The sequence below is a fragment of the Pinus tabuliformis genome, chromosome 4_1, assembly GCF_031772625.1.
Source record: "Pinus tabuliformis cultivar Carrire ecotype Pingquan chromosome 4_1, CPIR1, whole genome shotgun sequence".
NCBI lineage: Eukaryota > Viridiplantae > Streptophyta > Pinopsida > Pinales > Pinaceae > Pinus > Pinus tabuliformis.
Genome location: NC_142303.1, coordinates 365,973,043 through 366,045,131, shown reverse-complemented (window position 1 = coordinate 366,045,131; position 72,089 = coordinate 365,973,043). Strand labels below are relative to the sequence as shown.

At 37.1% G+C, this 72,089-nt stretch overlaps 2 pseudogenes across 2 annotated transcripts; both read right to left on the bottom strand.

Moving 5' to 3' along the window:
• Nucleotides 1-50,858: 50,858 nt before the first annotated feature.
• LOC149175834 (actin-7-like) lies at nt 50,859-52,469 on the bottom strand (annotated as a pseudogene). The gene is made up of 3 exons (XR_016258024.1): nt 52,136-52,469; nt 51,340-51,957; nt 50,859-51,220 (listed from the first exon to the last, which is right to left on the bottom strand). The product of XR_016258024.1 is annotated as an actin-7-like (transcript).
• A 50-nt stretch (nt 52,470-52,519) lies between these two features.
• On the bottom strand, nt 52,520-58,323 carry LOC149175833 (actin-7-like; annotated as a pseudogene). Its single transcript, XR_016258023.1, has 4 exons — nt 57,610-58,323; nt 57,344-57,517; nt 56,491-56,884; nt 52,520-56,312 (listed from the first exon to the last, which is right to left on the bottom strand). The product of XR_016258023.1 is annotated as an actin-7-like (transcript).
• Between the last annotated feature and the right edge of the window lie 13,766 nt (nt 58,324-72,089).

Sequence of the window (72,089 nt, the reverse complement as noted above, 5' to 3'; positions counted from 1 at the left end):
GCAGAATTAAAATCGTTGACCAACTAACCTTTTTCTCCAAAGTTTCACAAGCTACTGGAAGCATTCCAATGATCCATGGAAGCTTTCAATCGCTTCAAAATGTCAGAGTAGGTCTCCTAAAAGACCCCGCCTTAATGGGTACTTTTGCCCTCCTGCCTCCGAGTAATCTGGTGGAAGTGGCCACAGTGGAAACCTGTCATATGATATCTTCTACATCATCAAAGATTAAGAAAAACTCTAATAGTATGGATCATGATGAGGTATTGCCCCCAAGCCCCATAGAAATTTGGTAGCAATCAATTTTCTGGGCCTGGGCGACAAACCCAAATTAGCACTCATCAAGTGTTTGGATAGACAGGTCTATAGAGTATGGCACCTCTTCCGATCCTTGGTCTCGTATACATTTTATAGACAAAGGATTCATTCAGTCAATGATGATAGGAGAGGCACCATGGGAAGATTACCACCATCAATCCCATCTTCAAGATAACGACGAAGATTATTCCAACGACCTTAATCATCCTTCAGGTTTGATTTTCTATCAAATACTATAAATGAGGTGGATTCCAAGTGAAATCTGTCCAATATTGAAGATACTATCGCCATTAATATCTCGACCAAACCTAATGTTGTAGAGAATATTCATGTTGGCAAAACTTGTTCTCCTTCAAAACTGGAAATATATTGCGCTCTCTTTCGTGAATTCAGAGATGTCTTTGCATGGTCATATGAAGAAATGCTAGGCATTGACTTGAGCATCATTGAACATGAAATCAAGATGTATCCAGATGTCAAACCAATACGACAACGACTTCGACCGGTTCACTCGAAGAAAGCCGCTGCCATTAAGGCAGAAGTTGAAAAACTTTTACATGCTGGTTTCATTTACCCTGTTCCTCTAACTGATTGGGTATCGAATATTGTTCCTATGATGAAAATACAAGGAATGATTAGAGTGTGCGTCGATTTCAAGGATGTAAATCAAGATTGTCCAAAAGACAACTACCCTACACCCTTCATCGACGAGATAATTGATGAATGTGCCTGATGCAAAATCTTTTCATTTATGGATGGATTTTCCGGATACAATCAAATCAATATCCGCCCACATGACTAGTCAAAGACTGCATTTATATGTCCATGGGGCACATTCGCATACCGTAAACTACCTTTCAGTTTGAAGAACGCAGGGGCAACTTTTCAGAGGGCAATGAACTATGCCTTCCATGACATCAAGCACATCGTTCAACCATATCTCAATGACCTATCGGCTCATTCGCGAAAGTGGACTGACCATTCACTGCATTTGAGAGCCATATTTCTGTGTTGCTGACACTACCAGATACGACTCAATCCACACAAGTGTGTGTTTTGTGTTGGCTCTAGTAGATTACTTGGTATCGTAGTTTCTAAGGACAGAATTCGACTCAACCCATGTAAGGTTCAGGCAATTATTGACATGCCTCGACCTTCAAATTTGCTTCAGATTCAGAAAATCCAAGGGAAAGCAAACTTTCTAAGGAGGTTCATTCCAAATTACGCTGAACTTGCTAAACGTTATACACGTCTTTTGAAAAAAGAAGTACCCTTCAACTAGGATCAGGTTATGCAAGCTTCCTTTGATGCTTTAAAGGATTCCCTAGTAAAAGCATCATTAACGTTCGCTCATGACTATCAAAAATACTTTAACTTTTATCTCGCTGCTACAGATACAACCATCACAATGGTTTTAGTACAAGAAGACAATGGAATAGAACATCTGGTATATTATTTAATCCACAACTTAAATGATACAGAAATCAAGTACTCCTATGTTGAAAAGCTGGCTCTAGTAGTTGTTCAAGCAGTACAGAGATTTCAACACTATATAGTCTTCCACAAAACTACCATTCTGTCAGATTGCAACCCTATGACCTACATTCTGTCGCATCAATTGCTAGGGGAAAATATTCCAAATGGATAGCCATTTTGCAAGAGTTTGATCTGGAATTCACAAAATCCAAATCAAAGAAATCTCTAGTTTTCGCGGAGTTACTATGTGACCTCCCATCGTTGTCCAACAATTCAACATCTAAAGCATCAATCGTGGATGAAACTCTATTTCTGATATCGTCAAGCGATCCGTGGTATGGAGATATACTGATCTATCTCCAAACCCAAACCTTTAGGCCTAACACCTCTCGCTCTAAACAGCGACGTACTCGATACCAAGCCAAAGACTACATGATCGTCGGTGATACACTTTACCATCGTGGTGTTGATACAGTTCTGTGAAGGTGCCTCACGCATGAGGAGGCCGAAAAAGTCCTGAATGATTGTCATTCAGGTGCATGTGGGGGGCATCAATTTGGTTACACTATGGCACAAAAGATCTTACGAGCTAGTTACTTCTGGCCTACTATATTCAAAGATTTCATAATCACCGTCAGAAATTGCCATGCTTGTCAGATTTTCGACCGCAAAACCAGATTACCACCTGCACTGCTACATCCAGTTGTTGTTGTTGGACCATTCACTAAATGGGGCATAGATTTCATGACATGTAACCCCACCTCGACCGGGGGCATGGGTATATAATAGTCGCTATTGACTATTTTACAAAATGGGCCGAGGCGATGCCTACATTAAACAACAGCGGCGAAACGGCTGCTCTTTTCTTTTTCAATCATAGAGTCTCTAGATTTAGTGTTCCACAAGCTATAGTCATAGATCATGGATCACACTTTCGCAATCACATGATGGTTGAATTGACTACCAAATTAGGATTGTCCCATGATAGTTCTACTCCATATTATCCACAAGCTAACGGACAAGTTGAGGCCATCAACAAAGTCCTGAAGCGCATGCTGCAAAGGATGATTGGAGTCCACAAATGGAATTGGCATTTAATCCTGTACTCAGCTCTGTGGGCATATAGGACATCGGTGAGAAATGTGACTGGATTTACACCCTTTCAGTTGGTGTATGGTTTGGAAGCTGTCTTACCGATTCAGTGCGAAATTTCATCTCTCAAGCTCGCAATCGATCTACTTCCTAAAACTTCAAAGGAAGAGGCTCGTTTCTTGGAACTAATCCACTTGGATGAAACCCGTCGTGATGCCGCATTGGCTAACGAAGCTCATAAGAAACATGTCAAGGTGCAATTTGACAAAAATGTCAAACCCCATGTCTTCTCAAAAGGTGACTTGGTCTTGCTATACGATCAGGACTCCGATAAATTGGGAGCAGGTAAGTTTGAACTGTTATGGATGGGCCCCTACATTGTTAAATGAGTATTAGCAAAAGGAGCCTACGAGCTAGTAGATTACGATGGGATTCCACTGTCGCAACCCCGAAACGGGTTGTATCTTAAGCATTACTATGCTTGATTAAGTGTAGTAATCTCTTTATAGATATGCTTTTGTTACATTTTTGTTTTCGTCAAGAGTTGTCATTTTGGTTAGGTAATCCACTTTGCATTTGTTGCAGATGTTGGACCTTTTGGAATCATTCGTTGGGTACACTGACGGAGCTAGTCATAGTACGCAGAACCTATCTTCTGCAGCCTAGGCCATTTTTGCTCCAAGCGGCGAGTTAGTGAGTTTCAGAGGGATATGTATTGGTCGATCAATGAACAACATCGCTAAGTATAGTGCGTTGATTGAGCTTCTCTCTGATGCCATTTCACATGGCATACGCCGACTTGTTGTCAGGCTAGATTCACAGCTCGTCATTCTACAGCTTACGGGCATCTATTTCGTTCGGAACCCAGCTATCTATCATATGTTCCTAAGAGTTAGGATTTTGGAAAGGCAATTTGATTCCATTCAATATCAACACATTTCCAGAAACTTAAACACATTAACAGATTCATTAGCAAATTATGTGTTAGATAGACATTTGCAGCATTTGTAAAGAAAAGCATTTCACATTAACATTTGCATCAGGATCACATAACTTAACCAAAATAAAACTCCAAAAATAAAAAATATATAACTGTTTATAGTTTTTACAAAATGTTTTGTGTCCAAGACAAAATCAGTCATATGACCAAGAAACTCAAAAATGAATGCAGAAAAGCACCCTAGACTAATGGTGCCCGTGATAACATGTCACCGCCTGTGCAATCATACATAAGAGCCTAGTCCAGTGACTCGACACGCCAGTAGTATGGCGCTGTAACCTCAGAGGTAACTGGTCAGTCCTCACATCCTGAATACCAAGAGTGAGACCCTCAATCTGATCCTGCAGCACTGCCAGGGTCTCCACTATGTCCATATCGCGAAGGACAGCCCTTCCTAGAGCCTCTCCTGCTGGAACGTCAACTGCCGCCCTTGGGCGTGCCGCTGGTCACACTGGCCCAACATCTGCACAAATATATGAGTTTGATTAGTCTTGATAACATTTAAAAACAAAAAAACATTATAAAATTGATAAATAAAGATATGGTCAAATCATTTTACCCATAACACTCCACTACTCGCCAGCCGGTAATGCCAAATCCAGGTCATCTCGAAAATGCATCCCAACCTATGGATACTCCTCAAAGACCATCTCCTAATGGTCGAACCACTCAAAGAAGGCATCAAAGAAAGAAATATGTGACTGACTAGCATCCCTAGCCATGAGATCAACCCATATCTGCATCTGTGGTTCCCTTGGTGCTGGCAATCCTAGTGAAATGTACTGTGGCTGCATCAATGGAATCCTCTCCAAGGCGAAAGCAGTCAAAATGGAACTATTAGAGCTCCAAGAAACTCTCCTAGGTTGTAGCTCAGAGATTCCTGGTAACATATAAATTCAACTTGTTGTTCCAATGGATGAATGGAATTAATGATGCTTGTCCAAGCCAGATAACCACTTCTACTTTGTTTCACTCCAGACATGCGTGAACACACCTAGACTACAAGGCTTTAGACCACCAACTACTCATAGTTTAGAGATAAGGTGAACATGGAGAATATTGACCACACCAGCAGATGCACAAGACCATGTGATGGCTGGCTGCAACCAGTAAGAAGCCTGTAAATCTATTCTACTAATGCACAGATAGGATGACAGCTCTTTGACACTAGATAGAAAGAAACCTGGATAACTTATTCAATGATACATCAACAATCTAACACATAGATAGGATGACAGCTTTCTAGCGCTAGACCTTAAAGATCAAGAATATAGCATATTAGGCACAACTTAGAAAAGAGAGGAAATGGAAAGTGAGCAGTTAATAGCAAAAGAAGCTTGTATTAGTTAAAAATGAAGATGAGACGCTGCAAGTGGCAAAATATCCACAGTGTCCAGAAGTTGAACCTTACATCAAAACATCAATCATCAACCTTGATTACATCTTGTTTCTGGGTATTTATAGATTTTACATTACAAGGCACTTGGGCCATTTAGGTATGGAGGGGTCATAATTGACCACCAGCTGTATTTAACTGCCTAATGGAGTCCCTGACTGTGTTTGCTTGTTGTAGTGGGAAAATCAGATCTTCTCAGGTGCTGTGCTATCCTCTTAGGCAGTTGGAGTTTTCGTATCAGCGAGTTTCCATAATTGATAAATGCTGCTACAGAGTCATGCTCTATCCTTCTCTCTCTCGGCTATACTGTATGTTAAACATGGTGGTTGAGGCTTTACTGCGACTAGCACAGGAATGCTGGTCACCTCCCTCCTTTGGCAAGCGGAGTGGTCAAAGGACGTGAACTGCATGGATGAGTGGATGAGTTGGATGAGGGGGAAGGTTGGTCGTTGGATCAAAGAAATAGGTGGCAGAGATGGCTCGGCGAAGGGTATCGACCAAGCTGGGAGCGAGGTGAATTTAGGCCGTTAGATCTTAGGCGACTAGATCTAACGGTGATTGGGCGACGAAGTTGCACGGGAGTTAACAGGTGGGAGCAGTTTGGATGAGCGGTAACGCTATTGATTGCACCACTTTTGAGCATAAAGCGGTAAAAGGACAGGGGCATGTGATCCCACTCAGAGGCTGACACGTAGCGGCGGATGAGATAGAAAAACCGCTCTCATCGCGCGCTAACGTTCAGGTGAGTTGCAGGTGCGGGGAGAGCGAATGCTATCGGTTCTTGGCGGGGATGATTGGACAGTCAAGAAATGGTCATGCAGGTCTCTTTATCGGGTGCGACAGGAGCCATGGGATCGGCGGGGGAAATCAACGACGGAGATGAAGCGATAGGTTTTTTTAAAAAAGGTGTGGGGGTGTATGGGCATGGTTTTATGAGGTTTTGGGTGTTTGCGCTTGGGGCTTAACATAAAAGGGGTTTTGTTGGTTTTAGAGGAAAAACAGAGGAAACAAAGATGAAGGGAAAATGAGCGAGGTAAAGGAAAAGGTGAAAACGACCATTATGAACTTCTTTTGAGCATAACCAAGCAGACCAAGCTCATTTCCAGCCTTCAAAAACCATAGTTATATAGTAGAGCTAACATTGGCTCCTTCTGGGGATGAGATCCTCCCTATTGGGTCTTAAGAACTGAAGACATTGCCTTTCCTACAAAAACCAGATCAACAAAATTTCCTAGTGTTCCATTGGGCATGGAGTCTAATTGAGCATACACTAAAACTGATAAAACAACATATTTACAAAATTAAGGCCAAAAGACCTTAAATAACATAAAATTTCAGAAATCGCCCATTAACTGGGTCATCAAAAACTGTCCCTCCTTCCATACTTTCCAGCATGAAGGTGTTGTTCCCTTGGATCTAAGAAATGATAAAAGGCCCAGTCCACAGAGCATCAAACTTCCCATGGTTTCCTTTCTTCTCCTTGAGTGCATCCTATTTAAGAACCAAGTCCCCAACTTGAAAATTGTCTATCTTTGCCTTTTTTCCGAAGGATTCCTTGATTCTCTTCTGATGTGTTGCAGACCTGTCAACTAACTGATTTCTGATTTGATGCACTTCTGCTAAATCGTTGATCCTTCTAGCCATATCATTTTCTTCATTTTGTTCTTCCTGCAAGAATTTTGCTACAGGGAGGGTTAACTGAATTGGGAATACAACCTCAGTGCCATATACCAGCTTGAATGGAGAGTTCCCTGTGGATTTCTTGGTGGTTACCCTGTCAGCCCACAATGCATATTTCAGCTTGGAACCCCAGTTCCTTTTGTTGTCCTCTAGCAGCCTTTTAATTATCCTTATCATGCTCTTGTTGGAAGATTCTGCTAGACCATTGCCTTGAGGGTAATATGAGGTGGAATATACCAGTTTAATGCCCATTGAGTCACACATGTCCACCAACTCTTTTTCCCTAAAAGTTGCTGCATTGTCTGTAACTAATTTATGTGGGCAGCCAAACCTAGTGAAAATGTTTTTAGTTAAGAACTTCACAACCACATGATGATCAGCTTTCCTAGTAGGGATGGCCTCATTCCACTTAGTGAAGTAGTCAGTGGCTACTAAAATCCATCTGTGCTAGCCACTGGAATGTGGATTAATTTCCCCTATGAAATCCAAACCCCACTGCTGAAAAGGGCCACTGACATGTATTGGTTTTAAGGGCAGGGACTTCAATTATTATGTTCCTTCAAATCTCTGGCACCTGTCACAAGATTTAACAAATGAAAAGACATCAGAAAGCAAGGTGGGCCAATAGTTCCCAGCTCTAAGGATCTTGTGGGCTGTAGTTTTCCAATAGTGGTGCCCTCCACACATGTTGGAATGAAACTGCTGCATGAACTCCATGGATTGCTTTTTGTCCAGACATCTCAGAAGGATTCTAGAGGGGTCCCTCCAGTAGAGCAGGCTTTCATGAATGCAGTACTTGGCTGCCTTGAGTTTAATAGTCCTGGCTTGGCTTGGACTAAGGTCTGGAGGAACTTCTAGCTTTAGCAAGAATTGAGCTATTGTAGAATACCATTCACAAGAAGCTAGATTTTCTGCCAATGACTGGTTTTGCCCTGGTCCAACTATTTCTTTTGTTTGTCCATCTTCCAAAATTATGCTTATCCAATTCATGTCCAACATCCTGCAATTTTCTTCCGCCATTAGTCTAACAAGACCCTGACCTCTGACAAGCTTGGTGGGCTTCAGTTCTATGTTAAATTCAATCAGCTTTGCAATCCATTTAACCCTCCTTCCATGAGCATCTGGCTACGTTAGGACATCTTTTATTGAAGTAGAAGGCACATATGCAATTACCTTGGAATGTAGAATGTATATTCTGAAAGCTTTCAAAGATTTGATAAGAGCATAAGCTTGATTTTCAATAATATCATACCTCAGTTCAGCATCCCTTAAGGTTTTACTGAAGAATGCCACTGGATGCTCTGAACCTTCCTCATTCATTTGCAATAGAACTGCTACAAGGGTGTCACCTGAGGCAAATGAAAATATATGGAACTCCTTGCTATACTCTAGGCTGACTAAAATGGGAGCTTCCATAATAGCCCTTTTGATGGCTTCAAATGATCTTCTTGATGCATCATTAAATTTGATTTCTGACCCCTTTTTTAGCATGGAGGTGATGTGTTTTACAAGTTTTGCAAAATTAGGAATAAATCTCCTTACAAAGTTTATTTTGCCCAGAAACGATTGGATGTCCTTTTTCGATCTTGGGACAGACAAAGTCTGTATTGCTTTTACTCTTTATGGGTCAATTTTAACAGCCACAGCAGAGACAATGTGTCCTAACAGCTTGCCCTCTTCTAAGGAAAACAATGACTTCTTAGGATTCACTGATATTCCAAACCTTCTGCACTTCAGAAACACTTTCTTTAAAAGCTGCAGATGGTCTTGATGGCTGCTGGAGTATACTGTTATATCATCTAGGTAGATAACGACAAACTTATCCCTCTCTTGTACAAACACTACATCCATAGCTCTCTGAAAGGTTTCTCCAGCATTCATCAACCCAAAAGGCATCTTGGAATACATAAAAGTGCCCCAAGGAGTGGTGAATGCAATATTTTCTTGGTCATCTGGATGTACAACAACTTGATTATACCCTGAAAATCCATCCAGGAAAGACATCACTTGGGCTCCTAAGACTTTCTAAAGCAAATGCTCCATCTTGGGCAGAGGATAATTGTCTTTCTTAGAGCATTTGTTCAGGTTCCTGAAGTCAACACACAACCTGATTTCTCCACTTTTCTTCCTCACCACAACCAAGTTGGCTACCCACTTTGAGTATCTCATAGGGACCATGATTTTGGCAGCCAACAACTTCTTGATTTCTTTTTCAATCAAGGGGAGGAGTAAAGGATTTATTGGTTTTAGCTTCTGCTTGAAAGGAATGGTGTCTTTCTCTAAGGGAATTTTGTGCTGGATGATCTTTTTGTCATAATTTTTAAGGTCACTGTATTCCCAGGCAAAGACATCAGTGAATTGCTTCATTAAGTTGCAGTACTCAAAACTTTGGGCAGCAGATAGATGGGTGGAAAGATTTATATATTTTGGATGATCTGGACTCCCTATGTTATGCTTATGGATTGCAAATTGGTCTTCTTTTTGGGCAGCCTTATAAGGCACATCATTCTGGTTAAACAACTTCTCTAGTGGCACTAGTCCTCTACGTATATGATTGCTAGGCAGTTGCACAATGTTGTCCTTGCCAATTTTGTTTCTAAGCTGGGGCTGGGGATTTTCTTCTAAGGCTTCATTCTCTTGGTCAATTTTCATTTTAGAGAATTCATCAATGACTTGCATAAACCTATTTACTTCATCATCATCCTCAAATACTTTCCAATGCTAGACATTATCAGGCAAGGATGGTCTATATTTTATCTGGACTTCATAAACCAACTTAGGAGGCATGGGAGGGATGAACATACTAGCAGACACAGCAAGGGAATCAGCAAGTTGATTTTTAACTCTAGGGATATATGAGATACAAAAACTATCAAAAGAATATTTGAGTCTCCATACCGCATCTTTGTATGCTTTCAACCTTGGGTACCTTGCTTGGAACATTTTGTTAACTTTCTGAATGATGAGATCAGCATCTCCAAACACCTTTATGTTTTTTATTCCCCTGTCTTTGGAAGTGTTTAAGCCCAATATCAGAGCCTCATACTATGCTATATTATTGGTGACTTGAAAATTCAGCTTGAAATACAGATGTATGCTTTCTTGCTTTGGAGATACTAGCACCACTCCTTCTCCTACAGTTTCCCTTGAGCAGGCTCCATCAAAGAACATATCCCAAGCTTGTGTTCCCTCTTCTTCCATAGCCTGGCCTACTGGTTTCTTGATCTGCATTGAGGCCTTTTGAGATTCTTCGATTTGGAGAATGCATGCCCCAAAATCAGTGTCCACAACATAAATAGGATGATTAGAAGGATTCTTCTCATCACTGATGATATAGGCCAGCTGGGCTTCTCTGTACAGTCTTCTGCTTTCTCCTCCAAAAATTGGGACAGTGGCATAAGATAAATCATTTTGTAATGTCCCACCCAGTCTCTTAATCCACCCTCTAGACAACAACATGCCAAACTTAGGGGGGACATCTGCTACCACAATGTCCATCATCCTACTCTTCATGGGTAGCTGAGTTAGGGTGACAGCTAAATCTTTGTTCAACCCCAGACATTTGACCTTTCTTGAATCAAAGGAGAATAAATCATGGTATGGTCTGGTGATATCAAGGCCTAACTCTTCCATGACAGCTTTGGGCATCAGATTATCACTGGCACTTGTGTCCAGCAGACAGTTGTGGAGGATTTTGTCATGAATGGTCAAGGAGACATAAAATGATGGAGAAGTTTCATTAGCGGGTTCATTCATGGGGCCAAGCACAACTGCAGGCTTATCATCTTATAAATTCACATAGTCAGTGGAGACTTGTGTGGCTTTCAACTCAAGAGCATTAAGGATAGGCTTTCTAAAGGCCTCACTCTTTACAAGTTCTATCAGAGGTAGAGATATTTTTAACTTCTGGACTTCTGATTCAAAACTGAAAGGGGAAGGGGACTTGTCAGGACCTCTTACCTCTTGAGCTGGTGCCTTGAGGATGATTGGATCAACTGCTGGTCTCTTCTGTTTATTAATTTTCTACTCTATGGGGATAACAGTTCTTTGGGTAGGATTCTCTTTGGAATTACTTGTTCTTGACCTCAAGTTATATCTTTGTTGTTCATCAGTATGCAAAACAGCTTCTCTGTCCCATTCTTGACTGGTTCGCTCCCTGAGTAGTGATTCTTCATAAGCAGCCAATGTCAAAAAGGCAGCATTGCCCTTATCTTCCATGCAGTGAATCTCATCCTCTTCATCAAAATGTTCCTCCTCCATGACTACGTTCTGGAAAGGAGCCTTAACCCTTTATTCTTCATTGGATTCTTTGCCCCTCTGAATGATCTGCAATTGATCATTCACTCTTCTGAATGGATTTTGATTTCTTGGAGCAAATGTGTTTGGAAGCCTTGCTCTTTCTTTGCTCAACCTTATGCTTGGATATTTCAGTGGCCAATGACTCTATCATTTTAGCCATTTTATCTATTTTAGGTTCTGAAGATGAAGCAGAGGAAGAAGAAGCCTCACCTCTTTTCCTTCTTCTGTCAGCATGGCCTTTGAGTTTTTTTGCAGCCATAATATTTGATTCCACCTCTAAAGTTGCATCTTGCATTTCAGCTAGAGTGGCACACCTTCTCTCTCTTAATAGTAGGCAAAAATCAGAATCAAAAGCATTGGCATATGTGAGTTTGGCAGAGGTGGGGGTAGGCTTTACTTTAGCTAGTATCTTGCTATATATACGATTGAATGTTTTATTAAAATCACACAATGTTTCCCCATTTTCCCTCTTCAGGTTGCCAAACTCAATATGGTAATATAGTAGGCCTTTTTTATCTCCCCAATGCTTCAAAAATACATCATATAATGCTTCAATGTCTGCTATAGACCTAGGGGTCAGTTCTCTAAACCACTTTCTAGCCTCTTCATCAAGGCTTTGGACAAATACCCTCATCCACACATCATCCTCACTGATATCTAGGTTATCAGCATAACTATAAAAAGACTCAAGGTGTTCTTCAGCTATTACTCCCTCTGTACTAGTGAACTTAGGCATGTATTTATGATATTCTCCTATAGGTGTGGCATTTAAAGGAACAGGCAGGACCAGGGGTCCATACCTAGCAGCTATGATTATTTCCATCTTGGTGGGTGCTTGTTGACCTGCCATGACTGGGCTAGATGGGAGGGTACTGGTCGTTTGGATGACAGAAGGCTGGGAAACAAATGATAGAGATAAAGGAAAATGATGGACTATATGGGAGGCTTTCTTTGGACTGAGATCCAAAGGGGAACTAATTGAACAAGGAGCTTGTTGAATCTCTGAGAATATTTCTTCACTGATAGTACTAGGCTCTGTATTTTCAACATATACATGCTCAGTTACAAGCCTCTCTTGTAGAGATACATAAGATTGTTTAGGCTTACCTGATCCTAATGCTCCTTTTTGTGATGTTTTTCTTTGCTTGACAATCTTCTCAGGGCCAGGCACTGGGTCCGCTGGTGATTTCTGAGGATTTCTCCAAGTATGCCTCACAAACTGAGCCAGAACTGTGATGTGGAGTCGCCAAAGGTTGGTCCTCTAGTAGAGTCACCAGACATATGATTACAACCAAAAATATTTCCAGACTTTGTCTATCATCAAGGCCGGATTTATGTCGTTCTCGCAGGGAAGCTGAGCTTCAATCTCCTCTCCTCGGCAACAGCACCAATTATGTTAGAACTCCAAGAAACTCTCCTAGGTTGTAGCTTGGAGATGCCTGGTAACATATAAATTCAACTTGTTGTTGCAATGGATGAATGGAAGGAATGATGCTTTTCTAAGCCAGATAACCACTTCTACTTTGTTTCACTCCAGACATGTGTGAACACCCCAGAATACAAGGCTTTAGACCACCAACTACTCACAGTTTAGAGATAAGGTGAACATGGAGAATACTGACCACACCAGCAGTTGCACAAGACCATGTGATGGCTGACTGCAACCAGTAAGAAGCTTGTAAATCTATTCTACTAATCCACAGACAGGATGACAGCTCTCTGACACTAGATAGAAAGAAACTTGGATAACTTATTCAATGATACATTCAACAATCTAACACATAGATAGGATGACAGCTTTCTAGCGCTAAACCTTAAAGATCAAGAATACAACATATCAGGCACAGCTTAGAACAGAGAGGAAATGGAAAGTGAGCAATTAACAGCAAAAGAAGCTTGTATTAGCTGAAAATGAAGATGAGACGCTGCAAGTGGAAAAATATCCACAATCTCCAGAAGTTGAACCTTACATCAAAACATCAACCATCAACCTTGATTACATCTTGTTTCTGGGTATTTATAGATTTTACATTATAGGGCACTTGGGCCATTTAGGTATGGAGGGGTCATAATTGACCACCAACTGCATTTAACTGCCTGATGGAGTCCCTAACTTTGTTTGCTTGCTGTAGTGGGCAAATCAGATCTTCTCAGGTGTTGTGTTGTCCTCTTAGGCAGTTGGAATGTTCGTATCAACGAGTTTACATAACTGATAAATGTTGCTACGTAGTCGTGCTCTGTCCTTCTCTCCCTCAGCCATACTGTATGTTAAACATGGTGGTTGAGGCTTTACTGTGACTGGCACAGGCATGCTGGTCGCCTTCCTCTTTCGGCCAGCAGAGTGGTCAAAGGATGTGGACTGCATCGACGAGTGGACGAGTTGGATGAGGGGGAAGATTGGCCATCGGATCAAAGAAATGGGCAGCGAAGATGGCTCGCCGGAGGGTATCGACCGAGGTGGGAGCGGGGTGAATTTAGGCCGTTAGATCTTAGGCGGCCAGATCTAACAGTGATCGGGTGCCAAAGTTGCATAGGAGTTAATAGGTGGGAGTAGTTTGGATGAGCGGTAACGGTATTGATCACACCGCTTTTGAGCATAAAGCGGTAAAAGGACAGGGGTGTGTGATCCCACTCACATGCCGACACGTAGTGGCAGATGAGAGAGAAAAATCGCTCTCATCGCGTGCTAACATTCAGGTGAGTTGTGGGTGTGGGGAGAGCGAATGCCATCGGATCTTGGCGGGGATGGTCAGACGGTCAAGAAATGGTTGTGCAGGTCACTTTATTGGGCATGATGGGAGCTGTTGGATCGGTGGGGGAAATCAAGAGCGGAGATGAAGCAATAAGTTTTTTTTTTTAAAGGTGCGGGGGTGTATGGGTGCAGTTTTATGAGGTTTCGGGCATTTTCACTCGGGCCTTAACATCAAAGGGGTTTTGCTGGTTTGAGAGGAAAAACAAAGGAAATGGAGATGAAGTGAAAATGAGTGGGGTAAAGGAAAAGGTGAAAACGACCATTATGAACTTCTTTTAAGCATAACCAAGTAGACCAAGCTCATTTCTGGCCTTCAAAAACCATAGTCATATAGCAGAGCTAACAGGAACCATAGCCAAAGTTATTGGATCTTCCATTCTTTACCTTGGAGAGCTGTTCTTTTATGATTGGAAGTACCACCTCACACCAGTTGAATACCTTTGGTTCCAGGCATTCCAGGGCGTATTGCATATAAGATCTGTTGGCCAAATGAAGAGCCGCGCTACCAACCAATCTAGCAAAGGTGAATAAAATGGTCCTCAAGGGCTGATCAGTGACATCTTGGATATTTATCTTGCCATCCCTGCTGGGCTGAGATCCATCTCTACAAAACTGGTGAATATAATCCCTCACAGATTCACCCCCATGGGCGGATCTTGATAGTGAGAGAGGGGCACCACGCCTCGATAACCCTGTCAAAAAGTAGATATCCTCAACTGTCAATGGAATGGATTTGCCTCTAATCTAGAATACCTAGTTGATCGGATCCCATGCATCGAGAAAATATTGCAACAAACTAATTTGTTGCCTCATGCTAGATATGCGGAAGAATTTTAGCAAGCCACAGTTTCGCAGTGCAGTAACTGTACCCTGATCGTGTAAGGAAATCATGTCCTCTTCTTCATGCTCGCGTTCACGCCATGTGACGACCATCTTGATCTGATAAATCTCTGAAACACAAATAAAAGATGAATTAGGATCCTGATTTGAGCAAAAACAGGCAAAATTTACATGAAAAATCACTGTGCAAAGTTTCCCTTCTGCGCCCATTGCACCCTACCTATGCACAGGGTGAGATGCATACTGACTGGCCAGTTTCTAGCTCAATATGCATCGCACTTTTCGATGTAGGCCAAGTGTGATGGAGGGAGGTTGAATTCTTCAAACCCCAAGGGCCCAGAAGTAGGGAAAAACTTGCTCAAAATCAGAAAATGATGGAATGCAAATGAAGAGCTCAGGGTTAGCTCCTACCTAGTCCTGACGGCGCAGAGAATAGTCCACTGGATCTCCTAAAATCAGCTGGTGAAATTTGAGGGGGAAAGCCACTCTAGAGCTCCAAAATCCCAAATTTGAAATGAAATGGTAAAAATGACAGGTAAAACTACTTTTTATGTTACTATTCACGTACTCCAAGTAAAATGTTGGTTTTTAACTCATTTTTTCAGGCATGTATATGTATTTCTAATCAATTTGATGGAGCAGTTGAGCAAGTTGAACGACCGAAGAAAGAACATAACGTGTTAAATGGTGAATTGAACATCTTTGACCACTATCATGAGCAATGTTTCCGCAACGTTCAAGCTCGTTAAAAAATAAACCCGCCAATGAGCACATGTTAACACAAGGTTCAAGCTCATTAAAAAATAAACCCACCTTCAGTAAACGACCTCTGTGATTGCATTGCTATCAGCCTTTTAAGCTTTGGTTGTGTTCCTACCATCGCCTCCATTCTTTTGGCTGATCATACGCTTACACTTGATTGTTTACCCTTTCTAAGAACATCTGCAACGAGTGATTCTGTTAGCCACCCTCTTCACACTACCATGTTTTGAGAAGTTCCAAACTTACCTGGAACTAGTTGCTACCCAAAAACATCACTCGTTCCTCAAAAATGAGTCTCTTTTAAGCTCTTTTTAGACTCGTTAAATATGAAAAGATTTCCGAGCTACTGGCCTTTCCAGCTCGTTAAAGTAAAGGGAAGCGCCATCCCTCCTCTACATTTTAATCTTTTTGGACCTGAGGGATTATCCCACAAAAAGATTGAGCACTTGTCTTTTTCGGCTCACTAAAGTGATCGAAAAGTCATCCCTTTCGTATTATTTTATACTTTTTCGGACTTAAGGGATTATGCTACGAAAAAGGACTGCTGGAGTTTCCTTTTCGTCCCTTTTCAAACTCTCTAAACATGAAAAGGACTGAGTTATCCTTGTCGTTAAACTCGTTAAAACAATAGCGACAAACTTGTCCACCCAGACAAGAACGAGTTTCACTGTCGCTAAGCTTGCTAAAACATAGTGACAGGCTTGCCTGAAGGGCAAATCATAGAATAAGAATATGTTATCCTCCTCAAGCTTAACAAAAATAAAGAGGTACTGGTCAACAATGACTGGGGAAAAGGGAAGAAAACTTGAAGAACTTTGTTGGTAGCAGGTTGCTCTTGAACATGACACTTTCACTCCATCGCCATGATTGAGTCGGGTTGGGTTATTCCGTTCACTGGACATATCACCATTGGTCCTCCATACCATCCATCTTTTGGGGTTAATGCTACCTATCCATCTCAGTGTTGTCGATATGTTCAAGAGAGGTCATTCAGAGAATTCACCACCCAGCTAATGCCTCATCCACTGCAATACCTTCACCCTCTATTTTTCATGACCGCCATTCCTGAACCTTGTATCATCAGATCGTTTTCACCTCCAGAAAATCATTTGCTTCAATTTGTGTCATAGATGTGGGATACATTAAGGCCCTCCTACAATGGGTCACTACTTGTCGACATCAGCTCATTATCCAATAAGTTGACTTAGAAACAACCCTTTCAGTACTTTGAAGCTTGCATGTCTCAATGGAAAGTTTCTCACTTCCGGCAACAGGTTTACATCAATGGCCTTCGACCGAAAGATTTTGCGTGGTGTTTGACATCGGATCATATATTCACACCACGTGAAATGTACTGTAGTACCTTGAGGGTCATTATCATTATCGGTGATTCCTCTAGCATCTGTTAACAGCTTACATTATTGGCTGGTAATCAGGTGATGTCTTTCCATGTTCGACTTCAGGAGATCTTTCACATGGATCGACTTGTACATCGGGCAAAGATTGAATGAGTTTGAAGACCCTGGATCTAGTTTCATCTATCCAGGCTACGATATATTCAGGAATATAAATACATCAAATGTACACAGATGATCATCCAAGCTAAGGGATGATGACTCTACATACACAGAATCACCAGTTTGCAACAACAGATGATTATCTGTCCTATGTACATGAAAATGAATTTATAAAGTTGAGCATGGGAATGCCCACCTTAGCTAGATCATGAAAATAATATGATGATGATGTATTGTATTGTATTTTATACAGGTTTCCTTCCAGTTCGAATACCTTGGATCCTCATGATAAAGCATTTCACCCGACATCAAAAGATTTACAACCTCATGCTTCAGGGGGCAACTATTATAGACATATTTGGGCACCGCAACCCCAATCACACATGTCGATAAACCAAGGGCTCTTTAACCCCTAAAAGTGTTGTTTCATACCCTAAAGGGTCATGGTCATCTGATTACATCATTTCCCAGAAGTTCCACCTAAAAAACCACTCAGAACTGGCAAAAACTGGACCATACTGACCGCTCCTTGGTCAAGGTGCGATGCATACTGACTCCTACACTAGCTAGGTGCGATGCATACTAAAGAGGCCTTCTATGGGGTGTGATGAGTGAGAATGGGCAAATGTTTGAAGCAGTTTGCTAAGTGGATGTTCACAGAATCTTCTAGAAACTTTCTTTATGACACTTGCCTCTCTGAACTCGCCCAGGGATGAGTAAGAGATCCAAGAAATCTCCAAGTGGAACCAAGAACTATCAGTGGAATGACGCTAATGAAAAACCTAGAGCTAACTCACACCCTTTACAGACATCTGTAAATGGATCCCTCATATGAGAGATCTGGAGGCTGGAATTTTGCAATTTGTAAAGAAGTGTTGTTAGTTTGTCTTTGAGAAGAAGCATTGTATTGTTGGGTGATCTTGCTTTTCATGAGGTGAAGAGGGCTTTGATGTTGGGAGGATGATGCTAGATCAGATAGCTGGGTTTTAATCCTCCCTTCTACTATTAATAAAGTTCTTTGAGTTTTCCTCCATATAATCATGTATTTGTGAATCTTGTTATTTGTGAATGCAATTATATGGTCAATGTATTTCTGATTCCGCATTGTTTATGATATTGTAGATCGAGATGCTTTGATGGTGTTGTGATACTCTGTTTCTACAGGGATTCTTTAAGCGGGACAGGTAGGAGAGGAGTTGCAAGCTCTATCAAAGGAGAGAGAAATCAAGTAAGGAGTCAAGCGGAAGATCCAGGTTGGTCCCTTTGCTTCTCTCTTATCTATCATACATAAAGGAAATCGCAAAGTGCTTTGATTGTTTGTTTCTAAGATAGCTACCCATCTTAGTGGGACTAGCAGATCGAAAAGACACTAGTTTTTCCAGAAACATTCATTGCCCTCTGAAATGTTGCCCCTGCGTTATTCAAACCGAAAGGTAGTTTACGATACGCGAATGTGCCCCATGGACATATAAATGTAGTCTTCGACTAGTCCTGTTGGCAGATATTGATTTGATTGTATCTAGAAAATCCATCCATGAATGAAAAGATTTCACATCTCGCACATTCATCAATTATCTGGTTGATGAAGGGTGTAGGGTAGTTGTCATTTGGACACGCTTGATTTACATCCCTATAATCGACGCACACTCTAATTGTTCCTTGTCTTTTCATCACTGGAAGAATGTTCGATACCCAATCAGTGAATGGAACAGGGTAAATGAAACCATCATGCAAAAGTTTTTCAACTTCTGCCTTAATGGCAATGGCTTTCTTCGAGTGAACAGGTCTAAGCCATTGTCGTACCGGTTTGACATCTGGATACATCTTGATTTCATGTTCAATGATTCTCGAGTCAATGCCTGGAATTTATTCATATGACCATGCAAAGACATCTCTGAATTCGCGAAAGAGAGTGCAGTAAATTTCCAGTTTTGATGAAGAACATGATTTGCCAACATGAATATTCTCTACAACATTAGGTTTGGTTGAGATATTAATGGCGATAGTTTCTTCAATATTGGACAGATTTCACTCGAAATCCACTGTATTTATAGTATTTGATAAAAAATCAAAAACTAAAGGATGATTAAGGTCGTTTGAATAATATTCTTTTTTATCTTGAAGGTGGGAACAATGGTGGTAATATTCCCACGGAGCCTCTCCTATCATCATTGACTGAATGATTTCTTCTTCTGTAGAATGTATATGAGACCAAGGATCGGAAGAGGTACTATACTCTAGAGACCTATCTATCCAAACAATCGCTGAATGTTGATTTCAGTTCGCCACCCAGGCCCAGAAAATTGATTGCTACAAAGATTCTATGGGGCTTGGGGGAAACACCTCGCGATGATCCACACTATCAAAATGGTCATAGTTATTCTTGATCTTTGATGATGTAGAAGATATCATATAACAGGTTTCCACTATGGCTACTTCTGCCAGATTACTTGGAGGTGGGAGGGCAAAAGTACCCATTAAGGAAGGGTCTTTTAGGAGACCTACTCTGACATTTTGAAGTGATTGAGAACTTCCATGGATCAATGGAATGCTTCCAGTAGCTTGTGAAATGTTGGGGAAAAAGGTTAGTTGGTCAACGATTGTAATTCCACCTTGGAAGGGAAATGCAATCTTTCTAAAATATGTAGACACAACAGCAGCCATAGCATAAATCCAGGGCCTTCCTAATAAAATATTGTAGTCAAGGTTTCCATCAATGACCTCGACTTCAATTTATACTGTTTTTCCCCCCAGTTCAACTTGCAAGTTACTTAAAATCCCATACGGTGTGTATGTTCTTCCATCGAATGCTTTTACTATTGTTGATGATCACGACAAGGGTAGTGAACCTAAAGTTTTCCAGCAACTAATTGACATAATACAAGTAGATGCCCCCTCATCAATGATTGTTCTATGAACAGTTTTATTGAGGGCTTTTACCTGTATAAGGAAAGCGAGTTGGGCTAGTAACTGAGGTTCATATCCTTTATGGTTAAAGGCCACAAGATTGGAATCCGCTGGATCAATCCCACTAATTGCTGATAATAAAGCCTGTTTTGGGGAGGGGCAATTCTACAGTACTTCAAGTTTCGACATAGCGGATGGCGATTGAGCCAGATCATCCACTATATTATAATTATGTGCTGCTCAAGCACGAGGATTAAATGTCCTTTGGCGGCTTTATAGTTAATTCAAGAATGATGGGCAGAACAACCTCTAGCGAAGTTGTTGTTGAACTACTGGGTTGATCTGTAGCCTTGTTGTTCGACGACTGTGGATTCCCATAATCTTTATTCCTTGTCGATATCAAAGCATGATTTTGTTGTTTCGAGACGGATAGAATAAGCACTTGGGATGTGGAAGCATGATTGATAGCAACCAGATTAGTTTCTGGGTTTGGGAATGAATCAGTCAATACCGCTGAGGTAGTCGAAGTCTTTAAAAATTTTGCAACCTCAGCTCGATGTGGACAATCTTTCGTGAAATGCTCATCGTTACATATTAAACATGGATAACAAGGTTTCTTTTGCCCAGCAGGGTTCTCAGAAGATTTTTCAGGAGGTGAATTTTCTTGTTTCTTCTTATTATTTTTCCCTTTTTTCTTGCCCCCTGGTTGCTTTGGATTCTTGCCCTTGTCAAATGACACGGCATTAATCTTTGAGGCAAGAGGTTTGTCATTTGCTTTTTGACTAGAAACTGCAAGGGCTTTACCAGATGGAGCCTTTGCGGTTTGCGTACTTGAGGTACCGATCATGCCGTCACCGGCGTGAGAGTCCCTATTCGATTTAGGAGGGGGAGGAATGGAAAATTCTGGTCTAGGAGCATCAGGAATTTTGTCGTAGAGCGTGCCAGACTGAGTATAGATTAAATCTAAATATTGAGCACGAGCAATGACTTGCTCTTCAGTGACAACTCCCTTCACCACATCCTCAGTAATAGAAGGTAATAATGACTTAATAAACCACTCAGCTAGAAGTTGATCAGGAACATACATCTTTACCATTCGACGATGATGTCGCCACTCATGAATATGATCAGATATGTGAGTGGCTATTGTTTGTTTAAAGTTGGTAAGGAGTTCTGTCCCCGTTTTGTACCTTATGGGTAACTGAAAGTGGGTTAGAAAAGTGGTGGCAAGGGCACTGAAGTTATCAAACAAAGCTCTAGGCAATTCAATATACCATCTCGTTTCTGGACCAGTGAGTGTTCTCTGAAAAAGGCAAAGCCTAATCGAATTATCATTTAGGGTGTTAGATGAGCACCACAAATGAAAAGTCATTATGTGATTCAATGGATCTTCACCTAGATTTCCATTGAATTTAGGAATATCAGGGGGAATTTTATGAGGAATCGCTGGCCACTAGGGGGCGTATGCAATTGTATCATTTGTTAGCTGATTCAAATATGGTAATTCTAGAGTTGCTACAAAAGGAATCTATTGATTCAGGTTTGGTGAAGCATACCCAGGATAAGATGGGATTGCCTGAGCAGTAGGTCTTTGCATACCAGCATAATGTATCTGACGCTTGTAACTTTGATAAGGCTGTTGGACATAACCATTATAGTATGGTTGTTGATAACCGTTTTGCAGTTGTCCATTACCTACAAAGCCTTGTTGCTCAGGTCCTCGGTAAGTTTGCTAGAATTGAGGTTGTTGATATTGTACCAGCCATGGTTGTTGGAACATTTGTTGTTGCCCAATACTGGATGATTAACCAAGATGTGGAGTGATAGTACCCATTTGAGCTTGGGTTGTTCCAGGTAAGGAAGCACTAAACTAAGGTTGTGATTGAGTCGTAGAGACAAGAGGCTATTGTATTGCAGCGTGAGAGACTTGAGGTTGACATACAACAGGCAGTGCTTATACTTGCGATACAGTCACAATAGCAGGTGTAGTGGAAATATTCGACACAGGTGGGACCGGTTGCATTGAATATACAAGCCTTGGTTGTTGAGTTAGTATTGGTACCCAACCACTGGATGTAATTCCAGTTTGACCTGAATTTTGTTGTGAACTCTCATATGGTTGTTCTCCAGGAGGGAATAATGAAAAAGCATACGGCCCTCCATATCGCGGCAATCCAATGTTCAAAGGATATATCGGTCTTTGAAGACTAGTCTGCCCAAATTGCTACTGGCATGTAGGATCAATTTCTTGAGTTTCAACATAAGAAATACCAGATGGGATTCTAGATGAACAAATAGGAACAGACCATGTCGTCGAAACAATCCCTGAGTGGACTCTAGCTAGTGATTGGTAACTAGTTGGGACAGATGGTATACCAGCAAACATCGTACGAATTGCAGCATGAAGTTCTGCGGTGGCTGTATCAGATGACATAGTCCTAGATGTTGGTGGTTTCTCAGACATATTTAGTCTATCGAAAAGATTTCCTAGCGATTTGACAGGAACTTGTGATGAAGGATGATTAAAAGAACTAACTTCAGGAGTAGAAGGATATAAGTCGATCCCAACTCCAAAATGTAATGGGGTACTGGATGGAAGATCCTCTACTATCTCCTTTATAGCAATCAGTCCAGGTGGAAGAGGTATACTGTCAGGTCCGTAAAATATTTCTAGAGTCGAAGAAGGTATAGCTTCTGCAGTAACAGACATTGGAGGGGTGACACCTTCTGGATTCTGGAACTCAACTTCCAGATGTTCAGGTAAGTGAACTTCAGTCTCTGGATCAACTCCATATGGAGTTGTTTCAGGTATAGAACTGTCTACCGTTACACTAGGATCAGTTCTAATGTCCTCTTGTAACCGCGAAACTTCTTCTATAAAGGCAGATGTACCAGAAATGATCGGAGTAACTGTAGTCTCTGACCATGTTGAAACAAAAGTTTCAAATAAATCAGGTGAATTGGACTCAGTTAAACGAGACCGTTTTGCCCGGAATGGCTTTGTTTCTAGAGTCAAAGACCGCTGACTTGCTAGTCTCCACAAACGACGGGGTTTTGATTGACTTTCTTCCACAATTGCGGATTACTTGATCAACTCAAAATTAAGGGGAAAGTAATTTTATTCTGAATTAAATAAATTTTAATGACGCTTTGACACAACTTTGCTTTTTCAATTTTTAAGAGTCGAGAAAAAGTTAAAGATGACTCTAATCCTCTTCGGTTTTTAATGAGCTTGAAGTGACAAGTGCTCAAATGGACCTTTTCTTTTAAGGAGTCGAAAAGGAACGAAAGTGACTACTCTGGAAATCTAGACAGAGGGATTACCAAACTAATCGCAAAACTGCAATATACACCTTCGTGATAAATTAAAGAGAAATTACCAAGGATTTAGGCAGTCAATGTTCCCGAATGCTATGTTTAGTGCATTGCGATCGATAGGGCGGCAGACACGACTTCCTATGGATAAAGGATATAAGCCTATTGTGGTCTTCCAATATATATTCGACGATACAGGGAGCACAAGTCCATGCTAGCACTTGTCGTATCAAAGAGGAGGAATCACCCAACCTTCGATGAAAACGATAGTTACTAGATTTTATGACGCCAGAACACGTCTCTAGCCTAGACCTCTAGATGTGTTGCGTTAGGTTCCAAAGCATTGTTAAGTTAATTGAAATTTATTTTAGAGTTGATCTTGTTTAAAAGTTTTCCTTTTAAAGGTTCACCACGTGATGTAGATGTCAAATTCCTAAAAATGCAATCTACAATGATAAACAATCGTTGTTTATTTTTAGCAATGAAAATCCTAGCTACTAAGGAAAGAAGATTACGATTCTTTCAAACAAAAAGCAAAGAGCACACACTAAATGCACTTTTCCTAAATCATTTTTTGCACATAGTCTAAATGCAAATGCAAATGCATGTATTTGTTTTTCATTCCCCTTAATGTGAAAAATGCCAAAAAGGAAAACTAAGTATAGATCTGAAATATTTTCTTCAAAGCGAAATTTCGACAATTTATTTTTCAAAATGAAAGAAAGACTAAACGACACTTTTTGATTTCGAATAGAAAATGCTTTCGACACTTTAAATATCAACAAATCAAATCAAATACATGACCAAAAGTTCAATCGATTATCTAGAGAAGGAAGACTTTACGACACTTCTTTTTTTGACACAAAATGACAGTTACAACACCTTTTGCGCCAAAATGACAGATCGATTTAAGCAACTTTTTGACAGAGGATTGTAAATGATGGAAAAATACATAAAAACATTTACTAATCCTAATAAATGGAGGCTGAACTATGTAAAGCAAGCAGGCTTCAGCAATGAGATACTGTTCATAAGCAGCAAAAACAACTAAGCAGAGCTGAAAACAAAGACAAAAAACCCCAAATTTCAGGAGGAGAAATAGGATCACTCAGTCATTGCACCTGTGCTTCACAGAAACAAGGATGCATCACACCTGCTACACTCAGGAAGTGTGATGCATACTAGCTTCCAGTGACAGACAGTGCAATGGGCCAGGGAGCGCAACTGAGATGGGTTTTGGCTCAAATTTGCAGCTGATTTCAGTGAGTTAAGATAAACTATTATGGACAGTAAAGAGCAAAGTATAGGGGTATGATCTTGGGAGATTACTGAGCTACCAAAAGGGCATCTAGAATGCTTGTAAGTCAGATGTTCAAATCATAAACTAAACCAGAGATTGACTAAAGCAGCATTCATCTACTTTTCAATTTCAGAGCAAGAGCAGTTCAAAGGCTATCTGGCTAACTTTAGGCTCCATCTATAGTTATAAAACAAACAACAACAACAAACAAACAAAATATTCAATCCCCAGTGGAGTCACCATTTTGTTTCTGGGAAAACTAGTGTATCTTTTATTTGCTAGCCCTCTAGGGTTGGTAGCTATCCTAGAAACAAACAATCAAAGAAATTTGGGATTTCCTCTATGTATGATAGATAAGAGAGAGGCAAAGGAACCAACCTTGATCTTCCGCTTAATTCCTTGTTTGATCTCTCTCCCCCTTGATAGAGCTTGCAACTCCTCTCCTACTTATCCCGCTGAAAGAATACCTGTAGAGGAAAAGTAACAAAACACCATCAAAGCATCTCGATCTATTATATCATAAGCATTGCAGAATCAGAATTATAATGAACATACAATGGCATTCACAAATACATGATTGTATGGAGGAAAACTCAAAGAAATTATTAAAATAGAAGGGAGAATTACAACCCAGTTGTCTGATCTAGCATCATCCTCCCAGCATCAAAGCCCTCTTCACCTCATAAAAAGCAAGGTCACCCAACAATACACTACTCTTTCTCAAAGACAAATTATCAACACTTCCTTACAAATTACAAAATTCCAGCCTTCATATCTCTCAGATGAGGGATCCATTTATAGATGTCTACAAGGGTGTGAATCATCTATGGGTTTCTTATTAGTGTCATTCCACTTGTTGTTCTTGGTTCCACTTGGAGATTTCTTGGATCTCTTACTCATCCCTAGGCGAATTCAGAGAGGCAAGTGTCATAGGAGAAGTTTCTAGAAGATTCCATGAGCATCCACTTAGAAAACTGTCTCGTACATTTTTTCATTGTCCCTCATCGCACTCCACAGAAGGCCTCTTCAGTATGCATCGCACCTAGCTAGTGGAGCAGTCAGTATGCATCGCACCCTGACAGTGGAGCAGTTAGTATGGTCTAGTTTTGGCCAGTTCTGAGTGGTTTTTTAGGTGGAATTTTTGAATAATGATGTAATCAGCTGACCATGATCCTTTAGGGTATCAAACAACACTTTTAGGGGTTAAAGAGCCCTTGGTTTATCGAAATTATGAGTTAACTTTGTTTTTATGGGATTTTAGGCTAGCTATTAAATTTATGTGGAGTTTTGGTTTTGATATTGAGTTTGGGTGGTGGAATTCTTGGAAACAGTTGGATAGAGCAGGGTCTTCAAGCCATTGGGCTATGGATTCAACTAAATAAAGGCAGGACTAGACTAGATCATTAAAGGGAATGTCTATAGGGCGAGTTAGCAAAGCAAAAGGAAAATCTTTTAGGCCAAGTGGATGAAGAGGTTCCAACCAGGGTAAAAGGGCACTTAAGAATCCTTAGACCAGGATCAGAATGAGGAACAAGGGATGATCATGAACAAAGGGAAATGAAGAATCCTTTGCTATAGATCACAGGGATCTACTTAAACTAAGGAGCAATGAAGAATTCCTTAATTTAAATATACTGAAGAAAACATTAATAAAGTATAATTGTCAAAACAGAGTGCATTCAAGCAAATTCTGAATTATCATTCCATGTTATAACTTTTAGAAATGAAAGATACATCAAAGATTTATGGAAAACATAAGAAAACACAACTTTTAAACAAAAGATGATACTTATTTGTTTTTCGCTTCACACAGGAATCCTGTAAAATATCTGATCTTTATTCCTTGGTCCAGCAAGCCAATCCAATCATTGATACAATAGAATTTTGAGTTGGAAGAGAAAGTCTATAACAATGTCTTAGAATCCACCCTACATACTTCGAAATGTGAAGTATTTATACAAAAATAGTTACAAAATATCTCATAACAGTTTGAGATTTAATCTAGGAAAATAAAAATATCTCCAAGCATGAAGATAGAGACAGATGGAAAACTGCATCATGATGTCCCTTTTATTGTGGTGTTGTTGGCTATTTGCAGTTGAGTTGTGAGCCTTTTAGGTAGGCTGGTAGTAGTGGTGTTTCCACACTAGAACCTTCTTTCTTTTAATCTTTCACTGATACTCTTTGACCCTGCTACTCTTTGACCTTGTTAATCTGCCTTTTACCTGTTTCTTTTGAGGTTTTTCTCCTCATTTAGAGGAGTTTGCAAGACTGGGGGAGTACTCATGATGGGATCTGGTATACTTGTTTGAATAAGCTCCTCTGATAGGTCTGGTTGTTCTGACTCTTCTTGTACATGGGATTCTTCTTCTACATGTGATTCACTTTGTGCCTGTGTTTCACCTGGTGCCTGTGTTTCACCTGTTACCTGCGTTTCACTTGGTGCCTGTGTTTCACCTGGTACCTGTGTTTCACCTGGTACCTGCAAGAAAGAACCTTCATCAAGTTGTTTCTCTAGGTCAATCAATGTGTTTTCCACAGCCACTTCAGTACTATCCCTGTCTTCTAGAGTGTTTTCTACCCACTCCAATTGGTTGGCATATTTTTCTATTTCAGGGATTCTGTGATGAATATAAGGAGCCATCTTGTTTTTTTGTCTTCTGTGGCAGATGAAATCCAAGGGATCATATCTCCATATGAAGCTCTATTTTAGATTTAGTCTCTGAAGGATCTGTTCTGCTTCCTGTCTAGCTTCTTGGCTATTACACACAAAGGGGCCTAGTTGATCTTTGATTCTGAGTTGGGCCTTCTTTTTGGCTTTGATAAAATGTACCTCATCTGAATTGATTATCTGTCTGTAGTACTCCAGAGCAAATAACCTCATTGGGAGGTATCTGGGTAGTTTATATGGGGCCAACTCACAGCCATAAATCCTAATTTTAGTGTGATTTTGGTATAAGTACCAATCTCCCACTTTATGTTGTTTTGAAAGCTGCAGGATCCTCCTGATATCTGAACTGATTCTTGGAGGAGGGCTGCCTATCAGCATTGTTACAATAGGATGTACAAACAGATCTATGAAGTCTGTATATGGATATGGGGAGTCATACTTATGGATCAAAGGAGTCCAGAAAATTACTGACCTAGGGTGACCTTTGGTATCAAGCTTTTGGAGAGTAAATGGAAACTTGTCAGCTTGGAAATATAGGAAAAGGTGGTATAATACTGAGGAGTATTTGAAGACTCGTTCATTGCTCATTCTTAGGAATTGGTCATGCATTTTGTCTACTATAAATTTAGCATAATCATAGATGATGGTAGGGGGTTGTCCTGGAGTGAAAATGGACATGAAAGCTAAAATGATCTCATCTATGTACTCACTTGTAGTGTAGCCTAGAACTCTGGAAATCATTGCTACAACATCTTGGGAAAATGGGGAAAGTATGGTGGCCACATAGGGAGGGGGGTCTTTTGGGATATGTTCTTCTTTCCTAATGAAAGTTTGAAACATTTCAGCTAGTTTTCCAGTGGGAAGATTAGGGAATTGGTTTAGTAGATTACCAATTGACAGAGGGGTTAGGTTTTGTCCAGGCTGAAATTGGAGCATTTCATTGATGGATTCAGCAGTGATGGTAAAGAGTACAGTCTAGTTTGGGGACATCACTGCTCTTTGACTGGGGATGTAATTGGCATGGCAATAATGGACAATTTCAGGGAAAACATGTACTTCTGGGAATTGGTACTTGGGAAAATTGGATTCCCAAAGCCCAATTTGGTCAGCCTGATTAAGGAATAGGTCTCTGTATCTGCAAAATAGTTTCAGTGGGGATTCAAGGACAACAATGTCCTTAATTTGGAAATATTTATCTGCCAGAGGGAGATGGTCTAAGTCTAGATGGGGAGTTGAAATTGGTCGGACATCCATGGCAATTGGAGCGGCCATTCTCAGTTCTTGTGGATTTGAGAATGGGGGAAGGGTTTTTCAATTTCTTGAAGGAAAAAGGTTTCTAGTGCAGAGTAGTTTTGGGTTGCTGTGAACTTCTTTCAATTAATTTTTCTTTAATTTCAAGCAATTGAGTAACTGGTTCATAAATTGAGACAAGGTTTCCAGTGAATTTTGGGTTAAATACCTGGAATTTTGGGGGAAAATGGGCTCTGAACAGGTTGACAGGCGACTGTGCACGGTTGCAGAAGTTCTGCGTGGGCTGGAAGGTGGACTGAGTGTTCTATGGCATCTTCAAGTTGGAAAATGGACGTAGGTTGACATGTTCAACATCGTGCAGGTGCGTGTATGGAGATTTGGAGTTGAATTTCACGATAAGACAAAAGGTTTTGGGGTTTTTGGTTTTATTCACCAAGTCAACTTTTTGGCAGGTTATGGGAACAGTGGTCATTTTGGCATTTAGCAGGGGCGACAGTGACAATTTTGGCGTGTTGCGGACTGGCAATAAGTGGTCTTCTTCGCACCGCTTTAGGGCGCTGGGTGGTTTTGGGGGGAGGCCGCCCGATTCCATTTAGTGAGCGCCACGTCGCATCGGGGGCCCAGCGGAAAACAACCCTTTTCAGGTGGGTAATGTTCGGATTTCGGGCCCTTCCGAAATCAATACGAGCTGTCGGATGGGGAGGGGAGAGATCATGTGGTGGTCTGGCGATGGATTTGCACGGACGGTCATGGGGGGCTCGGTGGGCATTTAAATGTGGCGGTTTGATTTAATGCGCGATTAAGGCGAGGGTTAAGGTATCAGGTGGGATTTAATTGGATGGGTTAACTTTAATTAATCGCAGATCGATTAATTAATTAAATTTGTCGGGGTTCAGATAATGTAAAGTTTATATTTCAAACTCGGGGTAGGGATATTTAACATTAAAGGGATTTAATAAAGATATACGGGAAAAGGGTATTTTCGGGAATTAATACATATAAATAAAATTAGAAGTTAATATGAAACTTGCGGGAAATGAATTGCGCTAAGTATAATGTGTTCATTGTAATTGATTTTCTTTTCACACAAAAACGTTATAACTTAGGCTTAAAGTATTTTTGTGGGTTTTTTAGGAAAAGGGGTTTACTTGGGGGTAATTTCTTTTCCTTAGGAAAAAAGTGTTTTAACCTTAGGAAAAGGGATTTATTAGGGAGAATGAGGGGGAGTGAAGGGAGTAAATGTTTATAAGGGGATTTTAGTACTTAAGATCTATAAGTCATTGGGCCGAGGGTCCGGTCCCTCCAGAAGTCAGAGAAATGCTCTGAGCCCCTTTGACTTAAGATTTTGGGTACTTAAGACTTATTGTGGGAAATTAGTTAAGTAAAGGGTGAAATGAGTGGGGGGGAATTAATCAATTGACTTTGTGAACTTTATGCATGTCCAATTGCTCATTCATACTTGGAACTTTCATGATGAGTGTGATAAATATGCTTTTGTCTAACAATCATCACAATTTTGCAACCTTTCATCTACTTACCCATCTACTCATCCTACCATTTTTACTTCTCTTTATTTGGGTGCATTTAAGCTAGCAAACCCTTATGAACATTTTTCTTTTCTTTACAATGGAAATCTAACTAAGTCTAACCTTATTACATCCAAGGGCTCAGATTAAACAGTTGAGCTCCTTTTATTTACTCTACCTATCTAATTATCTGCCAAGATTACACTGTTTGGTCAGATTTTTATTCTCTATCTATAACATGAAATTGAAAACATGAAATAGTCAAGTTTAAACATTTTGACTATCATGGATTGTGGCATAGATTACAAGTTGCACACAATCATTTATTCTGCATTAAAGTAAACTAGGAGTGGCATTTAGACTTGCTCACTTTCATGGTCTTTTTTTCTTTTCTTGGGGTTCATATTTTTCATCTTTTTTTGACCTTTTTATTCTTTTTGTCCTTTGATTATTTTTTTAGGACATACACTCTTTACATTTTTTGATTTTTTAATTTTTTTTTTTGACTATGGAAAACATTTGCACAAGCAAAGGTATGTACATATTACAAGTTTAATCTCAGTTATTCAAAATTATGACTCCTATTGGTATAGGAACCTAACAGGACCTACTGACCATACCACACGCAACCGTATAGCATCGGGTGGATTCACCAAGGACGAGATCTCCAAGTCAGCCAACATTGTTGCCTTCCCTATAGCATCAAGCCCTTCCCAGATGAGGTATTGTGTGATGTTGCTCCTCTCGATGTTTGTGATTTATTATTTGGACAACCACACTTGTGGAAGTGACATGTTGTATATGAGTCTAGAGCTCGCTCTGTTATTATTTCTTTGGGTGATACATTATACAGGATACCAGAGGTAGCCCAACATACCGCCACCTCTTTGATCTCTACCAAGAAATGCAGTAAGATCATCTCCCAAACTAGGAAATTTATTTTCTTTCTGGTTCGCTCTCAAAGTGAGAGGAATATCGTAGCCACATCCATGGCCCCTGGGAAGGGTTCCTCTACACAACAGAAGCAGGTGGATGCTATCATGAAAGAATACGTGAAAATCTTCTCGTCACCCATAGGGGTACCATTTCACTGTCAGGTCAAGCATTCGTTTGATCTGACTCCTAGAGCACCTCTACTCAACGGGTTGATATATCATCGATCCATTGTGGAAAATTTCAAGTACAAACAATGACATGATCAACATCGGGTGCCACACAAGTTTCAGGTGGGCGACAAAGTCTGGTTACATTTGCGGAAAGAACGTCTTACAAGAGCCCATTGGAAACTCATACCACTCTGATATGGTCCTTACACCATTACCCAGGCTATCGGAAACAATGTTTTGGAGCACAACATTCCTCCATTCATTGGCTTGCACTGAGTGTTCAATGTGGACTGCCCTCAACCATGCTTCCCACCATTACTGGACACATTAGAGATTGTAGAACATCTCACTAGGGACTAGGTTCAACAGAAATTTCCTCACCTCATGGAGGCTTTGCACGCAATGGGGACCATTGCTTCCTAAGGGGGGAGGAATGATCTAGGTGGATAGTGGTGGCCACCCGCCTATTCCAGTTGGACCCCCAACACTGTCTCTTTTAATTTTTCAGTCTCCTTAATTGTAGCACAATTTACTATTTTTGGTAGTTTTTTGGGTCCTGAACTTCTGGAGCTGTTTTGAGGCCCTAAACGACGTTTTTAGGGAAAATGAAGAGTCCAAAACATTTGAAATCAATTGCCAATTTGTTTTTGGCCTCCTCTTTGAGCTCTTCGAAACGAGGTATTATGATAGCCAAATGGAGATCATATGCCAAAGTTAAGACCCCAGGAAGTTGATGTACCAATTTACCCAAAAGGGGCCCATAGTTTTGGTGCTTCATCTCCTAGGGTTAGGTTTTTGGATGTTTAGGGTTTTCCATTGTTTCTCAATAATAAATAGACCTTTGAGCCTCATTGTAACACAATGTAGAGGCATGTAGCCGCCACATCTCTTCTCAGAGATAAGCTACCATACCCCGAGCTAGTCTCATTTCCATTCTGTTTGTAAGCATATTTCATTATTTGATATTAATGAAAGGAATTATTATTTCTGTTGCATCTCTGTATTTATGGTTATATCTGTAATTTGTTGCGTTTCTATTTAAATTTGGATCAACTATAATTCACTAATATATGTCATGTTACATAATCTATGTGAACCATTGCCATTACCTTAATTCCTTCTTTAAATATTTCTCATCTAAATTCAAGGCAACTTATATTTTTTTAGGATTTTTAACTTTTTATAATTCTTTTTAATAAAATTAAAAAATTCTCAATACTATTTTTATTTTTTTTTAATTTTTTCCTATGAAATTTGAATTTGAAAATTCCGGCTTCTCAATAAAACCATCACATTTATTTATTTAATAGCTACCATAATCTTAAACCATTAAAAAATATATATATATAAATACCCTTGTGTCTAATGGCAGTTTTTGACAAGAAAATACAACTACCATCCTGCCAACATTTCCGACCAACACAGGTCCTGTGCTGTCAACCACAAAAAGCAGTAATCTCTCATGTAACATTGATTCTTCTTCCAATTGCATTGCAATACAACAAATAGAAAGCATACACCTTTCATTACACCCTAGATTTTGAACCAATTAGTTAAATTACTTGTTTATATATTCTATTGATTTTATAATTCTTCGTGTCGCTTTTTAGGAACTAGGAATTTGGAATTTTTCCCCGTTATAAACTGTCATGAGCTGGTATGTGACATCCTTATCAGAGTAATTGAGATCGTCTTGATATTCAAGGATTTATATACTACACCCACTTTGCCATCTTCGTTCAACCTCAACTGTATCTGTGAGGCTTTGTGGATTTTCATCACAGACAAAGGCCTCAGGTTGTATCCTCAATGGCATCTTAACTCTGGTAGGCTTATAGATCAATGTAAGGATTAACACAAACATAGGTACATCATTTGAAAAAGAATTGATAGGTCAGACGTAGCACTGAGTGAAGCTCTGCCACAAAATGTAACTTCAAATAAGCTTTTTTTAACAAATAATTTCTCATTGTCTTCTATAACTTATGAAATGTTACAGAATATAAATATTATAGCAGACTTGATAAGGTGCTAATCTATCATCTCAAACCTTAAACTGTGACATCAATTTACGAACTGTTAGTAGACTAAATGCCACCCGTTTTCCTTTTCTGAGATCCTTATTTTCATACAGTGGTGTACCAAACAGTCCTAATAACAACCTAACAATCTCTATTAATTGTAGAGATGGTGGGGAAGAAGTGCAATGGGAGCCGTGAGCAGAGGTATTACAAAGTGAGCCCGTAAGCTTCTGCCATGTCCAAATTCTCGAGCAGCTGGCCCTCAGGGAGAGACCCATCGAAGGAATGGAGTAAGGAGGTGAGCATCAATTGAACCATGCAGATCCCCATGCTCATGCCTGCATAGATACTCTTCCCTGTGCCGAAGGGTATTACCTCAAAGTCGGTTCCCCTAACGTCGATTGTGCTGCCCGCAAACCGTTTGGGGTCAAACTCCAACATCCTTTCCTACATGTCCGGGTCACGCTGTATACCCCATGCGTTCACAAGGAGCCAGGTATTCTTGGGGATGTGGTACCTCTCTATCTCGCACGCCTCCACCGCAAGGCGAGACAGGAGCAGGGTGTGGGGGGTGCAGCCCGAATGTTTCCTTCATCACTACCTGCAGGTATGGAAGTTTTGGGAGGCCTGTCTCCTTGATCCGTCATCGATCCCATCCCACCACGAAGTCTATTTCCTCCTGCAATCTAAGATTATCTTTGTGGGTTTTATTTTAATGTGCACTCTGTGTTTGGATTTATGCAACAGAGTTGGAGTAAGGAATTAATTAACAGATTACAAATGTTTTCATTGTAGATGTTGTTATTCATTGCTAGATCTGTATTGTTTTGCCACAGAAGCTAAGGTGTCTATATACGGAGTAAAAAGAAACCATTGTTGGAGGAAGTCCATCTTGCTAAAAACCAATAAGCATATAAAGAAAGATTCAGAAGAAGGGCGAACTATCTTCAAGAAGAATTCAATGGGTTCCTTCAGGCCTAAATTACTTTGTAATTACACCCCTCTGCTTAGTCTGTACCAACATCAAACTGGACCAATTGCATGGACCAGTAATTGTGGAACAAAATTATAAAGACATGACATTGTGTTGCACAAATGTAGGGATAAATGTGGTTCTATGGTGTATATGGGTTAAGTGTAGAGATAAAATTAGACAAAACTTTGAGGTTAAATGATTCAAAAGAAAGTGTAGAGAGAAAATTAGAACCATCAAAGCATGAAAATAAAACATTGTTCAAATATTAAGATTACCAGACAAAATTAATTATGCGTTGATATCGAATACTGTGGGCCACAACAATCAGATGATGATTTCATAAAATATTGAAGTAGTACAACCAACCGTGTTTTTTCTTTTTCACAAACCATCGTCATTATTCAAACATGGCTCGCACCTTCACGAAAAACCAGGGATTTGGGATTTGGGCTGCATGACAATTTCTTGTTTAGTCCTCAGATGAACTTTACAATAGTCATAAATTTTGTAACTCAAAATTTACGCAGATACTACATTGATCAACACTACACTAATTCTTTATTGAATTTAGAATAGCTAGTGATAGATATACATAAAGTCTCTAATCTTTCCAGAGATGGACTAGTAAGGCATTTATCAGATATTATAACTCAAAATGAGCGTAGAAACTGAAATCTATTTGGCTTTTTGCAGACTTTGTCTTTGAATCAGAGAATTTTGAAACAAACAAGACTCAATCCTAAAAGTCTGGCCACTTTAGGTTCTCACCAGGATTGTTCGTCCTGATGCGCATGCTTCTCAGACCACGAAATCGATCATAGTCATAGTCATGTGACTAGACATTACATTACACATTGGATACCTTTATTGTGCAAGGTCCACTAGGAATGAATAATGAGTACAATTATGAAGCACCCAACAAGGTGGAGCTAGAGAATCTTATTTTTTGATATAGATTATTGTCCCATGCCTTTGTAAAAATCCTATGGACTATCATGTGCTTTCCCAAAATAATTTGATGTTGAACTTTAGTCATGATAGCCCATTGGTGGTGTTTGGACATAAAATATAGGAGGATCTCATTGTCCGAGTATTTACTGAGATTCGAGACAACTGTACAGGGTAAATGGAAGCATTCTCGACCTTCACATTTTTCACATTCCAACTAATGAGCACATTCAAAATAGAGTGGGTCTATGGCAGAGTTGTTGAGTCCAAACATTCCCCACCATTCAGTGAGCCATTGCGGTCGATGATGATGCTAAGTGAGGAAAAGTGACCCAAATTTCATCAATGTGTAGTATGTACAACTTGGTTTATCTCTGCAAAGGAGATTCCACCATAAATTTTTATATGCAGAAAAATTATAGATAGTACCAGGAAAAACCAAGGCTGGGTCATGATGTAGCCATAGAAATTTTAGTTCAAAAGATGGACCTCTTTGTTGATTGATCACAAAATATTTGTGATAAATATTGAATCAATTATTTTCTTCCTCCCAAACTTCAATTAAATCTTTAAAATGAAGTTTTAATGCCTCTTTTGCTTCTTCTGCTAATTTTCTGGAGTGGCTATATACCATGTCAGGAATCCATCTGCTTGATTTTGGATATATTTTTCTTTCTGGAACCAAATGCTGGAGATCTCCATGTGGTTGGAGGTTTGCATTTAACACGTGTGTTTCAGAGTTTCCAAGTTGGTCTCCAACTGTCTGTATAATCTTTACATAGGGTAGAATCTGGAATTTCTTTGTAGATTTCCTGGTTACACTAGACATCCCATTCAGTGACAATGAGCATGAGTTGTGTCGGCCCTTGGAGATTTTTTTTGCTAAGAAAATATGGAATGCAATTTCTCCTACCCTTAATGTGTTCAATATCAAAATCGAAATTGGAGAACAGGGTCTGCCTTCTTGCGAACTTGGCTTCTCCTAGTTTCTTAATATCCTTTGGTAGGATCCGTTTCATGGCAGAGGCATATGTTCTTAAAAGAAATATTTTATTTATCATATGGATATCAAATTTGTCAATGCAGTTCCAGGCTTCTTTGACTTCTTTCTCAATTGTAGAGTAATTTTTTTCTGCAGGGTTCCAATCTCCTGAAGAAAATTGTATAATTTTCTCATTACCATCCTTGTCTTGTTTAAGAATTCCTCCCCAAACAAGCTCACAAGCATCATATTCAACAATTTTAAACAGATTTTCATCAGATACATATAAAATGGGTAGGACTCAGACTTTTTCTTTTATTTTCTTGACTACAGTTGTATGAACTTTAGTCTATGGACATGGATTCTTTTTCAAACGTTGATTCAATATTCTTCTGTCTTGGGCGCAATTTCTATAGAAGTTGTAGACATAATTCATGCAACCTAGAAATCGCTACAATTGGGTTTTATCTTTGATTTCATCAAGAAATATGTCAGCAAATGCAACAACATGTTGTTGCAAAGTGATCTGTCCATTTTCAATAATATGACAAGAACTTGATTTTTGTTTGGAATATCTCTAATTTCTTCTTACTTACAACCAATCCACTATTTTTAACAATTTTTTTTAATCTGTACAAGTGCTTAAAGTGTTCATTGACAGATTTAGAAAATACTAATATATCATATATATACACAATAAGCCAATCAAAATATGGCTTAAAAACTTGGTCCATCACCTTTTGGAATTTTGATGGAGCATGCTTCAACCCAAAAGGCATAACATTCCATTCATAATATCCCGATGGCACACTGAAAGCAGTTTTGATCTGATCTTCTTCTTTTATAGATACCTGCCAAAATCCATATTTCATATCAAACTTGGAAAATATCTTGGCACCTACAATTCGGGTGATTAGATTTCCTTTGTGTGGGATTGGGTAGGTATCATCAGCCAAGACCTTGTTGAGTGGTTTATAATTGATTACCAAACAAGGTACTCCTATGATTTGTTCAGAATGTTTATTGACATAGAATCCATAGTAGTTCCAGGGGTTGCTGGATTCACGGATCAATTTTATGTCTAATAAATCTTGGATCTCCTTCTGATAAAGATTTCGGTAGGCTTCATTCATAGGAATTGCTCGGATTTTGCATGGCCTACCGGTATAATCTATTTTATATGGTAGATCAACAAAGTATTACTTTATGTGCCAATATGCTTCTACACAACATTCATCTTCTAGAAGTTTTCTAAGTTCTGCAATTCTTTTCTGCACACTAGGCTATTTGAGTTGGTCATCAATCTGGATGCAAGATTTTAAATCCTTCAATTATACTAGTATTGCTTGGGATTTATGTAATTCTTGCATTTCCTCAATCATGGTGGAAATCCGAGGCATTGACACAAATGGGAGTGTGATGGTATGTAGGTAACCATTATTGTTTGGTACAAAGATGAAGTATCTTGGTCTACCATCTTCAAGTCTTGCAGAGCCATGTGGCTCTACTACTGCCAAAAAGGGATTTCCTAAGATGCAGTCAATAGGAATGTTGCCTACTGCAAATTTTTCATTTATGCAATATGTATCAGTATATTGTGGCCTTAGGGAATTCATACTGAAAATTAAACCCTTGTGCCCCTAATCCAATAACCTCACGTATTTCCTTAGACCAATACTTAGCAGGGACAGACTTTTTATTTAGAACATTGATGTCTACACTAGTATCTAATAAAGACTTTAAATGAAAGACTTCATCCTAGATTCCAATCTAGAGCATAACATGAAATTGTTGATGTTGTACAACCATAATCTTCATATTGCCCAAACCTCTGAAATTTGCAGGCTTGGTCTTATAGATTTTTGCATTTGGATTTGATTTAGAAAAGAAATGGATTGTTTCCTCTTCAGGAGTCTTTCCTTTTTCTAATTTTGAGGCCTGAGTTTTGAGCTCAACTATTTCTTTTTTCAGACTTTGGATCTCATGGCTAATTTCTGGGAGAGTAAGTGTTCTATTCTTATCTACCTGGTGGCTTCTTTGAAAATATTTAGTATTTTTCTCAAAGGGAGCATCGAAAAAAAGGGTTTTGAATTTTTACTTGAGGAAGTGACTACAGACTGTTGGTTTTTTAGCATTGTTTGTAGAAAAGTTTCCATTAGATTTTTTTTCATCTCTCCTTTAGGCAACATCTTTATTCCTGCCAAGACTTTGGCTTCTTCATCATCAATGAGATGAGCCATACATATTTTTTTTTAATGGATTTGGTGGTGATTATCCTTTGTCAGAACCTTCTTCAGTATCAATATCTGTGAGGGTGTAGTGACAATCATCAGAATTTGTACAATTACATTCTTCAACAAAGAACATGTTATCAGTGTTAGAAATACTAAAACTGGAGGTTTCAGTAGAATCACAACAGTCTTGTCCTAATATGTGTATTTCTTATTTAATATTAAAATTAGGATAGTGGTCTGTTTTGTGCAGTTTGGATCCACATTTGAAGCATTGAAGATGTACCAATGTCTTCTTTTCCCCTTGCTTTCCTTTTTCTTGTTGGAATTTTTGTGCTTTTTCTTGGGATCTTTTCCCTTTCTGCAATTTGGATTCCTCTCCAACGGGACATCTATTTGAAGTATGACCTTGTTGGCCACAAATCGAGTAATAAGATTTTTCCATGCTTCATGTTTATGTGTCCTAAGAGAATGTCTTGAGGACTCTAATAATGAGTTCGGGGAACTCTTTTGTAATATCCTTTGGCTGTGTTTTTTCTATAATTGTTTTTCTGGCCTGAATATCATCTGGGCTAATGAGAATGTCTGATCCTGTGTTTGGAATTTTTCTTTATGACCTTCTTTGTCCTTTTTCTATGTAGAATAGGATCATCTAGATTTAAGCCATATTTGTTGCAAATTGATTTGTTGTCAGGAAGCTTGGACAATTTTTGGATAGACTTATTCATTTTCAAATTTGTACATAGGCCAACTAAGGCCTTGGTTATAATACAATAGATCTCATGCCATGTATAGGACTCATATGACTATGGGAAAGCTTCTTGAATTCCTAAATAATCAACAAATTTGGAAGGAAGAGTAGCAAGGTATACTTGTTTCCATAAGACATTCTTACTATCCTTGACTTTGTAAATCCGTTGCATCCAATCTCTATGGAAATCTTCATACTGAGACATTTTTTTGCACTTTAGATTCATAAGAATTTGGGAATGTTTATCTGATATCTCAACTTCAGAACCACCCCAATGTTCAAGAATCATTGATGTGAGAGCATCAATCATGTTTCTCTGAGAACTTCCATCTTCATGAAATACATTATCTCCTACCTCATCTTTCATAAATTCTTCAACCATTTTTTCTAAAGTTGCGGGAGAAGACTCCACTTCCCACCACCACTGAAGAGTGATGGTAAAACATTGGATCAATGTTTTACAGGCTTCTATTTCAGTTTTTACCTTCATGCACATTAGTTTGTATTCAGTAAACATATGGTCAATCATCTGTCTAATTTGGCCAGAACTGAGATTGTCAACATTCCATTCTCTATGGGAGTCGGGTTGGAATGTCTGAAATTCAGGCATGCGTCCTTTGCCACTAAGATCAGGGGTAGGATATCTGGTAAACTGGCTTGGCAAAGGTTCATAAATTGGTAAAAGATGAGATCCAGGGGATGCTTCAGGTTTGTCAGGAGTTTCTTTAGGAAACAAGTGAGGAAATCTATCAACAGATTTTTCATGTATAGAAATAGGATGTTGGAAAAGCATAAATGAAGGAATATCTTTGTTTGTGGAAGAAATCGATAATCTTTCAAATTTGGAAATAAACTCTTTAATTTTGTCTTGTGTTTGATGTAGACCTAGACTGAATCCTTTTTCAATATCATCATACTGGCCTCTGAGTTGATCAGACAAAGATGTTGTGGCTCTAGTGCTTTCACGAACAAAACCTTCACGAGTGGAAACAGAAAATTGAAATTCATTCAAATGTTTATTCACATTGTTCACAAAGACCTGTAGAGACTCAATTTGCTCTTTATGTGAAAATTGAGTTGAGGAATGTACAGAGAGACCTTTGAGGGTAGTATTTGTCCAATTTAACTACTCACTGACTTTTTGGATTTTTCCATCTGTGCCTGAGACAGAGTCATCTTTCAAAACTAAAGGGGCAACTCTGGCAATATTTTCCTTGTCTCTCAACACAATGATTTTATATGTTGGAAAGACCAATGGGGATTCGATCTTTGAACCATCTGAAGTTTTCCATTGGTTCTTTGTGGAGCTTTCTCCAAAAATCATCTGTATTTCTATATTGGTCTGTTGTTTCTTCCATTCATAGAAAGAAATCCAAGAGTTTGTAAGATCCATATATTATTTCCATGTGGATGAAAGATTATGTTTTTCTTCTTCATATGTTAAATTAAACTCATGGGAATATGGATGTGAAAATAGATCCCAATTCAACATATTTTTCATCCAAGCAACATTAATCTTGTATTTTGGACACCCTTCCATGAGAGAAAAGAATTTGTACATTTAAGGTTTGGATGGCTTTTTACAGTCTTCTGGGAAAAAAATTTGAAAACGACAAGAAGGGATAAGTGCATCTATCTTCTCAAGATAACCTAGGCCATACTTTGACATACCAACAGGTCTCATTTTACTAAACATCTGAGTCATGGATCTTCATTTTCCAGGGACGGGAGGTCATGGATAATAAGGACTTCATCATGAGGGAATGAGATGTCGTTGCATTTAGGATTTGGACATGAGTTATTTAACAGAGCAAAAGGAGCTTCTCCAGTTCTTGGATTATGATTTTTATGGATGGTTAAATGTACAAGGCATTTTAGATTGACTAGAGATTGGCAAGTAGGGCATTTAACTTCTAGTTTAGAAAAAATTTAAAACTTGAGTGAGTTCAAATAATTCAACATGGAGACAATTTGTACATATGGAAGATGATGTGGTAGATGCTTCAACGGGAATGGGTTTAGACCTTTTGTAATCTATTACTGCATGTTCTATGTCTTCGGGGAATAGTAGATCTGCGAGGGAAAGACAAGGGTGCAGAGGAAAAATCTTCTCTTATTTGTGCAGAAGTAATGTTCTATATTTTAGGTATTCTAGGAATATCTATCACCCAATTTTTAGGAAAACTTAGCTCTTCCCATTTTATTGTTTGGTGTTCAATCTTCTGATTATGAGCATCTGTGAGAACGAACACTTGATTTTGACTCTTGGCTAGGAGAATGCAAGACTGCAGGGTAGAGGGTGTTAGTATGGCAGAAACAACCTCTAGTATGGATGGGAATACTTGTTCTTTTTCTCCTCATATCAAAGCGAGAAGTATTTATTTGCAATTGTAGTACGTCTTTGAGGTGTTCATCATACACATAGATAGAGAAATTAGGATAGAAATCAAACCAAACAGGTTCATTTGACAAAGGTGTAACAATCCCTCCAAGAATAGAATCAGTATATTTGTTATGAGTCAGGTCTCGAATAGTATCTAAGACAAAAGTGTTCAACCCTCTGTGGGTTAAAGCAGAAATTCCCACTTGGATACAACCAATATGCAAATAGTAAGTATTATGCTTCTTAGCTTCTTTTTGTAATTCTTTGGGATCTAAGAGAGGAATAGTCTGTATAGTTTCAACATTCTCTTGGACCTCACTGATGCATTCATTTATAGAGACAAGGGTAACCGCTTTGAGATGAAACATAGAAAGGTCTGCATACACTTCTGATGGACTAATTAACGGGAGTTTCCAACATGAAGCAGGATGGTTTTCTACTATTTCTATCTCGACATAATTTATCATAGAAGATGAAGCTTTATCAAAGAGATTTGTAATATTTGTATTACTGGAACTTTGTTCTTGGTCTTGAACTTCTCGAAAAGAAACAAATCTTCTTCCAGCTTCCATTTTATATAAAGAAGGGTTTATAGTACTACTGGGTGAACCAAACGTTATTGGCTCTGATACCAATTTAGACCGCGTGGTCGTAGAGGCTTCCTCTGGTGGAGAATGAAGCTTGCAGAGATACAAACTGATGAATTTTCTACAGGAACTATTACACAAACCTTCAAACAAGTCTAATGCAAAACACACTCTTTGATGGCCTCCTGCCTATGCGAGGAAACTGCACTCTAGGACTCTAAGCAAACCTTCGGTGAATCTTAGATGAACTTCACAATAGTCATAAGTTTTATAACTCAAAATTTACGTAGATACTAGACATGCATTGATCAACAATAAACTTCTTCTTTATTGAATTCTGAATAGCTGGTGATAGATATACATAAAGTCTCTAATCTTTCCACAGATGTACTACTAAGGCATTTATCAGATATTCTAACTCAAAATGAGCATATAAACTGACGGCTACCTGGCCATTTGCAGACTCTGTCTTTGAATCAGAGAACTTTGAAACAAACAAGACTCAATCCTAAAAGTTTGGCCACTTTAGGTTCTCACCAGGATTGTTTGTCCTGATTTGAAAGCTTCTCATACTTATTACAATCTATGAGAATATTTTTGTGTTGCAAGCAGATCACTTAAGAAGCTCAGATGTAGAGAAGGGAGTAATTCTTGACTTCAAAACTCTAAGACCGAATTCCCCTAATGCTTACTCCTCTCCTTATTTATAGTAATCGAGAGGATACCAAAAGCATCTTCAAAAGATAACTCATAACCTTTCTGTAGGATTAGATGAGATGTGAGTCAAATCCCACCAAAACTCAGAGAAGTGCTCCGAGTCTCATCACAGTGTTCCGGATCTAACCTAGTGTATCAAATGATTTACAAAGTGGAGATTTTGTCGAAATCCCATGAAATCGATCACAATCATAATCATGTGACTAGACATTACATTACACAGTGGATACCTTTATTGTGCAAGGTCCACTAGGAATGAATAATGAGTACAATTATGAAGCCCCCAATAGGGTGGAGTGAGGGAATCTTATTTTGTGATGTAGATTATTGTCCCATGCCTTTGTCAAAATCCTATGAACTATCATGGGCTTTCCAAAAATAATTTGATGCTTAACTTTAGTCATGATAGCCCAGTGGTGGTGTTTGGACATAAAATCTAGGAGGATCTCATTGTCAGAATATTTATTGAGATCCAAGACAACTGTATAGGATAAATCGAAGCATTCTCGACCTTCAATTTTTTCACATTCCTACTGACGAGCACATTCGAAATAGAGTGGGTCTATGACAGAGTTGTTGAGTCCAAACATTCCCCACCATTCAGTGAGCCATTGCAGTCGATGGTGAAGCTGAGTGAGGAAAACTGACCCAAATTTCATCAGTGTGTAGTATGTACAACCTGGTTTATCTCTGCAAAATAGATTCCTCCATAATTTTTATATGCAGAAAAATTATAGATAGTACTAGGAAAAACCAAGGTTGGGTCATGATGTGGCCATAGCAATTTTAGTTCAAAAGATGGATCTCTTTCTCGATTGATCACAAAATATTTGTGATAAATATTGAATCGATTATTTTCTTCCTCCCAAACTTCAATTAAATCTTTAAAATGAAGTTTTAATTCCTCTTGTGCTTCTTTTGCTAATTTGCTGGAGAGGCTATATACCATGCCAGGAATTCATCTGCTTGATTTTGGATATATTTTTCTTTCTGGAACCAGATGCCGAAGATCTCCATGTGGTTGGAGGTTTGCATTTAACACTTGTGTGTTTCATAGTTGCCAAGTTGGTCTCCAACTGTCTGTATAATCTTGCCATCAGGTAGAATCTAGAATTTCTCTATAGATTTCCTGGTTGCGCTAGACATCCCATTCAGTGACAATGAGCATGAGGTGTGTCGGCCCTTGGAGATTTTCTCTGCTAAGAAAATCTGGAATGCAATTTGTGACACCCTTAATGTGTTAAATACAATTCAAAATATAACATATATTATTAAATAAAGATTAGTATAGAATATACTATATTATGGTTTATAAGATATTTAACAACCTACCATATTTATGATAATACAGTATATTATATATTTAAGTATTTTATCATCTTATTAGTTCTTAATTCCTTTTAGTATTTTTGTTAATTTTTTAATGGGCCTCAACCCCATATTTTATTGTTGACCCTGTTTTAGTTATTGGTTATTTTTCTTTATATATATATATATATATATATATATATATATATATATATATATATATATATATATATATATATATATATATATATATATATATATATATATATATATATATATATATATTTCTTTCTTTCTTTTGACTTGTGTATATTTTTGTTTTATTTTATTTATTTTCCATTAATTATTTTTTATTTATTTTATTTTATTTTATTTCTATTAATTATTTTTATTTATTAAATTAATTAATCTTCATAGCTGTTACTTAATAATATTTGTTTTTAATATATTAATAAATTAATATCATAATTTAAATATTATTGTTCAAATATAGCCGTTACTTGAAATTTTGGTCTCTACATTTCTCTCTATTTAAGCTTTTGTCATGGTCTGCCTCACCACACTTGTTGGTTCGAAACACGTCGGCCCAAAATTTCTCTTATGTGATTTCTACCGAAAGACTTTGCTTAATTCATTATGGATCACAGAATCCTGAATACAGCAAATAATATTGAGGTTTATAATATTAATGTTGGGACTTGATGTTATTGACATTTATATCAATATTCTTGAGGTTTATACTATTAATATATTGATGCATTGATATTAATGTATTGTTGCTTTAAAATTTATTAATGGTATATAATGTATTAATATTAATGTATTTTATTAATGTCTTAATTGTTTGAAATGTGGTTGTTACATTATTTATGCTTTATCTTTATTATTGTATTCTTTAAGTTTATAATAACTTTATAATATTTAATGTTACATAGATTGTCTCATTTTGAAAACCAACCATGGTCAACCCTTGTCCAACATTGCATTATGATGAAGATTGTCTTGATATGAAGACCAATCATGGTCAAGTGTGAGTAACCATGTTCGAAGGTCACATTTTGATGAGGGCTATCTGAATATGAAAATCAACCATGATCAAACATGTTTATTTTAGGGTTTGTAATATTTATCTTAAAAATATAAACCTTAGGTTTATAATATTCATCCCTTTGGTTTAATATTATTTTCTTGGGTGCATAATCCCTTGGGATTTTAATATTAATCCTTTTAATATAATGTCCACTTCAGTTTATTGCCAGGGTTTGATATTATTCCCTTGGGTTTATAATCCCTTCGTTTTTTAGTTTCTTCTGTTGTGTTTATTATTCCCTTCGTTCATGATATCAATCATGGTCGACCATGGTCAACCATGGCGAATCATGATCAACCATTGTCGTCCATGCTCAACCATTTGTTGTGAAATCAATCATGGTCAACCATGGTTGATCATGCTCAAGCATGCTCGAATGTCGTAATGTGGCAAAGCATTTCTCAATATGGGAACAAGCATGGTCTAGCATCACATTATGACAAGCATTGTATTTTTATTTTGGGGTTTATATACCTTGGTAGTATAATATTAATGCCTTGGGTCCAACGTCACATTGTGATAAATATTGTCTCAATATGAAATTCGACCATGGTTAACAATTCCCAACTATATTTATTGAAGGGTTTATAATATTTATCTCAGGGCTTATGTACGTAGGGTTTAATGTTGTTCCCTTGTGTTTATAATATCAATTCCTTCGTTTTATTAATTTAAGGGTTCATATTCCGAGGGTTTGATATTATCCCTAGGGTTTACTATTATTCCTTTTGGTTTATAATCCCTTGGATTTTATAGTATTTGTTCTATGGGTTTAGTATTCCCTGTATGGAATTCTACCATGGCCAAGCCAACTACAATTGTTTTAGGGTAAAAAGTATTTTCTTAGGGTTTATATAGCTCCAGTTTATAATATTAATGCTCTGGGTTTAATATTATTCGTTTGGGTTAATAGTCCCTTGGGATTTTACTATTAGTCCCTTGGGTTTATTATTCCCTTATGTTTATAATATTAATCCCTTAGGTTTATTGTTCCCTTTTTTTATTGTCCCTTGGGTTTATTGGTGTAAGGGTTCATATTCCTAAGGTTTATTATTGTTTTGTTGGGTTTATAATATTTATCTTAGGGTTTATGATTTATAATATTAATCCCTTGGGTTTAATATTATTTCCTTGGTTTTTTTATATTAATCCCTTGGGTTTATAATATCAATCCCTTAGGTTTATTAATCAATGGGTTCATATTCCTAGGGTTTAATATTATTCATAAGTTTATAATATTAATCCTTGGGTTTAATATAAATCCCTTGGGTTTATAATCATGGTCAACCATGGTCAACCATGGTTCAATGTCACACTGTGACAAAGATTGTCTCGATATGAAAACCAATCATGGTGAAACATGGTCAACCATTGTCCAACGTCGCATGAAAATCAACCATGGTCAACCATATATATTTTAGGGTTTATAATATTTATCTTAGGGTTTATATACCTTGGGTTTATAATATAATTCCCTTGGCCTTAATATTATTCCCTTCTGTTCATAATCCCTTAGGGTTTTAGTATTAACCTCTTGGGTTTATTATTCCCTTGGGATTATTAATCTAAGGGTTCATATTCTTAGGCTATAATATTATTCATAGGGTTTATAATATTAATCCTAGGTTTTAATATAAATCCCTTGGGTTTATAATGATTTTGTTAATATAATAATAATAATTAAAAATTACCATTAAAAATTTTATAATTATTATCGTATTTATAATATAATTATAATAATATTTTATAATAATATTATTATTTTTATATTATTATTAAATTTATATATTTATTAATATCAATATTAATATTAATATTGATATTGATATTAATATTATTATAAATAATATGACGCCTATCAGCGTATATCAACCACATTTATTAATGTTGTTGTGCTAGCTAGTATTAAATAAAGACCAGTATAAAATATACTATATTATGTTTTATAAGATATTTAATAACCTACCATATTTTTCCCTTCTCACAACCGACCATCTTTATTCAGCGTAGTACAAGGAGGCATCGTTTTTCTCAGAGAACAATGGAATTTCCAGTAGGGTTTAGATAAATATTTGGCGGAATTTTTTGGAAATCTGAGTTATAGTTGTCAAACTTTAGGATTTTGGGTGTCCCAAGGTTTTTGTCGGTGTTGAATCCATTTCCACCATAAAAAGATGATTCAAAGATTCTCAAAATCAGATTTTGAAAAAATAATGATTAGATTCCAACTATAAAAGAAGGTAAAGACGAAATTGATGCTCAATAGACAACGCCTTTTTATTCAAACATGGCCTTGATTATTAAAAAATCTTACACCTAATGGAAACATAAGGAAACTATATTATTATTAGATGAAAATAGTGACATATATAATGTAAGATATAGTATAATTTATAGACGAAATGACTTTTCTCACAATCATTTTTCTGATTAATTTTAAGTAAAACTCGACAAAGATTTTTAAAAACTTGAGTTTTTGTTCTTTAATTTGTAAAATTAATGTGCCCCATGGGTTTTTTAGGGTGCTAAATCCATTTATGCATTCAAAAATATATTTTAAACAACAAAATATCACATTCTTGCTGGAAATTGTGTCGTTGGATTCTGGTGAAAAAGGTTATTTTGTCTATAAGTTAGACAATGCCTATAATGTAATATTATATAAATATAAATTAATATCTACTAGCATTTGCACCAGATGTTGCAAAGAAAACGTCATAAGGCAATAGAAAAGGAATTATATAAATATAAATTAAGATCTACTATCATTTGCACCAGATGTTGCAAAGAAAACGTCGTAAGGCAATAGAAAAGGAACTAGTAGCTTGAAGTGTCTTGTAAAATCGATGCAATCTCTACACATCATTATAATGTTTCAAAATTATATATTTACAATGTCAAAGATCATTCAATCAACATTTATTACCACGACAAAGAACAATATAAATACCTGGAAAATAGGTTTGTGATGACCCTATGAGGACACAATCTCTACACATCATTATAATGTTTCAAAATTATATATTTACAATGTCCAAGATCATTCAATCAACATTTATTACCACAACAAAGAACAATATAAAGACCTGGAAAATAGGCTTGTGATCACCCTATGAGGACACAAATGAGAATGTTGAAGGTACTTTCCTTGGAAACAACTTTTGAATGGTGCTAGATAATATCTACAATAAACATACGATAGATATTGTATAAAAATAAATATTGGAAACATGTTAAAATTCTAATCAAAATCAATGTATCTATCTATCTATGTTTTTTTATTATATAAAGACTAAAGTCATGATAAGTCAAGTTGACTGTTAGGCATGGATCTCTTGACCTTGCACAAAAGTTTGTATAAAATACCATAGATGTTGTAAGCCATTGTTGAGGGTGGGGACAGATGGCAAGAGGCACAAAAAATCTGATGGCTTCTTCAATGTACCAAGCATTCTTGCAACAAGCTGCATTGTGATGATCTCCATTATCCAATGATGTCCATGTGATTTGAATACAAGAAAGTTAGAAGTGACCATCTTGACTACTGTGATAGTAATAAGAATCCTGCAGACAAATATCCCACCAAACCTAATTACAAGGTCATCCCATCATAAAGAAATATATACATAATAACATATATTAAACAAGAGGGCATGGGTCCAAGCATCACACCATACATAAATAGGAAGCAGAGTACCAGGGTACATTGAAGCAGCGTGAAAATTTTCACCACGATCTTGATCCTTTGCCTTCTCTAGAAGGTACGATCTTGAAAGGTCTTATTCATCTCTAATACATAACCAAAATCGATGCACTAGAGTTAGAAATAAGAACATGGTCACAATTCCCCCTCAACACTAGCATTGATCTGTTTCCCAATTCCTTCCTCTCCAATGCCAAAATGAGGATGGGGATGATGCAGCCCTGGCAGTGTCAAACTTGAGTATGAGGTGCACATCATCATATACTTTTCTCTTTTGTGGATCAGACAAAGTACCATAAGCCTAATTTATCTCAGAAACAAGGTTAGTGGTTGTCTCAAGCTGGTGCAAAGGCATGACATCATAGTGGTATTTCAGTGCGAGTATTCTATATGCAACCCTGATATCATTGCAGGAGGCATGACAAGAGACACCCAAAAGAGCATAGTGATCCTTTTTCCTCCTGAAAGCCATATCCCTCTTTTCTTTTGTTGCAAAACTGGCACTGATGGTTCTGCCATTGAAGTTGTGAGAAGCCCTTAATACCACATTTCCAAGACTCAGCTGATTAATTAAAATTGGGTTGCTTGTGGTACTTGTTGGGAATATCAATTCTCCCATAATCAAAGGGGATTGGAACTGATGCTAATAGTGGGGAACAAGAAGTTTCACATCGTTGACCAAGGTTCCATTTCCATATGATAATATGTCAGTCTATATGCAAAGGGAAGTGATTTCTTCTCACTAAGCAAGCCAATAAATAGATCATGCCTAGCATAACTATGTTCAGCTCTGTTTTGTCAGAAGTAGTGGATCCTTGTGCTTACTCTTTGAGGACAAAAAGGACTTAAGAAATCAGTTCAGGGAAAATAAAATCTCAGCAAGCCTGATACATGAATATATAACTGGATGTGTTTCACTCTCATATATGTGTTTCCAAAAAACGAAATGTTTAGGGACAAAAAGTGTATTTGGTGAGGCTTTGCCCACAACTAAGAGGTAAGACTATATCCATGAATATTGGGGCTACCAAAATATTTCAGGTAGGTAAGTAGTATGTTGATTCTCAGAGATGTACATCTGGGATGGTAACTTGCACCATATCCATGAATCATATCCATACTCACATTGAGGTCAACTAGGTACCTAGTTGATGTAGTGCAATGATCTATGCATACACTGTTAATGAGAAGAACTTGTAAGGGATGTGTAAGGTATTATGTTTTTTCTACTGTTAGTGTTGATCCTGTTATGGACAATTATAAACATTTTAGCCTCCCTGTCTTAGGGACTACTGATATGCATTGATATCAGTATGTTATTGATGCAAGTTTCACATTAAGGAAGGAAGGCCTATGGCATATTCCATTACTAGCAATGTGAGGAAGAACCACGAATCTGGCACATTAAAAACACCCAAGAGAACGATCCAATGTGTCAAGGGAACTCAATATTTAGACAATTACCCTATATGTGTCCTCCTTGGTACCTGATCTAGCAGAGGTTATATTTTACCAATCTAATTCCATAAGTCCAGCAAAATAACTATTTTATACTTCATGACACTTGTGATTCAAAAGCTTAATATTAGTAGATGCAGAAAATCAATAGAGAATTTATAGGTGCATTATTTCTGCTTATATTGTATTGCAAATTTCTTATCTGTTGAATCATATTTAACCCGTACTCTTTATATCATGGTAGTCTTTATTTCTGAGGTAAGTTAGGTCTTCATGGCTGTGGAGATAACTTTCATATGTGGTCATCCTGCAACATCACTCCTAAATATTGACATAAAATAGGCTCAATTAGACTTAATAGTAAATACTATGTTTAAAGCCACAAGCCTTCGAAGAAATTCAGAACAAAACATGCAAAAAGTTTTCAACAGCATGGTAACAGCTCATCCTTGAATCACAATCATGCATAGACATTTTACACATGCTAAAGGTTTCCCAATCCATATGAATATATAAGAAAATATAAAGAATCAAGCAAGATAGGGTGGAAAATACCAACACAATTTAAATTTGGCCAACATATGGATTCCAATGCAATCCTTTAGCACAGGCTCAAATTATTTCATGAATCCAAAGAAATGAACAACCCAAGCCCCAAAACTGGCTCAGGAAAGTCAGTGCACAAATAAACACAAAATCCTCTCTTTACAATGCTAGTCCTCCATAGAACCTAAAACTAACAAGGCATATGCATCCAGTTCTCCTCCCAGATAGAAGTACCAAACGTCCAAAAATCTAGAAGCACTTCCTGTGAACAATTGAGGGGCCAGACTCATCATATTCTGATTTGAAATCCACATCTACAATACACATAACAAGTGTAGATTTTTAGGTGAATCCAAAACTTTTTCCTTGATAAAATTAAGAAGCGATAAACCAGATACAATATGCAAAATGAAGCGATTGGCAGTTGTAGTACATACCTGCTGGAAAGTACTGAGATAAGACAAAATAGACCCTCCAATCCAGACACTATATTTTCTTTCTGGAGGTCCCACCACCTTAATCTTCATGCTACTGGGAGCCAGTGAAGTAATTTCCTTACTCATTCGATCTGCAATCCCTGGAAACATTGTGGAACCACCACTGAGCACAATATTCCCATACAAGTCTTTACGAATATCCACATCACACTTCATAATAGAATTGTAAGTAGTCTCATGGATTCCAGCTACTTTCATTACTAATAAAGATGGCTGGAACAACACTTCTGCACATCTGAACCGTTCTGCACCAATGGTGATTACCTGGCCATCAAGAAGCTCATAGCTCTTTTCTAATGAAGAGCTAGATTTTGTAGTCTCCATCTCCTATTCAAAATCTAGAGATACATAGGCTAATTTCTCCTTCATATCTCAGACAATCTCGTGCTCTGCAGTGGTGGTGAAGGTGTACCCACGTTCTGTAATAATCTTCATCAATGTATCCGTTAGATCATGCCCAACAAGGTCCAGTCTGAGTATGGCATGAGGAAAAGCGTATCCCTCATAAATTGGGATAGTGTGTGTGACACCATCACCAAAATCAAGCACAATACCTAGGATGATAAGTGTAAAATAGTTAGTGACAACCTAAAATAAGATCTTAACAAAATGCATGTGTTCGTGCAACTTATAACTCTTAGAAGTATCAATTCAACACAACTATTTGTGGAAATGGACATAAGAGATCCAAAATTAATGGCTGAAAAGGGATGGAATAATAAAAAAGCGTACGAGTGGTTCATCCACTTGCATAAAAAGAAAGTACTTCTTGGATTGCAACATACATGGCAGGCACATTGAAAGTCTCAAACATTATCTGTGTCATCTTTTGTCTATTAGCCTTGGGGTTAAGTGGTGCCTCTGTGAGAAGCACAGGGTGTTCCTCAGGGGCCACTCGGAGTTCATTGTAAAATGTATGATGCCAAATCTTCTCCATGTCATCCCAGTTGGTCACAATACCATGGTCGATCGGATACTTGAGAGTCAAGATACCCCTCTTTGACTAAGCTTCATCTCCAACATATGCATCTTTTTTCCCCATAACAACCATCACACCAGTATGTCTTGGTCTGCCCACAATGCTTGGGAAAACAGCACACGGAGCATCGTCTCTAGCAAATCCGGCCTTAAATAGGCATCACAAGAATAAGAATGGATAAGATCAACATAACTCAGAAACAAAATCACAATCCTTAATGAACATAATTCTTTTAAATCCTAGCTCCTTAGTTTGAGGCAATATCCGCATCGATTAGAAGATGGTCTGCAATAGACATACACTACTGGAACTTCTTGCAATCGAATTGGTGAATATAATAACAAAGATCAAGGATCATAGACCAACAATGTAAAAACTAGCCTTCATTCCCAACCTAGCCCCTTAGTTTGAGGCAATATCCGCATTGATTACAAGATGGTTTGCAATAAACATGCACTACTACAACTTCTTGCAATCGAATTGGGGAATTCACTATTTAAATCCTTTTAAAAAAAATTAGATTTATGTTTGTAGACTATCAAGTGAATTTTACTATCTTAATTCTATTCAATGGATACTTTATTACTGTAATTATATTCATTGGGGATTTTGTGCATAGTAAAGGAATTCGTATTCAAGGTCTATGACCAAAGTTTGGCTCATGGTTGTTTAGGGTGTGAAATGTTAATATTTCTTTCTATTTAGGATATAAGAATATCATTTGTTCCTTTATTAGACCATTGTAGATTATTAGATTTCAAAATATACAAAACTTTATTTGCTCAATAGCAAAAAAACTCTCAACCATGTATTTGGAGTTTCTTTTATATATGCTAGCTATAAAAAATATTCATCTAGGCATAGAGAATTAGTATTGGAATGATTGTCTAAAATAATGGCTTGACTAATTCCTTGAAGCTAGCTTGCCCATTAATCCCAAGTCTTGCTACTGTCTGAAGTTTCTTGAATAAAGGAAAAGTTAGCTTTCCCATTAATCCCAAGTCTTGCTACTGTCTGAAGATTCTTGAATAAAGGAAATAGGAAAGAGAATTAAGAAACTGCATTTCTTAAAATTTCAAGAAGAATGGTAAATTGTGCCTTCCAAAAATCCTTACAAGCATGAGGTTGAAATGGCAGAAATGGCAGGTGGTGGAAGAGGCAATATCTGCATCGATTACAAGATGGTCTACAATAAACATACACTACTGCAACTTCTTGCAATCAAATTGGGGAATTCACTATTTAAATCCTTTAAAAAAATTTAGATTTATGTTTGTAGACTATCAAGGGAATTTTACTATCTTAATTCTATTCAATGGATACTTTATTACTATAATTATATTCATTGGGGATTTTTTGCATAGTAAAGGAATTGGTATTCAAGGTCTATGACCAAAGTTTGGCTCATGGTTGTTTAGGGTGTCAAATGTTAATATTTCTTTGTATTCAGGATATAAGAATATCATTATGATATAATCTATGACAAATGTCAGGATACAACTCATGCAATTGGATTTGTGCCTTTATTAGACCATTGTAGATTGTAGAGAATTAGTATTGGAATGATTGTCTAAAATAATGGCTTGACTAATACCTTGAAGCTAGCTTGCCCATTAATCCCAAGTCTTGCTACTGTATGAAGTTTCTTGAATAAAGGATAAGATAGCTTGCCCATTAATCCCAAGTCTTGCTACTGTCTGAAGTTTCTTGAATAAAGGAAATAGGAAATTGAATTAAGAAATTGGATTTCTTAAAATTTCAAGAAGAATGGTAAATTATGCCTTCCAAAAATCCTTACAAGCATGAGGTTGAAATGGCAGAAATGGCAGGTGGTGGAAGGGAGAAAGTAAAAAATCAAAATGGTAATACAAATGAATGGATCCCTTAGAATGAGCTACCGGGAAGCCAACCAATATTTTGAGGATTACAATCCAAAGAAATGTCAAGTGGTGGAAGGGGGAAAGTAAAAAATCAAAATGGTAATACAGATGAATGGATCCCTTAGAATGAGCTACCAGGAAGCCAACCAATATTTCGAGGATTACAACCTTTCTATTCTTAATCATAGATTAGGAGGCAAAGTTTGACAGGCCCCAGATTACCAGGTGTTGCGCTTTGACTTTAATACATACAGGTGATTTACAAAAGTTACTGAGTACAGGGAATAATTCCAAGGATGGATATATAGAAAAACTAATCCCAAGGAAGACACTTTGTATCAATATTGGCATTCACATGTTTGAATTGGAATGTTTTCACCATGGATCAATTTGATTCTAGATATGCCAAGCTACCACCTAAATTTGTCAATCAGATGTTAACTACATGGTCATTTACCTAAAATAATTGTTGAAAGCAATGAATTTATAGACTCATAAAGTTGGTTTTAATTTAAAAACCTGTGTCAATAATTGAAAAACCCTTGCCTAGCCTCCCCCTTTACAACTCCATTAAAATAGAAATTGAAAACACTCAATTTTTTTTATAATTATAAATTAGCAGCCTTTTATGAAGTTAGAAGAACAACCATGCCTTGTAATTTTCCAGAGCCAAATATGATAAGTAGAATAAAAGATGTTAATAAACTTCGGGAAACCTATTACAAGATAAAATAAAATTTATGAAAAGAGTCAGGGGCTTACGTACTATTATCTTAAAGGATTTCTCTACCGACTACATATATACTATGGATATACATCAGCGATGTAAAATTACATATTCCTTCTTTGTTCAATGTACATGTACCTCTTGAACATTGAACATGAATTTTAAATATGTATTAATAATCAGCATTTAAAACATTGAGACCAAAGGAGAGATTCAGTGGATGGACATTGAATTGTCAGGATTAAAACTTGAGGACTTGATTACCTTAGAAAGCCACATATATTTATAGCACCATATGTAGTTTTTTTCCTGAATTATAGCTTATTTGTTCAGTTGCAAGTTTGCATCTGTTGGTCTGGTCACAATAATGAAGCATTTAGTCAACTGGTCCCTAATGCTTTGAAGGTTGTCATAGGATTCTTATGAGGTGTAATTTCCCTATTAGAATCACTAAAATAAAACAAGTCCAATTATGTACAAAGCCTAATCTCTTCAATTGTATCTTTTGTATCTCTGTATAACAACCCACATGGAGATGGGAAACAACTCTGCCCTTGATGCAGTTGATTTTCCAGCACTTCTGCAAGACCACACATGTTCTTACATTCAATCATGTGGTGGTTATTTATAAACTTCAGGCAGAGAAAAGACTTGAGTGATGTTGTTTTTATGTGACAAGGCCAAATGAAGCGACTGGCAGTTGTAGTACATACCTGCTGGAAAGTACTGAGAGAAGCCAAAATAGACCCTCCAATCTAGACACTGTATTTTCTTTCTGGAGGTCCCACCACCTTAATCTTCATGCTGCTGGGAGCCAGTGAAGTAATTTCCTTACTCATTCGATCTGCAATCCCAGGAAACATTGTGGAACCACCACTGAGCACAATATTCCCATACAACTCTTTACGAATATCCACATCACACTTCATAATAAAATTGTAAGTAGTCTCATGGATTTCGGCTGCTTCCATTCCTACTAAAGATGGCACAACACTTCTGCACATCTGAACTATTCTGCACTGATGGTGATTACCTGGCCATCAGGAAGCTCATAGCGCTTTTCCAATGAAGAGCTATATTTTGCAGTCTCCATCTCCTATTCAAAAACTAGAGATACATAGGCTAATTTCTCCTTCATATCTCGGACAATCTCGCGCTCTGCGGTGGTGGTGAAGGTGTACCCACGTTCTATAAGAATCTTCATCAATGCATCCGTCAGATCACGCCCAACAAGGTCCAGTCTGAGTATGGCATGAGGCAAAGCGTATCCCTCATAAATTGGGACAGTGTGTGTGACACCATCACCAGAATCAAGCACAATAACTAGGATGATAAGTGTAAAACAATTAATGATAGCCTAAAATAAGATCTTAACAAAATGCACGTGTTAGTGCAACTTATAACTCTTAGAAGTATCAATTCAACACAATTATCAGTGGAAATGGACATAAAAGATCCAAAATTAATGGCTGAAAGGGGATGGAATAATAAAAAAGCGTACTAGTGGTTCGTCCACTTGCATACAGAGAAAGTACTACCTGGATTGCAACATACATGGCAGGCACATTGAAAGTCTCAAACATTATCTGTGTCATCTTCTGTCTATTAGCCTTGGGGTAAAGTGGTGCCTCTGTGAGAAGCACAGGGTGTTCCTCAGGGGCCACTTGGAGTTCATTGTAAAATGTGTGATGCCAGATCTTCTCCATGTCATTCTAGTTGGTCACAATACCATGGTCGATCAGATACTTGAGAGTCAAGATACCCCTCTTTGATTGAGCTTCATCTCCAACATATGCATCATTTTGCCCCATACCAACCATCAGACTAGTATGCCTTGGTCTGCCCAAAATGCTTGGGAAAACAGCATGCAAAGCATCGTCTCCAACAATTCCAGCCTTATATAGGCATCACAAGAATAATAATGGATAGGATCAGCATAACTCATAAACAAAATCACAGTCCTCAATGAACATAAATCTTTTAAAACCTAGCTCCTTAGTTTGAGGCAATATTTGCATCAATTACAAGATGGTCTACAATAGACATATACTACTGCAACTTCTTGCAATCAAATTGGCGAATATAATAGTAAAGATAAGGATCATAGACCAACAATATAAAAACTAGTCTTCATTCCCAACCTAGCCCCTTAGTTTGAGGCAATATCCACATCGATTACAAGATGGTGTGCAATAAACATACACTACTGCAACTTCTTGCAATCGAATTGGGGAATCTAATAACAAAGATCATGGATCATAGACAAACACTGTAAAAACTAGCCTTCATTCCCATAGACCAATGTGATCTGAATGAGACATAAATATTAGAAAAACAAAAACATAAATACCAACCTTAACCATTCCAGATCCATTGTCACATACAAGGGGATGGATTTCTTCTGCATCACCCATTCTTAGAGGAGGATAAATAGAACACTATTCAAAACATATCCAATACCAAAGGACAAAAAAATAAAGGAGACCTTACCTTAATCGTAGAGGGTACAAGGCTCTGCCTTTCTGCTCCTGTGGTCATGATGAAAACGCAAGGTTATTTTTTTTTTGTAAAATTGATAATCAAGAAGAAAAACAACCTAGGGTTAACTGAGAACTCTTACAGAGCATTTATATGGTAGTGAACCAATGCTTGCCCCATTTGGAAGTAGAGGAGATTAGTCTCAGAAGGGTTTTTCACCCTCATAAACTTTTGGGAGAGCAGTATCTGAGATGGCTGGAACAACACTTTTGCACATCTGAACCATTCTACACCGATTGTGATTACCTGGCCATCAGTAAGCTCATAACTCTTTTCCAATGAAGAGCTAGATTTTGCAGTCTCCATCTCCTGTTCAAAATCTAGAGATACGTAGTCTAATTTCTCCTTCATATCTCGGACAATCTCGCGCTCTGCAGTGGTGGTGAAGGTATACACACGTTCTGTAAGAATCTTCATCAATGCATCCATTAGATCATGCCCAACAAGGTCCAATCTGAGTATGGCATGAGGCAAAGCATATCCCTCATAAATTGGGACAGTGTATGTGACACCATCACCAGAATCAAGCACAATACACAAGTTCAATATTTTTCGTCTGATCCAATACGCTCCACAGGGCCAAGGTCTGCACAGTGGCCAGTAGATTCAAGCAAGATCATGAATGATACAAGGCCAGTAGATTCAAGCAAGATACTGGACGATACAAGTCCTCGCCACTCCCATGTGACATCTTATAGTGGACATGGATCGTAGAACAATGTTTCAGAAAACCTATGGAAGAGGAGGATCGTAGAACGATGTTTCAGAAAACCTATGGAAGAGGTAAGATAGGTAGAGTTTTAGTTATAATGAGAACTTTAATCATGGTGGCAAATATTTTAATCGTCTAACATCAAATCAAATGGATCATAGTAATACATAGTAAGACACGTAAGGTAAGAGGGGAGTTGATTTCAAAAGGGAACACCTTACAGTGTAAATATACTATATTTTATTTTATGATATATTTAAGAGTGTAATTTAAATGTTGGATGATTTTTTAAAAATAATTTTGAATAAATTTGATTTGAAATTTTGAGAAACAAAATTATTTATGATTGAATTTATACAAATTAAATGCTTAAAAATTTGGATTTATTTATACACATTATTAGAATAGCTATATAAATTAAATTGCTAGTAAATTTAGATAAACATCAATTTATAATAAATACCAAAATACTTACTCCACTATACATGTGCCCAAATTTAAAAAATTTATAACAGTTAAATAAATTATAACTTTATTTTAAACTATTATTGTTATTAATTACAAAAACAATAATATATGAGTTAAACATATATACATTTTCAAAAACATGTAGCCATATCCTTAGTGATGGATATTCACCTCACTTTACCATGGAAATTTTTAACTCATAAATAACTCTTCTTATAATACCATGGTTTTTCAATACCATTTGCCCAATATGATGTGAGTTGATATGACCTTCTCTTTAATTAATTAATTTAAGATAAGTTTATTAAAAGAACATAACTAACTTGGAGATAAATCTTAACCCTTGATCTATGAATATTTCATCATATTCTATAGAGGTTAAATGTTTACCATCCAATCAAAATGTCTCATGTGAGTAATCCCAAAATGCTCGAACATAATTACTCTTTTGACAAAAGCCCCAGATCTGAAATTATTGATAAATAAAAAGATTAATGTAATGTAATGTAAACATTTTAGCTCCGTCAAAATAAAATAAAAGTATAAAAATAAAGATAACCATATAAAAATAAAATAAAATAAAAATAGAAATGACCCATGGTATTAATGTGGAATATAGGTTATTTAAAGGGGGAAATTAAACCATCCTAGATCCATTTTAACTCCAAAGCTACCAAGCCTCTAGAGGGATCAAATCTCTTGAGATGCAAACCTCTTTTAGAGTGAAAAGAGATTTGATCCATCTCAACATTTGGTAAATCTAGAATTAAGATAGATCATTTTAACAAATTTTCTTTTTAAAACCTATCATCTTTATTCAAAAAAACCCAATTATTAACAAAGCAACAAGATACAAAAAAATAGGGATTTGAGCCAGAGGCTCAATTATTTACCAACTATATTTATATTCCACATTGAGAACTTCTTTATTCGAACATGGCCCCAGTTATTAACAAAGTTCACACTTTGACAATGAAAACCTAGGGAATTGAGCTGCACACCAATTTATTTGTTAGCGTTGCTTTCTATGCCACGTGTAAAGCATAGCAATTATCACACACATTAAGACATGATATTTTCTCCTATGACTATGTGGCAATGTCTATTCTTGAGACGAGGAAAGAATTGGCATCGGAGGGCCAAAATGATTAAATTTATGCAAATTAATTGTTTAAATATATTAAATTTATTTATACACATTATTAGCATAGCTATATAAATTAAATTTCTAGTAAGTTTAAATAAACATCAATTCATAATAAACACCAAAATACTTACTCCACTATACATGTGCCCAAATTCATAACAATTAACTAAATTATAACTTTATTTTAAATTATATCTATATATATATATATATATATATATATATATATATATATATATATATATATATATATATATATATATATATATATATATATATATATATATGAGTTAAACATACATACATTTTCAAAATTATGTAACCATATCCTTAGTGATGGAGATTCACCCAACTTTACGATGGAGATTCTTAACTTATAAATAACTCTTCTTACAATACCATGGTTTTTCAATACCGCATGCCCAATATGATATGAGTTGATATGACCTATTTTTAAATTAATTAATTTGATATAAAACTTGGAAAATATATTTCTTACTTGTCTTTGTTGTGATTCATTCTATATATAGGAGTATGTTCCGAGTATTTGGGAGCTTGTTTAGGTCTAGTTGGTTGAGAGATCCTCTCCAACTAGTTATCTTCCTAGATTGGTGTGTGGTTGAGATATTCACTCAACCAATAGATTATATGTCCAAGATAGATTAGCTATCTCGAGATATAGCTCCTTGTATTTATAAGCCCCAAGGGTTAGCTCAGTTGGTCAAAATCAGTGCCTCGTCGTTCGGGAGGTCACAGGGTCCATTCTCCCCGAAGCCCTTGGGGTTAGGCCTAGCTAGTGGGCCGTGGGGCTAGATTCCCTTCAGGGTTGATCAGCCCATATTTTTCCGTGGACGTAGCCACCACCCATTGACCAGGGTGTCAGTGAACCACAACCAAAAAAAAAATAGCTCCTTGTATTTATATTGTATTGATGTGAATTTATTTTTGGTGTGCATTATGCAAATTTAACTTGGTATCAAAGCCCGTTTGGGGCTGGGGCCTTGGCCCCTCCTAGGCCAAGAGAAACAAGAGAGTATATATTTATTTTGTAATAGTGTGTTGATTTTTTTTAAGCTTTTCCATCAGACTTGTTTGTTGCATACTTGAAATCGGCGTGGAAAACAACAATCAGTTGATCGCTTGAGCTGAGCATTGGCAAGGAAAGGAGGGTCGAACTTGAAAATTTCATTGGGTGTTGTGTATACCCGCGCAGATGGTGCAATTAATACATGATATTTTCTCCTATGACTACTTGGAAAATTCTATTCATGAGACGAGAAAAGAAGTGACATTGGAGGGGAAAAATGACTTAAAATTGGATTACAACCCATGGTTAAATTTGATAGTTATTTAAATGTATTTCAGTTTTAAATGTCATATACTAGTGTAGATTTTTACTTGTAGATTCAACAACTTATGTGTTATGATAAAACATAAGACAAGAATCTACTCCACTCTTCACCAAAAACCAAAATTGATCAATGAAAATAATAAGCAGAAAAGGAAGAATATCAATCACACATAACACAATATTTCTCTAGGGAAAGCAAGTGCTAAAAACCCTGACTATCTATATTGCATTAACCAGAAGATCTTAGAAGAAAATACAATTCTTTTTCAACCCGAAAAATTCATGCACTAGTATAATCTATCTCTTTGCCTCACAAGCTAGCTCAAGCCAACACTTAGCCAATTTTTCTTCCTGCTAAGCCCTTACTTCCTTGCATAATTCATGAGAGAATTAGCCTCTATTTAATGTGTAAATTCTCACTCCATAACTGTGCAATCCATCCATAGGCTCTCAACTAATTGCATGCATCATCTGTACAACTCAAAAAATTATACAACTGATATTACACTGTCCCTGAACTCTAATATCAATTGGGTCTTCCTCTGAACTGACATGCATGAGTTATTTATGAGTGAACCTTTAGTTAACTAGTGTGGTACTGGTGATGCACTAATGCACTACCCCACTACTAGACCTATGCTAGTTCCTCCAACAGTTAGAACTAGTTTAACTGACTATAACTTAGTTAGACTAAGTTATCTAATTACAACTCCAAAGAACCCAACATGCCCCCCTAAAATTTAGGGATCACTCTACATGACTCTAGATAGACTTCCAACTCAAATTTCCTAAGTCAATTAAGTCAATTTAACTTAATTTACTATTACAAGTTGCTATGATAATATAATTTCAATTTAATTCCTAATTTAACTCAAGGACAAATTAAATTGGAATTTCTAGATGTTATTTTTAACATTTCTTGTTGCTATTTTCAACAACTAGTTTGACAACTGAGTTATGATAGGTTTTCCCATTGTTTCAAAAAATATATACTTACTCTACCTTAAGTTCCAAATAAATAGTAGTTCTAACTCTTAGAATTGGAAATTTAATTTGTAGTATAATCCAATAAATCTTCAGCGTAATGTAGAATTTTAACATATAATTTTGATGTTTCCATAATATAACAAGGAGTTTTGATTTCTCTAGTTTTTTCCATAACTAATAATAGGGAAATTGCACTGAGAGACACTCTCCAACCTAGGGATGGAATTTGATGGGAAAATTTCCTGTGATGGGGTGATTTTCTCATCAAATACAATTTAAAATTTTTAAAAATCGTCAAAATCCTTCTTTGAAATTGTGAAGATAGGTCAAGGATGTGTGAAAACCATCAAATTTGATAGGTGGGTCTAATTTGAAATTCCAACCCTGGTCCAACCTTGTAGGAAGAGATGTAATATCTTGTCGTGTCCTGTTATGTAACCATTTTGATTGGTCTAATTACATAAAAATAAAAATAAAATAACAATAATATAAGTAAAATAAAATTGATCTAAAAAAGTCAATTTACCATTCCTAGTTTTTTGGCTTCAAGTTTTGACAACCCATGGGTTTTCCAATGGTATATATATATATATATATATATATATATATATATATATATATATATATATATATATATATATATATATATATATATCTATATATATATATATATATATATATATAGATATATATCTATATATATATATATATATATATATATATATATATATATACTAGCCTAGATCAATCTTAACTCTGGTTGCATTAAGAGATATCAATTTTCTTTTCACTCTAAAAGAGGTATGCACCTTAAGGGATTTGATTCCTCTTAGCACTTGATAGATCCATAGTTAAGATTCTAGGCTGGTTCCATAACTAATTATGCATTCAAAAATTAAGGAAAACTATACATCCCATATGACTATTCAATTGAAGTCTAATCCATTTCTATATATCAATCTACTCAAGCACAACACACTGGCTTAAAGGACAACTCATTATTATCAATATATATACCTAATTATCACATATATATATATATATATTCTATGTGATAATTAGGTATGTAGATTGATAATAGTGAGTCTTCCTTTTTTACTCAAATGTGTATTAGCTATTTGCTTACTCTTTTTCACAATTTTAATTTTACCAATGTAATCTTTAACATATCAAAGATTGAATTGATATAATATAATTTAAAAGTACAAAAACAATTCTCATCACTTTAATTAATTATATCTATCTTAAATTTTTGAAATTGGAGATCCATTTATAAAATTCCTAAATGAGCAAAGTGTATTTTTCAAGATTCTTCAATTATAAAATACCAATTATAAACCAAAAAATACAATGTAAGAAGTCTATATCATGCTGGACTTTTACGAATAACCAAAGAGGTGTTATGGAGGAATGATAAAAAAATAAATCTCATGAATTAATTCTTTGGTCGTTGTGGCTAATGGATATCCACTAACTGATAGTGATTGATTGCAATGTTATAGTAAGGTCTGATGATTCTAGTCTTCAAAATAATGGATTTGTTATATAATCTGTAATTTTTCCAATAAAGTTTAGGTGGCCTACAACTGAAGTTTCCATCATGAAATCTACAATTTTTTGTTATATTCCAACTTCACTAAAGATGTACTAATGTCTTTTTCAAGGGTTGTGATAGGACCTGTTCTGTGACACTTCCAAACAACAATGACAAAAATTGTTGGAATATTTACCAATACTGAGAGGGTAGTGAAACAATATTGGGAACTTTTTCAACAATTTTAATCATATCATGTTTTAAAAAATAAAAAGTTGACAACACCATTCAACAATGCATAACATTGTAGACAATACACAAGATATTTTTAGGTGGAAACCCATCCAATAGAAAAACCACTAAATGCTTTTTAATATATGTCTTAAATATTAAATAAGCATGAAGCTCCAACTTCCAAGATTCTCTAGTAACAACTAGAAGGAGGATCCAACCTCCTGGTTTTATCAGTTCCAACTGAAAGGATGCCCCCACACCCCGGTTTAACCAACTCCAACTAGAAGGATGCTCCAACACCCTAATTTTATCATCGCTGACTGAAAGGATGCTCCAACACCTTGCTAATATCCTAGCACCACCCTACCATCATAAAGTGTTCTTAGGCTCCAACCTAAAGGAGAGTTCAATCTCTTCCTTTCACTACCCTACCACCTTGAAGATAGAAGATAAAATAATTATTAGAAAAATTTGAGGTAAACAATGGGACTCTTAACAAAAATGTGCAAAAAAAAAAAACTTTATAAGAACCAATAGGGTTTAATATGACGATTCACCATTTTTGGATTAAAAAAGTAAAAAAAAAACTACTTTTTCAACTCGTATTTTCAACTGATCTCCCTACTGTTTTTGCTCAAATTTCGAGTAGGAGCACTCATTAGATGAAACAATTAATTCCTTATCCAAGGAATATCCATATTGTCAATACTTTCGATGGACCTTGCTACACAAAAAATGAGAAATACATGAAAAATGTGATTGCAATAACATTTTTCAGGTATTTCTCAATTTTTTTGTAGCAAGGTCCATCGAAAGTATGCAACATATGCAATCCTTAGATGAGGAATAAAATTCTACATCCAAAAAGTGCTCTTGCTTGAAATTTGAGTAAAACTATAGGGAGATAAGTTGAAAATATGAGTTGAATTTTATTTTTTTCTTTTTTCCCTCTAAAATTTGATGATGTAATCTAATATTATTTTATTATTTCCACTATTATTTTATGATATTCCTTAGGGGGCATATTTTAGACCTCAAAAATTCTCTAATGAAGATAGATTACACTAGTCTCACTAATCGACTTTCGCACTCACTACTGCAACCATTGTTGTCAATAACCTTGGTGTCTTTGTTGCCAATACTATTGTTGGACTCTATTTGCTTTATCATTATATTATTGTAAATGTTACCACTATCACTGTTAACTCTTACCAACATTCATAATCCAATGTGCCACAAATATGTCTTGTGCCCAACCTTAAGTTGTCTTAACATTTTCCTTAAGAAACACAATATCATAAGATGCCAAGTCAATTACCTTTCTGCAATCTAATCCCCAACTCAACAATTCAATAACATTCTGCAGAACAAACTCTATCCAAACCCTAGAAAAATTTTGATCAACCACAATTCAAAATACTCTTACTACTCAATAATGCATTAAACCCTAGCTCAACAGTTCTTGCTCAACCACATATCAACATAAAAAATCAACCATTACTCACACAACTCAGTCACATATAAATACTTACATCAACGCTGACTTAACTATACACAATTATACTTGTTTTCCAAACTTTGTCACCAACAATATCGTTAGGCCATTACAATGCTCATGAAAATAATAGCTAAAGCATTACTCTCCGATATTAACCTCAGTTACACTTATACAATAGTATACAACTTTAGGAATAACTAATGGCAATGAAGAAGACTCTTTGTAATGTGAAGGCTAGATGTCATATGGAACAACTATCAACTGTTAGAAATTAAATAACAAGACCATGAAACATAAATATTAGAAACACAGAAAAGCATAAAACAAGAGAGACACAGATATATGTGGTTCACCCAATACAGGCTATGTCCACAGAGAAACAACCAATCCTTCCTTTTATATCATCCAACAAACTGAAGGGATACAACCTACAACAAATCTACTGCAACCTCCTCTCCACTCTCACACAGTCACATCTCCTTTTCTCACATAATAATACATAACCGCAATAAAATTCCATCATATAAACTAAGAGATCCTTCTAGGGAAATAAAACCTAAATTAACATAAATTCTACTGTTAGATCTTCCTCCTAATGAACGATCCATATTGACTACGAAATTACAATATTTTAACAAGCTAATTTTCTCAAAAAAAATATTTTCAGGGGAAATTCACTTGAATGCCTACTAGGGTGGACCAAAAGCATGTTTCCTTACCCCCACCACCCCCTAGACCCCCCAACAACACTAGTGGGGTGGGGGGGAATGCCCCCATCAAGGACTAAGATCCAAACACACCTGAAATAAGACCTCTGAATCAAGAAGATAATCAAGCTCCGCACCCAACAATATCCCCACTTGGAGACTAATTATAGCAACTCCACCGCTTCTTCAGTTACTAGACAATAGTTCCACTTGGACTTGGTTGTTTCTCATATTTACCATCATACTTGAAGGCCAATTGAAACTAAGCACAAACTCGTTTTCTCCCTGGTCACTACCTTTTTTAGCATATCTATAGGATTTTGGCTAGTGTGTATCTTTTCCAGCTTTAACTGTCCATCTTCCAAAATTGACTGTATGAAATGGTACCTGAGTTGTATATGCTCAGTATTAGAATGAAAATTTGTGTTCTTTTCAAGATGAATGGAACTCTAGCTGTCACTATATAACCTTCCAATCTCCTGCTTCTTTCCTAATTTGTCCATAAACCTTTGTAACCAAATCATTTTTTTACTAGCTTCTATAGTAGCAACATAATGCACTTCCATTGTTGAAAGTGCAACAATTATTTGCATTTTAGAAAACCAACTTATTGTTGTTCCACCTACAGTAAACACATACCTGTGGTGCTCCTCCTATTATCTCTATCACTTTCCGTATCTGAATCGACATATCCCTATAGAACAATGTTTGAATCTCCAAAACATAATTCTCAATTAGTAGTACTGCTCAAATTCATGAGAATCCACTCCATTGTCATCCAATGTGCTTTTCTTGGATTGTTCATATACCTTCTCACAACTTCCATTGCATGTGTAATATCAAGACTTGTGCACACCATTGCATACATTAAACTTCCAATTGTTGATGCTGATGGAACTTTATACATATTATCTATCTCTTCTTGAGTCTTGGGACACATCTCTTTACTTAGTTTTAAATGACTAGCCAAAGGTGTACTAACTAGTTTTGCATTTTTCATTTTGCATATTAAATATTTCCAACACCTTTTCTATGTACTCACATTAAGACAATGTTAATTTGCAATTTTTCTCATCTCTAGTTATTCTCATACCAAGGATTTTCTTTGCAGCACCCAAATCCTTCATTACAAATGAATTTACCAATTTTCTTTTAAGCACATTTATTTCTTACATGTTAGACCCTACAACAAGCATGTCATCTTCATATAATAGCAATATAATGTAGCTACCATAATTTTGTTTCTTAAGATAAACATAATGGACAGAGTGACATCTAGTATAACCTTGTTTAGACATTTTTAAACTTGTCAAATTTTAGATGCCATTTCCTTGGATCTTGTTTCAAGCCATACAAGCTCTTCTTCAAGTTGCAAACTAATTTCTCCTTTCCTTTGACCTCATACCCTTATGGTTGTGGCATACAAATCTCTTCCTCCAAATCCCCATAGAGAAAGGTTCTCTTTACATCTAATGGTTCAAGATGCAAATCTTCTATTGCCACTAGACTTAAAATAGTTCTAATTGAATTCATTTTAACAACAAGAGAAAATATTTCACCAAATTCTATAGCTTTGTTTTGTGCAAACCCCTTCACAACAATTCTAGCCTTATACCTATATTCTCCTCCATCTTCTTCCTTCAACCTGTAAACCCATTTATTCTCCGTTGTTGTTTTACCTATAGGAAACCTGACTAAGTCCCAAGTCTGGTTATGTACCAAGGCATCCATCCCCTCTTTCAAGGCTTGCTCCTACTTCTTCCTGGTTTCTACCTACATTGCTTCTTCATATCCTTCTAGTGCACTAGAATCAATCAACAATACATAATATAATGAAGGAGGGTATCGTTTAGGGGGTCTACTTAACTTGGTAGATGTTCTAACATTAGTTGCAGGATATTTAGGTGTTTGTTGTTGTTTTTGTTCTTTCTACTGATCATTATGATTTTCTAGCACTTTTAACTTTTGTTTTTCTGTGATCTCATCAAGCATTGTGTATTTTTTGTTTTCCATTTCCTTTTTCTTTCCTTGCAACTGATATTTGTACAAGACCCTTTCATTGAATACCACATGTCTATTCCTAATGATTTTATGGTTTTCATAATCATATAAGTCATAACCAAAATCATTAACACCATATCCAATAAAGGTACACTTATTTGATTTTCCCTCAATTTTTTTTTTTTTTTTCTCTCTATTAATGTGGACAAATGCTTCACAACCGAAAGTATTTAGAAATGAGTAGTTTACCTTCTTACCTATCTGTTATAGAAATATTTGGGCACTGCAACCCCAATCACATATGTCCATAAACCAAGGGCTTCTGAGTCCCTAAAAGTGTTGTTTCATACCCTAAAGGAGCAAGGTCAGCTGATTACGTCATCTCCTAGAAGTTCTCCATGAAAAACTACTCAAAACTGGTCAAAGTAGGACCATACAGACTGCCCAGTGTTAAGGGTGCAATGCATCTCACGTGCCACATGTAAAAAGTGCGATGCATATTAGAAAGCCCTTGTATGGGGTACGATGAGCGAGAGAAGGCAAATGGCAGAAGCAGTTTGCTAGGTGGAGACCCTGAGAATCTTCTAGAAGCTGCTCATTGGACACTTGCCTCTCTGAATTCGCCCAAGGATGAGTAAGAGATCATGAAATCTCCAAGTGGAACCAAGAACTATCAGATAGATGACACTAATAAAAATCCCAGAAACTGACTCACGCCCCTGCAAACATCTATATATGGATCCCTCATCCCAGAGATCCAAAGGTTGGAATTTTGTAATTTTCAAGGAAGTGCTGTTGGTTTCTCTTTGAAGACATTTTTGGGTGATCTTGCTTTGTATGAGGTGAAGAGGGCTTTCATGCAAGGAGGATGGCATTGGGTCGGACCAATGGGTTGTAATTCTCTCTTCTACTACTTCTATCAATCAAGTTATTTGAGTTTTCCTCCATATTCTTGTATATCTCTGAATCTTGTATTGATATATGCATTTGTATGGTTAATATACATCTGATCCTATATTGTTTATGGTTATAGATCTCTATGCTTTGATGGTATTATGTTGCTTTGACTCTACAAGTGCTCTTTGAAGCAAGACAAGTAAGGAAGGACTGGCAAAACTTTGTCAAAGGGGAAAGGAAACAAGCAAGGAGCCAAGCGAAAGACTGAGGTTGGTACTCTCTGCTTCTTTCTCATCTATCTTTCGTAAAGGAAGACACAAGTGACTTTAGTTTTTTTGTTTCTAAGATAGCTACCCATCTTAGTGGGACTAGCAGTTCTAAATAGACACTAGTTTTCCCAATAACAAAATGGCGACTCCGCTGGGGAGCGAATAGCTTGTTTGCTTGTTTATATTTTTTTGCTTTATAAACTACAGACAGAGCCTGAAGTTAAGCCGGTTAGCCTTCGAACTGCATTTGCTATGCAAGTGCAAAGTAGATCAACACTGCTTCAGTCAATCTCCGAGTTTTTTTATGAACTAAACAACTTACTTTCAAACATCCTAAGTGCCCTAGAGGTAGCTCAAGTAACCTCATTAGATCAGCCCCTATACTTTGTATTTATTAACTATCATTAGCTCAGCCTAAATCCTTGAACTAAGCTGCAAACTGTGACCAAAAACCAAGTTAAAGTCTCATCCCTAGACCATCGCACTGTCTCCTTTTGGTAGACTGGATGCATCACACCTTCCGTGTGCAGTAAGTGGGATGCATCCCTGTTTCCCTGTGTTACAGGTGCGATGATCAGATAAGACTGTTTCTGCCTCCAGATTTTGGTTTTTTCTTCACTGTCTTCAGCTTTATTCAAGAGTTTTGTTGTTTGTGATCAGTATACCACTATTGAAACCCCCTTCCTTTGCATTATTCAGCCTCCATTGTACAAAGAATTGTGAATGATTTTTGTGTATTTTTCGCCATTTACAGTTCTCCTTTACAAAAAGTAGCTTAATCGAACTATCGTCTTTTGATTTGAAAGTGTCGCAAGTGTCATTTTTAGTCAAAGAAAAGAATCCTCCTCTTTTTAATAGTCGATTACACCGTTACTCTTGTATTTGATCTGAATTAATAGTATTTCAAGTGTCGAAAGCAGTTTTCAATTCAAAATCGCAAAGTGTCGTCCTTGTCTTCCTTTCGTTTTTTGAAAAGAAAATTGTTAGTACTGTTGCTTTGAAAGAAGAGATAATTTATATATGTACTTAGCATTCCTTTTGTCATTCACACATTAAGAAAGCGGAAAACAAATACATGCATGTGCATTTTCATTTAGACTGCTTGTTGATTTTGATTTAGGATAGTGCATCTAGTGTGTGCTCGCTGCTCTATGTTGAAATAATTTCACTTCTCTTTCCTTAGTAGCTAGGATTTTCATTGCAAAAATAAGAGTAAATGACTGTTTATCATCTTAGATTACATATTTAGGAGTTGTATATCTACATCACGTGGTGAACCTTAAAGGCAAACTTCTTAAGAAACATCAACTATAAAATAAATTCAATGAACATAAAAATGCTTTGGAACCTAACGCACAACATCTAGAAGTCTAGGCTAGAGACATATTCCAGCGTCGTAAAGCCTGGTAACTGTCGCTTTCATCGTAGGTTAGGTGATTCCTCCTCTTTGAGACGACAAGTGCTAGTACAGACTTGTGCTCCCACGTACCATTGAGTATATATTGGGAGACCACAATAGGCTATATCCTTTATCCTTAGGAAGCCGTGTCTGCCGCCCTATCAATCGCAATGCACTAAACACAACATTCAGGAAGATTGAGTGTCGTACCATAAAAAGTATTCTGCAGTTTTGCAATTGGTTTGGTAATCCCTCTATCTAGATTTCTAAAGTAGTCTCTTTCATTCCTTTTCAGACTTCTTAAAGGAAAAAGTCCATCTGAGCACTTGTCACTTCAGGCTCATTAAAAATAGAAGGCGACTAGAGTCATTTTTAGCTTTTTCTCGACTCTTAAAAATTGGAAAAGCAGCTTGTGTCAAAGCATCTAAAATTCATTTAATTCAGAATAACATTATCCCCTTTTATTTTGAGTTGATCAAGTAATCCACAATCATGGAAGAAAGTCAATCAAAACCCCATCGTCCGCGGAGACTAACAAGTCAGCCATCTTTGACTCCAGAAACAAAACCATTCTTGGCCAAGCGGACTCGTTTAACTGGGTCAAAGTCTCGTGGTTTGTTCAAAACTTGTGTTTCAACATCCTCGGAGACTCCAGTTACTCCAAATATTTCTGGTATCCCTGCCTCTCCAAAAGAAGTTCTGCAGTTACAAGAGGACATTAGAACTAATCCTAGTGTAACAGTAAGCACTTCCATTCCTGAACCAGCTCCATCTAGGGTTGATTCGGAAGGTGTTACCCCTCCAGCACATGTCACTATAGAATCTATACCTTCTTTGGCACCAGAAATATTTTACGGACCTGACGGTCTACCTCTTCCACCTGGATTGATTGCTATAGAAGAGATTACGGAGGATCTTCCATCCAGTACTCCATCGCATTTTGGAACTGGGATCCACCTATATCCTTCTACTTCAAAATTTAGTCCCCCTTCACCGCAAGTTCCTGTAGAATTGCTAGGAAGTCTTTTGGATAGACTCAATATGTCTAGACAACCATCGACATCTAGGACTATGTCATCTAATACAGCAGTAGCAGAACCTCCTGCCACCACTCTGACGATGTTCGCTGGCATACCATCTGTCCCAACTAGCTCTCAATCGCTAGAGGAAGTCCACCCAGGCACTGTTTTGATAGTATGGTCTGTTCCAATTTGTTCGTCCGGAATAATATCTGGAATTTCTTATGTTGAGTCTCGACAAATTGATCCTTCACAACAGTATCAATTTGGACAGTCTGGTCTCCAAAGGCCAATCTTTTCTTTAAGCACTAGATTGCTGCCATATGGGGGGCAGTATGC